The 71,541-nt window shown below is 46.3% G+C and overlaps 3 protein-coding genes across 3 annotated transcripts; 1 reads left to right on the forward strand and 2 right to left on the reverse strand.

Moving 5' to 3' along the window:
• Positions 1-26,835: 26,835 nt before the first annotated feature.
• On the reverse strand, positions 26,836-31,006 carry LOC124704621 (probable CoA ligase CCL12). Its single transcript, XM_047236892.1, has 13 exons — positions 30,883-31,006; positions 30,495-30,754; positions 30,183-30,384; positions 30,072-30,112; positions 29,749-29,871; positions 29,532-29,605; positions 29,203-29,423; positions 28,522-28,616; positions 28,230-28,446; positions 28,030-28,155; positions 27,504-27,602; positions 27,208-27,417; positions 26,836-27,120 (listed from the first exon to the last, which is right to left on the reverse strand). The coding sequence occupies exons 1-13, from the start codon at positions 30,976-30,978 to the stop codon at positions 27,007-27,009; spliced, it is 1,878 nt and encodes a 625-aa protein (XP_047092848.1). The 5' UTR covers positions 30,979-31,006; the 3' UTR covers positions 26,836-27,006.
• Positions 31,007-34,241: 3,235 nt separating this feature from the next.
• Positions 34,242-36,532, forward strand: LOC124704623 (signal peptidase complex catalytic subunit SEC11A-like). Its single transcript, XM_047236895.1, has 8 exons — positions 34,242-34,340; positions 34,921-35,033; positions 35,441-35,512; positions 35,653-35,688; positions 35,774-35,819; positions 35,952-36,039; positions 36,126-36,183; positions 36,279-36,532. Exons 1-8 carry the CDS (start codon positions 34,262-34,264, stop codon positions 36,327-36,329), a joined length of 543 nt encoding a protein of 180 aa, XP_047092851.1. The 5' UTR covers positions 34,242-34,261; the 3' UTR covers positions 36,330-36,532.
• LOC124704622 (probable LRR receptor-like serine/threonine-protein kinase At3g47570) lies at positions 35,935-39,837 on the reverse strand. Its single transcript, XM_047236894.1, has 2 exons — positions 36,921-39,837; positions 35,935-36,833 (listed from the first exon to the last, which is right to left on the reverse strand). The coding sequence occupies exons 1-2, from the start codon at positions 39,736-39,738 to the stop codon at positions 36,469-36,471; spliced, it is 3,183 nt and encodes a 1,060-aa protein (XP_047092850.1). The 5' UTR covers positions 39,739-39,837; the 3' UTR covers positions 35,935-36,468.
• Between the last annotated feature and the right edge of the window lie 31,704 nt (positions 39,838-71,541).

Genomic DNA, 71,541 nt, shown 5'->3' on the forward strand with positions numbered 1-71,541 from the left:
AAGGAGCGGACCTACAGTCACCGACGAGCACCATCGACGGCGAGGCGAAGAAGGACACAAAGAAGCAAGAATGCAGCGGGCGCGACGAAGGAGCTGCAGAAGATTTCCGCACGACGAGGTCCGGCGGGAACGCGGCGTAAGTTCGCCGGGCGACGGAGCTCGAGCAAACGACGGCGGACGAAGAGCGGCGAAGGCGCAGAGGCGAGGAGCACTGTGCGCGACGGTTGGGGAATGCGAGAAGAGGAAGAAGAAAGGGCAGTTGTCCTTATAAAGAAAAGAGGAGGTGGGCCGAAAACCGCCGGGCCACGGCGGTTCGCCTCGCGGCCCGCGACGGTTCGCACCACGAGCCGCCACGTGGTGAGGAAGTACACGCGAGAAAATGGGAAGCCACACGGGGGCACACACAGGATCCAAAGTGGCTAGTGGGATCCGCAGTGGTGCATTTAATGAGCGCGCGGGAGTCGAAGCGAACTGACAACTGACACTGGCGCGCCAGTTAACAGTGCGCATGTCACTGACAGGCGCGGGGCCCGAAATATTCTCGACTTCGCCGAGGAAATGGTAAATGCGAATGATACCGGAGAAAAGAGATGCCGGGAGATGCCTTGCAAAAAGAAAAAAGACAAATAAGGGCAAAGATGCCGGATCCAAGCTCAAAGCCGGAGAGATTAAACCGGTATCCTAGAAACTTGAAAACCTGGCAGGGTCTGTAGGATAGAATCCGCCAGACTATACCAGCTTCGGGGACTAATGTTGGGGGGATAACCCCCGGTATGCCAAAGGCATGCCAAACCGGATGGTTTGAGCCATCAAGATACCGGTTTAATATTCTTACCGGAAAGCAAAGATAAGAGTTTGGGCTAAGTGAAGGTAAGCCGGTATCCCCAAGGGGTATGCGGAACCCGGTAAAGAAGATACCGGAGAGAAGGGCCTGTCGGCAGGATCTGGTCAAAGATTCTCTTCGAGCAAGAAGACAAGGATGAGCTAAGCAAAGCGGCTTTATCGAGCCCCGGCGCCAAAGAGAGAGATGACGCTGAAAGAAGCCGGAGGACATCGGCGTCCCCGATTAAAGAAGACTCCGGCGTCATCTCGTGATTAAAGTAGCTTTGTAAAGTAGTTTGTCCAATCAAAGATGCCATTAGGGTTCCTTGTTCTGTAAGCCACCCTCTCCCCTATATAAGGAGAGGGAGTACGCCTCATACAGGCGCGTGTCCCCGAGAGGAGATTAGACGATAGAACTTGTATCCAAGAACTTGTAACCATGTTGAGATCAATGAAGCTAGCGATCTAGTAAAGAGTTCTTCCTCTTGTCTCTCTTCTTGCATACCGGCCTTTGGTTGTGTTCTTGAGGAAAGCATCCGGAAGTTCATCCCATCTAGTCGCAAACCCTCCCCCGAATCCTCTAGCGTCCATTCGGCCCCAATCTAAGCCATCCTATGGCATCTGCTCGTTCGCCACGACGACGGTTGGCGCCCACCGTGGGGCATGAAGTGGCGCTTGAAGGAGTTCACATTCGGGCGGGCATCCTCGAGATCTCCGGCGAGCGTACGGTGTCCGCGCGTGGTGCAGCGCATCTACGCCATGGACTTCATCAACGACAACGCGGGCTGCTTCGCCAACGGCGGCATCTTCCCCAAGAACGGCCGCATCATCGAGTTTGGCAGCCACCGCGTCTACTTCGGCACCGTCCCCGTGCGCCAGCGCCTCTCGCCGGTGCTGGTGGCACCGGACCCGCCAAGATGGCTCTGTGCTGGCCGCGCCGCCGGCAGCGTCGAGGTAATGATGACCGGCGTGGTTGGTGCAGGAAAAGAAGCTACGGGTGAAGGTGCTGGTCGTGCGGTTTCGACCCGTGCGGCCAAGCCACCGCTGGAGCGCGACGCAGGCGCAGCGGGAGCGTCATCCGCGCCACCGGAAACACCGCTCCAAGCGGCGATGAACGTCCTCGCCACCCCCATCGCGCAGAACATCGACCCGGCAGCGGCTCGGGCGGAGCCGGGAGGCGCAGCGCCGGAAGGTGCTCGAGAGCGGCAAGGACATCGTCCGGGCGCAGCGCGAGCTGAACCTAACCCTACGTGAGTACAACGCTGCCCATGGCTTTGCTTCTGTTAGCGCGCATGCTGCTAGGATACCGGAGAACCGGCTAAAAGCTCGCAACCTAGATCAGGATAGGCGCTCCCGATTTTTCTCCAATATGGAACGGTAAGCATTGAGAGTGCCAACCGTGGTTCCCACCGGAAGTGGTGTGTTGTTAAGCACGGCTGCCTTGGCTGCTGCCCACTCCTCCTCTGCGATGGTGTGGTCGCTGTTGTTGTTGCTGGCTCTGTTCTCAAAACTAGTTCGCCTGCTGGAACGGGGGGTGCGATCTCCATCTCCCCTGTTAGCAACATAAACTTGGAGGGGTGCCACTCTTTGGGTGTCTCCTTGGGTGATGATGTCGATGCTGTCCTCTCCCGACGAATAGTGGGCATTGCAGATGAACGGCGTGTCGCTCGACCCTAGCCCGTGCCTGGTGTCGTAGTTCATGCAGTAGTACGAGGTTAGCTCCGAGGACGCGGGATCATCGGATCCGACCGACATGGAGGATGCTGAACAGGGAGTCGAAGGCGCGGGCGAACTCGACGTGCTTGTCAGGACAGCCGAAAGGTCGAGTGACGACGATGCGCTTGGACTCGTCGACCTGGAGATGGGAGATTCCAGCAGCCGAAGAATTCCTTCTGAGTTGACATTGTAGTGGACACTCCCGAAGGTCATCTCCATGTTGCCTTGTAGACCGGAGAAAGTCGAGCGAGACGAATCGCTATGTGGGGTGAACTCGTAGGAGCCGAAACGAATCGGGCTTCCCAGACGAGGCGATGACGGTGTTGATGAAGCTGCCGATGACATGACGGGTTCAGCCGATGTCCGATCTTGTGCCGACAGGGTTCCCACAGACGGCGCCAATTGTCGACGGTGCTCCTCGTCAATGCCTTCCGATAAGGGCTTAGGGTTGATGGAATCCTGCAAGCTGACACGAGACATTGGTTCACAGACAAGCGGGGAGAGCAATTTACCCAGATTCGGGGCCCTCGATGAGGTAAAACCCTTACGTCCTGCCTGTCTGTTCTTGATTATGATGATAATGGGTTACAATGGGGTGCCGAATAGTTCGGCTGAGATCTCGTCGAGATGGCTAATCGCTAAGGTGACCTAGCTCTAAGCTTTTGCTAGCTAAGATTGCTAAGATTGATCGTGTCCCTCGGCAGCCCCTCTCCTGGCCTTTATATAGGAGGCCAGGTCTCAAGAGGTCTAACCGAATACGACTAGGTTTACAGTAGTTTTAGATCCGATCTTTCCTTGTTCGACTGCTTCCTTGTCTTGCCCGTCAAGGAACCTTCTGGTGCACCGTCCTAGTGGCCCGCCTTGCTTCCGAGTGTCTTCATGGGCCTCCAACTAGATGGTACAGGATAGGGCAACATCGTTTACCTGAAGGGTAGTGCCCACGTTAACCGTCCTACAAGATTTGGACTTACCATGGAGAAAAGGCAAAGAAACGTGCTAGGAAGGAGGTGCGGCAGATTCAACCTAGGGGGAATATGACACTGGTTTTGATAGGTGCTTAGAAAACTTGGATAATGGTAATGTGCCTGGAAGCTCTCATGTAGAGGTGGAGACACCTCAGGATGCGGAGACAAGTGAGGACCCGGAGGAAAACACAAAGGAGTATTATGAGGCTCTGTTTGCTTCGCAGAAACCCCTACATGAAAATACAGAGGTTGCCCAACTAGATACCATCGCTCGCCTTATGGCCTTGAAGTGCCATATGAACTTGTGCAGAGATGGGTTCGATGAACTTCTGGTCATCGTAGGCAGCCTTCTGCCGAAAGGGCACCTCTTGCCGCAAAACTTCTACTATTCGACCAAATTGCTCAGTGACCTTAAGATGTCATCTCAGCAGATACACGCTTGTCCAAAGGGATGCATGCTATTCGAGAGAGGAGCACGCTGACACAAATTATTGCATCAAATGCAATTCCTCTAGGTACTTTGAGGTAGACCGCAATGGTGATGGTTAGAAGAGGCGAGCACCACGATTGCCAAGAATATCCTCCGCTATCTTCCGGTTCTACCGAGGATCCGGCGGCTCTTCATGACCGAGGATACTGCCCGGCAGATGAGGTGGGCTGTGGAAGGAAACAGTATACACCGACAAGATGATACATCCGTCGGATGGTACTGCATGGAAGAACTCTGTCAAGAAATTTCCATCGAAAGCGGGTGACCCGAGGAGCGTAGCGAGTTGCGATATCAACCGATGGGTTCAATCCATATGGTATGTCGGCTGCGGTATACAATTGTTGGCCGGTGTTTGTTATTCCCATGAACCTCCCCCGGCGTTTGCATGAGATCGGAGAACATGTTTGTGTCGATGATAATCCCAGTGGCCCAAATACCCCGGTAAGAACATGAATGTGTACCTGGAACCGCTGGTGGATGACTTGGTTCGTGGCTGGGAAGGTCGCGGGATCCGAACATATGACGCATCAAAGAAGGAGTACTTCGATCTGTATGTGTGGTACCACACGTCCCTGCATGACCTGCCAGCACGTGCTTTGTTCTGGCGGGTGGTGTACACATGGGAAGTGGCCTTGCCCACGTGCGAGCTAGGCCGTTACTTTCTTTTGGCTAAACAAGGGAGGCAAGTATTCATGCTTTGATGAAGCTCGACAGTTCCTTGAGCGGAGGCATGCATACATGAGTGATGTAAAGAGTTTCAAGAAAGGTCGTGTTGTCCGTGGCCCAAAGCCAATTCTGAAGACCGGAACGGAAATCAAGGCCGAGTTAGATGCTCTTCAGCCTAGCCCTGATGGGAATGGTTTCTTGGGGGGGAGACACACCAATGGACTCACAAGCCGTGCTTATGGAAGCTCCCTTACTTTGAGTTTCTCGAGCTCCCGCATAACATTGATGTAATGCACACCGAGAAGAATATCAGTGAAGCCATTTGGAGCATGATTGTGGACACTGAGAAGACGAAGGATAACATAAAGGCTCGAATTGATCAAGAAATGTGGTGCGGTAGGCCGGAGTTGAACATGCAGCCACCTAATGGTGCCAAAAAAACTTGGACTAAGCCACACGCTCCGTTCTGCCTCACAAAGGCCCAAAAAAGGGAGGTCTTCCAATGGATGAAGGACTCCTTGTTTTTCCCCGATGGGTTCACAGCCAACTCGATGAGGGCCCGAACATTGAAACGTTGCGAGTACAAGGACTCGAAGAGTCATGACTACCACATATGGCTTGAGCGGATAATGCCGGTGATGATTCGAGGCTATGTCCCTGAGAAGACTTGGCGAGTGCTAGCGAGGTTGAGTTTTTTCTTCCACCAGATTTGTGCTAGGGAGTTAGACACTAAAGTGATTGAGAAGCTGGATGAAGAGGCACCCGTGTTGCTTTGCGATCTAGAGAAGATCTTTCCTCCATGGTTCTTTAATCCGAACACATGATCCTGCACCTCGCGGAGGAGTGCTTAAAGGGGGGCCCGAATTGGGGCCGTTGGCAGTTTGGTCCCGAGAGAGAAACACAAAAGCTTCGTCAAATGACTGGCAATAAATGCAAGATCGAAGCATCCATAGCCGAGGTAGTCCCGAACGTGGAGGTGGCAAACTTCACCACTAAGCACTATGATCCCAACATTCCCACAAAGCACAACCCGGTCCTCCGTTACAATGCCGCCAACAATGAAGAAGTACCCAAGCTTAGCATCTTCGTGGGGCTTGGTGGCAAGTCAAGTGGCTCGAAGCCGTACGAACGGACCTACATGAGCGGACCTTGATCCACTCGTATGTCTTAAACACCATGGTCGAAGTGAAGCCGTACATCGAGTAAGTGCGAACCATTTAATTATTCGCAAACATTCACGGCCTTGATCCACTCGTATGTTCGTGGCTAACTCTTCCTCTTTTCATCGGTATAGGAAATTCAAGGTTATACATTGGAAGAATACCCACAGGGAGCCTACCCCGGAAGAATCCAAGCAAATTTTCGATAAGGGCGGCGGTTTCGGTTTCAGTAGCTGGTTTTGTAATTTGGTACTATTCTATCCAAATTAGCTAGCACTTCCGACATTTATCGGTCATTTCTCATTCTAAACTTCTCGTGCTAAACTTGTAGGCAAGAACTAACAAAGAGATGAAGTCAGAGCTAAGAAAAATTGCTAGGGGCTTTGACCATTCCGTAGAAGCGTTCAACTCCTATGACGTGAACGGGTATCGCTTCCAAACCCATCAATACACAACAAGCCGGCCCAACGCGAAGACAATAAATAGCGGGGTGGTATGTCAAGGTGATGATGGGCTCCATTACTATGGAAGAGTCGAGGGTATATACGAGCTGAATTACGGGTTTCACAAAGGGCTAAATCCCGTCATCTTCAAATTCCATTGGTTTGACCCACGTCGGGTGAGACGGGATCCTGAAATTGGGTTGGTCGAAGTTGAAAGGAACTCCGTTTATAAGGGAGATGATGTGTACATCTTGGCTACCCAGGCCTTTCAAGTATTCTATCTCCCGTACGCGTGCAAAAACCCGACAAAACGTCTACATGGATGGGATGTTGTGATGACGGTGCCTTCACACAATAGGCCGCCCCCGCCAAACAAGGACGATTACCGCCGCGTAGACCCCTCAGCAAGGAGTGTCGAGTTTTATCAGGAAGAAGGGCTCCCCGGCCATTTCACAATCGGCTTGCCGACTATCGATGCCATGGTCGTAGACGATGAACAAGAAGACGCGGGTATGGATGGAGACAATGCAGAAGATGAAGCTGAGGATGTTTGTGCCCCGGAAGACCTGAGTTTGCTCGAGGCGTTCAAAGCGAGGATTGACCTCGATGCGGATGGACCACCTCCGGGTTTCATTGATGATTATTGGTTTGCCGAGCCCGATGACGATGAGGAGACACGCGGTCCAATCACGGATGGCGACACGGGCTACCGATCTATGTAGTAGTAATTGTGAGGCTAGCCTATTTGTAATAACTCTGTGTAACCGTGATTGTCTAGCTAGGTTATTTGTAAGAACTCCGTGCTATGTTTGAGAGAACTCTATGCTAGCTATTTGTTGCTTCCACTAATTATTTGCATTATTGTTGCTTTCATTAATGTTCATCTACTTATATTTCTGTTGCTTTTACTAATATTTATCTCTTTACAATATTGCATACTAATAAACTACTCTCTTCATTTGTGTTTGCAGGTGATTGAAGCATGCCGCCAAAAAAAGGGGGTGGCGGTCTTACAAAGAAGCTCAAGGACTTGGTAGGTGCAGGGACTTCAAGGCGGGGCCGAGCTACTACCCCCCTCCTAGCCCCCCTCCCGTCGCTCCCCCAGTGCACGTGCGACCGCGTAGGAAGAATGCGACGCGGGTACTCACTCCTAGTCCTAGCCCCCCTCCCGCAGCCGATGATGATGATGAGGTGGAGGACCAGGAGCACCACGGGGGTGGGGAGGACCAGGAGGAGGAGGGGGTTGGGGAGGACCAGGAGGAGGAGGGGGTGGGGAGGACCAGGAGGAGGAGGGGGACGAGGAGGACCTCTCGGAGGATGAGGGGTTGGGGAACTTACCGTTCGATCCTGATCCAAACCTAGTTTGGAATGCGCCGCCGGATTACGAGTACGTTCCAGCTTTGGAGAGGCTGAGGCCACGTGATAGGAGGCCATATCGGCGTGGGATAACACAGCTCCCCGCGCTGAAGCACTGGCGCTACAGCCATGTTGTTCTAGTGCCCTATGGAAGGAGGTACATGTTAATTTTGGCATTTCGTTATCGCAAGTTTGTCATTATCAAAATTATTATCACATACATATTGATGTTGTCGTTTCATGGTGCAGCTCGTTCACGTATGAAGACCCATCGCAGAAGCCGCCACGTGGGTACTCGAACATCCTTGGGGGCCTACTTAGAAGGTATTTCCCTGGGATAGTCAATCTCCCTAGTGGTGGCTCGCGACGTAGCTTGGAGGTGGTGGCACTACAGCCTCGCGGAAGATGCTCTTGGCCGCGGCACCTTGGCGGACTGCGTTGTTGGCAAATTTTGGGTACGTGACTTTTGACTTCTTACCATTCATACACTCTCCTTGGTTGACAATAATTGCACTAATGCCCCTTGTTTTACCTATGTGCATGGTTGCATAAATACTTCAAGAAGGCCGAGGGCAAGGAAAATGCGTGCGATGATGTCCTTCACCAGCTTGCAAGGAAGAGGGTGACTGGCATGCACTACGAGGCACGTGTTCAGTGCGTCCGCGACTGGCACGCCGATCGCTTCGTCCACATGACTAAGGAGGACGCTCGCGACACGCTCATGCAGCCGTGGCGATACATGCGGGTATTTGCATTTGTGTGTTATTGATTTCTTTATCGCCATGTAGTTTATTTTACCATAATGGGTTTATCTTGTGCATGTAGAACCCTCCTCGGTACGTCGGCACAGGCACGACGGGTGCTTCCTTGCGATGGTCATGTGGTGGACATGCCCCCGAGTACCTCAAGAAGCACGAGGAGGGCAAGAAGAAGCAGGCGAGAGATGCGAGGTGGATCGCATATCCAAGGCAGCATCCCCATCTCTCTTCACTCGTAGAACGAGGTGAGCAAATTAATGGTTCCTTCATTCTTTGAATTCATGTTATATATTTGCTAACTCTGCAAGGGTGTGCCACTTCACTTTATTACATGTTCTCTTTTGCAGGAAGTGAGGACAGGAGCGAAGCCTAATGTCTTTGCCGTGCTAAAGAAGATGAAGCAAAGGAAGACGCCGCATCCTGAGACGGGGTCCGTGTGGGTTAACCCGCAATCCGAGACCCAGTGCACGTTGTATGTCTCCAAGTTCAAGCAGAAGTACGGCGAGGATGCTAACCCAGAGGCCGAGGACTTTGACCCTGAGGTTGCGGTGCTTGCGGGAGAAGGCTTGAAGCATGACCGCCTATGGTTTGGTGACGGGGTTGTCGACCCAGCGACGATTCCCTCTCTCCGCCAGATCCGTTGTGGTCGTAAGAGCGGCCAACCTGAGGTAGAGCCCCGGCCACGGGCTTCGGATCTAGGCCGTCGAGCGGTTACGGGTATGTTCTTCCTCCGGCCTCTACCTTTCCTTTACATGCACATGCTTTCCATTGAAATGTTAATGACATCGCGACAACACATCGTAGGCGGAGATGGCAGAAAAGGAGCAGGCGGCCCAGGGGCACGCACGGAACTTGGAGCGGCAGATTCTGGAGTATCAGCAGCAGCAGACACAGATGATGCTGCAGATGCAACAGCAGCAGCAGATGATGCAGCGGCAGCGAGCACTGGATGAGCCGGCTGATGAGCCGGACGGCTCTGTCTTCTCCACCGGGAGTATTCCTGCTCCTCCACCTTACTCCATGCCGTGGATGCCGCCACCGCCCACTCGTAGCCCGGGGACACCTCTCACCGTGAACAACTTGAACATCATCCAGAGCATGAACCGCGGTGAGTCCTCTTGTGCCCAACCCGCTACTTGTACTTGTTCAAGTGTTCAATATGCAAATGCAAATGCAAATGTTCATTCCATCAAACTTATAGTTTATATGTCACAAGGAAATGACGATGAGGCCGGCGGAAGCGGAGGAGGACAAGGTTGATGGCATGGTCGTTGATGGCATGGTCTTCGTGCACTTTGTCGGATTGTATGCTTGTAATGGATTGTAATATTGGACATTGCACTATGGACTCTATGTAACTTGTGTGGATGGACTATGGACTCTATGTAATGCATTGTATGCATGAATATGTGTGTTTGATGTATTTGTGGTGTTCCCGTAGTGTTTGATGATGTTATGTTGAAGATTATATATTGCATATGCTTTATTGTCAATTGCTATATTTGAAATGCAGGGAATACGCAAAAAACAGCAAAAAAATGAAAAAAACAGGGCCCTTTGCCGTGTGTGTGCACACGGCAAAGGACTTTTGGTCACTTTGCCGTGTGCACACGCACGGCAAAGGAGCCACGTGGCGGCAGCCTGTAGACCTGGGAGCTCCTGTGTTGGGGGGATGACCCCCGGTATGCCAAAGACATGCCAAACCGGATGGTTTGAGCCATCAAAGATACCGGTTTAATATTCTTACCGGAGCACAAAGATAAGAGCTTGGCTAAGTAAAGGCAGGCCGGTATCCCCAGAGGGGTATACCGGAACCGGATGAAGAAGATACCGGAAGGAGGGCAGGTCGGCAAGACCGGTCAAAGATTCTTTCCAGAGCTAGAAGACACGGATGAGCTAAGCAAAGTGACTTTAATCGGAGCCCTGGCGCCAAAGAGAGGGGTGACGCTGAAAGAAGCCGGAGGACATCAGCGTCCCTGATTAAAGAAGACCCCGGCGTCATCCATGATTAAAGTAGCTTTGTAAAGTAGTTTGTCCAGTCAAAGATGCCATTAGGGTTTCTTGATCTGTAAGCCACCCTCTCCCCTATATAAGGAGAGGGGGCATAGCCTCTTACGGGCACGTTAGGTGAAGTTAGACGGTGAACCTTGTATCCAAGAACCTGTAACCATGTTAAGATCAATGAAGCAAGCGATCTAGAGCAGAGTTCTTCCTCTTGTCTCTCTTCTTGCATACCGGCCTTTGGTTGTGTTCTTGAGGAAAGCATCCGGAAGTTCATCCCATCTAGTCGCAAACCCTCCCCCGAATCCTCTAGCGACCATTCGGCCCCAACTTAAGCCATCCCATGGCATCTGCTCGTTCGCCACGACGACGGCTGGCGCCCACCGTGGGGCATGAAGTGGCGCTTGCTGGAGTTCACATTCGGGCGGGCATCCTCGACGTCGCCGGCCAGCGTACGGTCTCCGCATTGGTGCAGCGCATCTACGCCATGGACTTCATCAATGACAACGCGGGCTGCTTCGCCAACGGCGGCATCTTCCCCAAGAACGGCCGCGTCATCGAGTTCGGCAGCCACCGCATCTACTTCGGTACCGTCCCTGTGCGCCAGTGCCTCTCGCCGGTACTGGTGGCGCTGGATCCGCCAAGATGGCTACATGCTGGCCGCGCTCCTGGCAGCGTGGAGGTGATGATGGTAGGCGCGGTCGACGCCGGCAAAGAAGCTGCGGAAGAAGGTGCTGGTCGTGCGGTTTCGACCCGTGCGGCCAAGCCACCGCTGGAACGTGGCGCAGGCGCAGCGGGAGCATCATCCGCACCGCCGGAAACCCCGCTCCAAGCGGCGATGAACGTCCTCGCCACCCCCATCGCGCAGAACATCGACCCGGCAGCGGCTCAGGCAGAGCTGGAGGCGCAGCGCTAGAAGATACTCGAGAGCGGCAAAGACGGCGTCAGGGCGCAGCGCGAGCTGAACCTAACCGTACGTGAGTATAACGCTGCCCATGGCTTTGCTTCTGTTAGCTCTCATGCTGCTAGGATACCGGAAAACCGGCTTAATGCTCGCAATCTAGATCAGGATTTGCGCAAAGAAATTGCTGCCGGCAAAAGCACTTCTGCATCTGTGAGCGTAGTAGAAAAGCCTAAGTACAGTAGCCCGGATAAAACAATAAAAGCTGCTAAAGCTGCCGTAGCGCTGTGTGACTCGCTTTCCGGGGACGCTCTGGCAAAACAACAAGAGCGTGTCCGGGAACTTCTTGAAACTATCGACCAGCAAAATGCTGAACAGCTTGATAAGCTGAACAAGGCTGTGGCTTCAAAATCCGCACGTTCGACAAGGAATGCCGGTAGCAAGTCCCATGGGCAGGCTTCGTCCCCCCATCCGGACAGAAGAAGAGAAAAAGAGGTGAATGCGCATCAAATAACTGTGTATGATCCGGTTCTTGCCGAAAAACAACAAGCCGGGCAATATGATGCCGGCAGAAAAGGCCAAGGGGCAAACAGAGGCTATGCCAGAGAAGGCTATGCCGGAAACAATCATGCCGGTAGACAAGAAACCGGGCAAAATTATCGAGCTGCAAGGGCGGCGTATGATGAGGAGGAAATAGATCCCCCAAGGTACCGGCAGGCAAGGGCCGCGGTACCGGAATGTTACGATGAGGCTGATTCCACAAGACCGGCAGCATACCGGAACCCATTGGGAGAACGCTTGGGAGAAAGATACCTACCGGAACGGGATGCGAGGCACCGTCTGGATAGAGTGTACTTGTCAGAATTGATCGAGGAAGAAGGTCCCCCGGGCCCAAAGTGTTTTGGTCCAAGGATCATGAAAGAAAAGCCACCAGTTCGCAACTTCATGTTGCCCCGTGACACAAAAACATATAATGGCACCACGAAGCCGGAAGACTGGCTCGCGGATTACATGACCGCGGTATACGTCGCAGGCGGCGGAGGAACCGTAGCAGGAGGAGGAAACCGGCGTTGGGCCGTGAGAATCATACCATCGTTCTTGGTTGGACCGGCGAGAATTTGGCTAAACAACTTGCCGACAGGAAGTATAAATGGGTGGTTGGACTTTGAGGAAGCTTTCGTGAGCAATTTCAGCAGCACCTATCAAAGGCCAAACAGGCCGCAGCAGCTCGCTCTGTGCATACAGCGCTCGAACGAAACAGACCGGGATTATTTGGCCCGGTGGAACACAACAAGGAACTCCTGTGAAGGGGTGATAGAGGCACAAGCCATTGCTTGGTTTAGAAGTGGGTGCAGAAGAGGTTCACCGTTGTGGCAAAAGCTGCAGCGGAACATGCCGACAACGTTGGCAGAGATGATACGTGTGGCGGATAGCTATGCGTTGGGAGACCCAACGCAGCCGGCGGTACAACCCACAAGGCAATGGCCAAGTGGAAAGAATGAATGCTTTGGTACTTTCCGGTATCAAACCAAGGCTCATCGAAGCAGTAGAAAAGTCACCAGGGTGTTGGCTTGATGAGCTACCATCAGTGTTGTGGAGCATAAGAACAACTCCAAACCGGTCCACCGGATACACTCCATTCTTCATGGTATACGGAGCGTAAGCGGTCATACCAACCGACATCATTCATGATTCACCAAGGGTACAGCTCTATACCGAGCAAGAGGTCAAGGAGGCCAGAGAAAACGATGTGGACCTCGCTAGAAGAAGCAAGAGAGTTGGCATTGGCAAGAACAGCCATTTACCGACAGAAACCTCGGATGCTATCATAGCCGAAGGTTAACCCGAGAGTATTCCGGGAAGGAGATCCGGTGCTACGCCTAGTGCAAGTGCACCGAAGGCCGGCATAAGCTTTCACCACCATGGGAAGGTCCCTTCATTGTGAGCAAAGCTCTTCACAATGACGCCTATTACTTGATCGATGCACAAGAGTGGAAAAAAGGAAAGGCGAACAGATCCGGAGAGGAGAGCAAGCGTCCATGGAACGTAGCTCGTTGCGTCCTTTCTACTCTTAAAGTTGTGGAGTAAGAAGTTCCTTTTTGTACCTTATATGCTATGAATAAAAAGATGTCGGAACCTCGAATGAATCTCGGGGACTACCCCTAAAGTTGCATGCAATATGTTTATTTTTTCAGTTCACCGGTTGCTTAGTGAACATTTTTCCTTTCTCGGTTTAGTAGTGTGCTAAACCTACCGGAGTCTTCGACTCGCTGCTGTCCGCAAACCGGCTTCATGGCAAGCAAGATAAACCGGTAGCAACTAAGCACGCGAACTGCGAAAAGAGAGAGTGGGAACAAGCAATCCGGAAAAGTTTAACTAACCCCGGTTAAACCGGTTTTTTGCAAAATTTCGAAGTTATTTCTAAGTTCAAGAAAGTGCTTGTTTGGTAAAAGGACCTTGTGCTCATACGCCAAAGAACGCCCAGAGAAGGCAGGCAGAGCCAAGGTAAAAGAGCCAAATATGCATCGAATTGGATGCGGAAACAATTTTTGAAATCTTTGCAGTGCAGGATAAAATCAAAACAATAAGCAAATATGCTAAGGCAAACATAAGATAATTAACCACCGGTATAACATACCGGCATAAACTGTTGTGCCACAACCAAAAGGGAACTTAAAGTTTTACATCATAAACCCCGGCATACCGGGGTAGAATTTAACAAGCAGTGTTTTGAGTTGAACAGGACCAACGAATATTTCACAGGCAGATAAGTAACAGAAGATAATCAGGCAGCAGGGGCTTCCGGAGGAGCGTCGCCAGCACCAGGACCGTCCAGAGGCTCGTCGTCAGCTCCGGCCTCCTCCTCGCCTTCACCTTCCTCCTCGTCGTCGAGATAATCTTGGACATCTGGAGGGGGAGGGATGAAGGTGCGCACGTCGGCATACTCCGCGATGTGGTACGCCCGATCCTGCCGCTTAGCGGTGAGGACCGGGTCTAGATCGGTTTCGGCTCCTTCGCGCACTCCGGTGAGGGCGTCCAGGTTCAGCTCCGGATACCAAGAGCAGGCGACGCGGAGCGCGGAGTCCGCCCCAGCACGGGCAGCAGAGCACTGCCACTCCCGGATCCTCTTGCCGACACCTTTGAGGCGGTCGCTGATCAGGGAGAAGGTGTATGGCACCACTTCTCCAGGCCAGAGAGTCCTGAAGAGCTGGGTAGCTACATCAGGAACGTCGTAAAGATTCCGATCAATGGCGCGCATATGGGAGACCCGCGCATTCAGCGCAACCAGATGGTCATAGGGGGCCCATGGCACACCAAGATTCTCCTGGGCCTGGCCGGCGCGATGCTCTTCAACCCTCTTTATGGCAAACGCCTGAGAGTCCGGGAAGAGGCCTACCCAAAGAAAGAAAGAAGCTAAGAAAATGTAGCCGGAAGAAACAAGCTTATAAGCGTAAACCGGAAAAGGAAAAAGGAAGGAACTTACGGAAGGCATGCGCATCGGCTTGCGTGATTAGCCGGTCATACTCCTTCCGCTCCGCCTCCAGCCGCGCGGCCTTGTCCTCGACAGCTTTCCGCGCCTTGGCGGCCTCCTCCAGCTCGGCCTGCAACACCACATGGGCATTACCGGCGTCCTCCAACGCCTCGTGCAGCTTGGCCGCCGCATCGGCTTCGGCAGCCTTCAGTGCCTTGGCGTGGTCAAGACCAAGCTGGATGAGCTGACCCTTAAGCTCCTGGTAGCTGGTCTTCTGGGCGCTCAGCTCCTCCCGGTGCCGCCGGATGAGCTGGTCCTTCTCCTCTGGAACCCAAAAAGAAAGTGTTAGTAAAAATGCATCGGCAAAATAAAGAAAAGCAAGTAAACCGAAAAAAGGGGAGTCGTACGTTGGGCGGTGGCAAGCTGCTCCTTGAGGGCCTCAATAGAAGCTTCCGGGATCACTGTTAAGCAAAAATCATAAGTGTTAAGAGAAAGAAAGCTTTCCGGTAAAAAGATGCCGGAGGTGCAAAAAACTTACCTTGGCACTTGTCATGTGCCTCAGCGAGATCCCGGTGCTCCCATAGAAGCTCCTCGAAGAGGACCTTCCGAGCATCAGCCGTGAGCTGTTCACGGAAAAAAGAGATTAGTTAAAATTTTGCGCTAAGAACAGAGTTCTTAACCCGAAACTCGGGGACTGGCTATGCCGGTTTCGCGCGTTTCTAAGATAAGTTTTGCGCTAAGAACAGAGTTCTTAACCCGAAACTCGGGGACTGGCCATGCCGGTTTCGCGCGTTTCTAAGATAAGTTCCGCGCTAAGAACAAAGTTCTTAACCCGAAACTCGGGGACTGGCTATGCCGGTTTCGCGCTAAGTTTTTAATTTAAGTTTCGTGCTAAGAGCTACGCTCTCAACACAAAACTCGGGACTGGGAAGATAGACAAGATTCAATAAGAAAGAGAGAAACCGGCATGAAACTAAAGAAAAGATAGAAAAGATCCTGAAGCAAGGAAACCGGTAAAAATTGAAAAGAGTTGGTAGAACGTACCATCAAGTTGTTCGTGGCATCATACCATGCACTGTCGAGCTCCTTCACGGCTCGGCGAAGCCACATGAAGTGCTCCTCGGAGGACCGGTCCCCAACAGGGTCAGGTGCCGGCAGTCTGTCCTTGCCCATACCGCGGGTCGCCGGAGTCATATCCGCGGCGTTCCACTTCTGAGCGTAGGGCAGCAGATGCCCCAGCTCCCGACCCCCGCGCTGGAACTCGGTGATCCGGCCGAGCAGGCCGGTAGCCTTTTCGCTGGCAGCGATGGCGGCCTTGGAGACGTGCAGCACCAAGGGCTGCTGACCGCCGGAAGGGGCGCTAGAGGCCGTCGCCTTCCCCTTGATGAGCTTGGAGGTCTTGGGCGGAGGCGGAGTTGGAGTAGCGCCGGTAGGCTCGGTGCGAGGAGCATCCGGCGGTGGAGTTGGAGTAGTTCTGGGAGAAGGGGGAGCGCTAGGCGCGTCACCCGGCTTGGAACTTTCCGGCACGGAGGTTTCCGGCACGGAAGCGGTCTTCTTCTTTTCAAGGACGGGAGGAACCAGAGGTTCCGCCCGCCCGGCAGTTTCTTCCTCGGCGCCGATGTTGCTGGCGCCGGTATCTTGGTTTTCGGGAGGGGAGACGAAGTCCTCCTCCGTGCGGTGTTCTAGCGGTGTAGGGGCCGCACGCCCCGAACTTGTAATGCCCCCCAGAGGGGAGGCAGAGATGTTAGCCGGCACCGCAGGGTGCCGGCTTGAGTGAGGAGGAGGGGTTGAGGTCCTCGCGGAACCATCAGAGCCCACAGGCTTTGGGCCGAGCTTGAGCGCAGGGCTGAGTAAAAGAAAAAGAGAGATTTGGAAAAAAGAAACCGGAAAAAGAACTTGGTAAAAAGAAACGAGCAAGAAAACGAGAAGCTTACCCGGAGGCAGTCGGCATCTGCTTGCGCTTGTAGCGCCGCATGCCTACTTCCTTCTCCCCCAAGGGCTCCGTCCGGAAGCGCTTCGGGGGAGGGGCCTGGCTGGAACCGGCATCGGATGCCGGCGCCTTGTTCTTCCGGCCCCGGGCCATCGGCTTCTCCATGAATTCAGAGCCGGCCTCGGCTCACAAGGGCGGCGCGTGCTCGTGGATCTGCGAGTTCAAGATAGCTGAGAAAAGATCTGCTAAGGAGCAATAATGAAAAAATATAAGAAATCGAAAAAGAAAAGTACCTCGAGCACGGCCAGGTCATCCGAGGAACCGGTAGGTTCCGGCACGGATGGGCCGAGGCGCGAAGCTTTGGTCTTGCCCATCTTCAGGTCCCGCCAACGGATATAAGGATCCGGATCAACAGAATCTAGGGCGCGGTTCACGCAGGGGCGCGCGCTCCGCGTGGATGGTGGGGAAGCGGTCCTTGGCTCGAAACAAGTAAAAAGAAGGTTAGCAACAAGCAAAAAGTTACCGGTAAGCCGACCCGAGTTGCGTAATCTCTTACTTCTTGGGTCGGAGGGTTAGTAGTACTGAGAGGCAGGAGGCCCCATTCCCAATCATCCGGCATCGCAGTTTGGCAGATCTGCTTAGCCTTGCGGACGACGTCCCTTTTGCTGAGAGGAAGGCCGGTAATCTTGGTGGGATCACCAGGACCATACATCTCGCTCATCCTATGCTGCCGGCGCTTGAGAGGAAGCACCCGGCGCGAAATAAAAGTGCGGATTATATCATCAGAGCAGATGTTGGTTAGCAGATGTTGGTTTCCTTCACCAGGTTCGCCATGAAGCGTACCACCCGGTTGGTTTCGATATGATCCGTCTTCGGGTTGTAGCCCCGGCTTGGCTCGCTGGGTGGAGCCGGGTTGAATGGCGGCAGATCGATGAGGTTCGCGGGGCCGTTGTTCTTCACGTAGAAGAAGGTCCCTTGCCATAAGCGGCAGGACTCGAGGCCGGAGAATTTGAAGAAAGGGCTCCCTTGGCGGGAGCCGATGATGCAAGACCCGCATTGAACGGGGGGTTTGGGCTTAGGAATCTCCTTGCCCTGAACGGAATTGATCCGTAGAGCAAAGAAGCGGGCAAACGTCTCACGAGTGGGATGAATGCCGATGTAAGCCTCCATGAAGGTGGCAAAGCAAGAAAGATAAAAAATGGCGTTGCCAGGGAGGTGATGAGGTTGAAGTTTGTAGAAATCTAAGAACTTCCGGAAAACTCGAAGCGAGAAGGCCAAAGCCGCGCTCAAAGTGAGCGAGGAAAACAACATGTTCACCGGGCTCAAGCACCGGTTCAATCTCGTCGCCAGGAAGCCGGCATGTTACTCCCTCCGGAATCCTGCGGGACCGGTATAACCAGTCGATCTCGTATTGGGTAACGTTGGAGCCCATCCAGGCTCCACGAGTGACACCGGAAGGATTTACACCGGAAGCTTGGCTGGAGCTACCGGATTCTTGGTGGCTACCGGATTCTTGATGGCTACCGGAATCGGTATCCATCGGAACTGAATCGGCGGATCTATCGGAAGATGGACTACGCCGGTTACCAAAAGAGGAAGCGTAAGAGTGCGCAGGAAGACTCCTCGCTAGACATCAGTCTAGATGTAGAAAAACGAAATCCCACGGCTTGCCCCCGCGTGAAGATCTACGAGTAAGAGGAAAATCAAAAGAAAAGGGGAAATAAAAACACCATCGACCCAAGATCTGGAAAACAAGCAAAGGGGGAGCAAACTCAGATTAGAACTAACCTGAGGCGGCGCAGTCGCTGCGGAAGAAGTTCACCGGCGAAGCAGTGGGCCTGCGGTCGCCGAGGAGCTCCGTCGACGGTGGAGCGGAGAAGAGCGCGAGGAAGCGTGAATGCAGCGGTCGCAACGAGAGCGCTGCGAGGGATCTCCGCACGCAGAAGTCCGGCGAAGGAGCGGCGCGAGTTCGCCGGGTGCGGTGGCTCAAGCGAACGACGGTGGACGAAGAACGGCGGAGGCGCAGAGCAAGAAGCACTGTGCGCGAAGAGTGGAGAATGCGAGAAGAGGAAGAAGAGGGGGCGGTTCTGCCTTATAAAGGAGGAGGGAAGTGGGGCGAAAACCGTCGAGCCGCGGCGGTTCGCTCCGCGGGCTGCGACGGTTCGCTCCACGGGCCGCCACGTGGCACGGTGGTACACGCAAGGAAACGAAAAGACACACGGAGGCGCACACAGATCCGGAGTGGCGACTGGGATCCGCAGTGGAGCATTTATTGTGCGCGCGGGAGTCGAAGCGAAGTGACCTCTGACACTGGCGCGCCAGTTAACAGTGCGCATGTCACTGACAGGCACGGGGCCCGAGAAATTCTCGACTTCGCCGAGGAAAGAGTAAATGCTAAAGATACCGGACAAAAAGATGCCAGAGAATACCTCGCAGAGAGAGAAAGCGTGAGTCCGGGTAAAGATGTCGGATCCAAGCTCAACGCCGGAAAGATAAAACCGGTATCCTAAAAACATGAGAACCTGGCATGGTCTGTAGGATAGAATCCGTCAGACTATATCAGCTTCGGGGACTAATGTTGGGGGGATGACCCCCGGTATGCCAAAGACATGCCAAACCGGATGGTTTGAGCCATCAAAGATACCGGTTTAATATTCTTACCGGAGCACAAAGATAAGAGCTTGGCTAAGTAAGGCAGGCCGGTATCCCCGGAGGGGTATACCGGAACCGGATGAAGAAGATACCGGAAGGAGGGCAGGTCGGCAAGACCGGTCAAAGATTCTTTCCGGAGCTAGAAGACAAGGATGAGCTAAGCAAAGTGAGTTTAATCGGAGCCCTGGCGCCAAAGAGAGGGGTGACGCTGAAAGAAGCCGGAGGACATCAGCGTCCCTGATTAAAGAAGACCCCGGTGTCATCCATGATTAAAGTAGCTTTGTAAAGTAGTTTGTCCAGTCAAAGATGCCATTAGGGTTTCTTGTTCTGTAAGCCACCCTCTCCCCTATATAAGGAGAGGGGGCATAGCCTCTTACGGGCACGTTAGGTGAAGTTAGACGGTGAAACTTGTATCCAAGAACCTGTAACCATGTTAAGATCAATGAAGCAAGCGATCTAGAGCAGAGTTCTTCCTCTTGTCTCTCTTCTTGCATACCGGCCTTTGGTTGTGTTCTTGAGGAAAGCATCCGGAAGTTCATCCCATCTAGTCGCAAACCCTCCCCCGAATCCTCTAGCGCCCATTCGGCCCCAACTTAAGCCATCCCATGGCATCTGCTCGTTCGCCACGACGACATCCTGGGGGCGTGCCTGTAGGGGGCTTTGCCATGCGTGGTAGAGCTAGGCCGCACGGCAAAGGTGCGCACGGCAACGTCAGGCGCACGGCAAAGATTTGTGGCGCACGGCAAAGTCCTGGCGCACGGCAGCCCCCCTGCCGCACGACAAAGAGATGGCGCACGGCAGAGTTGGCAGCGCACGATAAAGATGGCAACGCAAAGCCCCGTGCAGCCCTTGCATGCGCACGACAAAGGTGGCTTTGCCGTCGAAGACATTGCCGTGCAAACTTTGCCGTGAGTGCACGCACGGCAAAGCCGTTGCCGTGCGTATAGGCCTCTTTGCCGTGCAAAGTGGAGCACGGCAACGTCGGGCTTTCCCTCAAGAGGGAACGCCACAAAAAAATCCATCATCATTTGACTCCTAAAGTCCAGGGTTCCTCGTTGAGCTGTCTCGAGCAGAGGAAAGGAGAGCATCCCATCAACGCCATCAAGTAGGTCACAATATCAACATAATTAATCGTCAATGTATCCTATCACGACCGAGGCTAGGTATTCACCCGACTATACCTCAAAATCCCTAGCCTAGGAGACGAATCTGACTGGTCCACCCACCCGACACAACTTCTCCAGATCCATAGTGTCCATCCTAGAAGCCACCGCCGAGGCAGAGCTCAACGTAGTACCCACAAACTGAAGGGAACGTTATTACTACCGCATCCACTCGCACCCGCTATCCACCTTGTCCGAAGCACGCTAAGGGAACATTTTCACTATCACATCCACTCACACCCACGATCCACCCAACCAATACAACTTCTCCAGATCCATGGTATCCATCCTACAAGCCACCACTGAGGTAGAGCTCAGCGTAGTATAGTACCCACAACCGAAAGGGAATGTTATGACATCCACTTGCACACACGATCCACTTTGTACGAAGAACGCCAAGGAGTCACCCAAATAGATTCACCGTCACAGGGATATTCTTACTCCTAGGGAGAATGGTATCCTCTAGTAACCATTGCCTCCGAACACCACTGCCATGCTTCCTGCAAACCCCTAGCTAGGCTGCATCACCGCAGCGCGAGCTCACTCTGGACAATCCATAACTACATCTCGGTATTTTCCACCAATCACCGCTAGCGTGTCATAGCGAGCCCTGCAACCTAGTGTGTACCACCCTCCAACACAAACACTCTGGCCTTCGTGGCGTATAACCACACCACTGAGTCGCGCTTCGTGTGCCTACATGGATCCCGCACCACATTTTTTTGTCTCCCATATTGCCAGCGCTATGTGGTGGCAGTTAGGGGAGAGTACGAGAGGAGGATCTCCTAGTGGTCGTTAGGGTTGGTGCATCGATGCCTCTTAATGAGAGACACCAACAACAACCACTAGAATCTCTGATCTTTAGACAACGGTAAAGACAAGTGTCCCTATGTCAAAAACGGTAAAGACAAGTGTTTTACCACTCATCAATGTAAAAAACGCATTCTTACATGGAAATCTAGATGAGGGAGTCTATAGTCAGCAACCCTCCTATTTTGTTGATGCTCATTATCCCACACATGCCCGGCGCCTTCAAAAATCTCTATATGGTCTTAAACAAGACCTCCCTATGTTGTTTCAACGGTTTTACCAACTATGCTCCTACCATGTGATTTGTTGAGTCCATTTTTGATGCTTCTCTCTTTGTTCTTCATCATGGTTCTGTTATTGCCTATCTTATTATTTGCGACAATGATATTATTCTTAATGCCTCTTGTTCCACTCTTCTTCATAAAATCATTGCTCAACTCAACACCGAATTTTCCATGAAAGATATTGGCTCTCTTCATCACTTTCTTGCAATTCTGTCACTCTCACACATACAACCTATGTTTATCTGAACTACAATACATTCTAGATGCCTTACACCGTGCCGACATGATTGATTGTAATCCGTATCCTACATCTATCGACATTAAATAAAAAAATTCTACTTCCAGAGGCTATGCTGTTTTTTGACCCCTTTCAATATCGCACCTTGCCGATGCTCTACAATATATCACTCTAACTCGACCTGAAATTTCCTATACATTTCATCAAGTGTTCCTTCATATGCATGACCCCCGTGAGTTTCACTTTCTCGTCATCAAACTAATCCTATGATATCTTAGAGGGGCACTTGATCTTGGTCTAATTATTCATTCTACCTCCTCACATAACCTTGTTGCCTATTCGGATGCTGAATGGGACGGTTTCCCGGATACACTCCTCTCCACGTTGGGGTTTTGTATATTTTTGGGTGATAATTGTATCTCATGGTCCTCTCGAAGACGGCCTACGGTTCCTCAAAGTATTGCTAAAGCGGAGTATCGTGTTGTCGCCTGTCGTGGCTGAGACTTGTTGGTTCCATTATTTGCTGCTTGAGCTTCATCTACCACTTGATAGTGCCATAGTTGTTTGTTGTGATGATGTTTTGGCAGTCTACATGTCCGCGAATCCGGTACAAACGCATCACACCAAGTACATTGAGCTAGACATCCACTTTGTTCGTGAGAAGGTCGCCATTGGTGCATTGAGAGTCCTTCATGTTCGTGGATCAGATTGCCGACACCATTGTTTATGAAGTTTAGATCTAGTGATCATACCAGCTACGTGGCATGTTAGATGACTCCACGAGATCAAGTTCAAAATAAATATGGTAACAAGATTAAATCACATCGTCGATTTCCTTGTATTGCTCAAACCGACCTAGGTAGCCTTGTACTCCAGGTTTTGTAACCATCCATGTATCAATCGAGGCGTGTGATTGCACCCTGATCTTGTTCTCCTACAGGCTTTTTGTACGGTTCATGTATGACTTAACTTAGACTAAGGACTTGAACATGCATCTACTGATTTTAGTATATGATAACACAATGAGCCAACTAGAGGTCCGCCGTGATGATGCAAGAGGCAGAAAATTATGGATTTTGAGACACGAGTAAAGTGATACATGCAGAGTAACATAGGGCAGACAAAAGTATTCCATCCAGCTCTAAATACTTGCCTGGACAAAATCTAGGCTAAGATTCATTGAAACAGTGACAAGTATTTATGTCCATTGGGAGTAATAACCCCTTATCAATAGAGCGGTTTGGGTCTAGAAGTTGTCACGCAGAAAATTGTTAGTGGAGGGAGAAATTTTCAGAGAGATGAACAAAAAGAGCAGACAATGTTCAGTAGCTATTGAGCGTTAAGTGTGATTGTGTGAACCAAAGTCGCAGTTGAATAAATTTAAAAAATCATGCCCCTAACCTGAAAGCATTTGTATCGCGTCATCACAGATAGGATACATATGTATGTTTTCGTTTATCCTGCTGGTAATGAAAATCGATCCTTTGGGAAAAAAACAGATAGGATACATATGCAAAATAAAAAAACATAGATAATCCCAGGACCATATCCAACAGACGCTAAGCAAAGGCACACCAATTTTAAGAACGTAAAAGGGGCATCTTCGAATAATACTGAGAGCTTCTAGTTTCCTGCATTTGGCCTTTGAAGGTATTTGGAGATGACACTTGGTACTAGGGGCACATCCCCGAAACTGTTTACGCGGTTAGGTTTTGGATTGACACAGGGAGTAGAGGAGCGCAGATAGGCGTACTTCATGTCAACCATGATCATCCACTCCTTGCCACCACGAAACTCCTCCCTGAGCACGCAGCAGAGCACATCCGGGTCGTCCGCGGCGATGACGGGGAACTCGGGAAGACGCCGAGGCAAGCCTTGGTCCTGGTAGCCGATTTGCGCCCAGAGGCACTCCAGGTTGATCACGCGGTGCACCTCCCACTCGCCACCATCCACGATGCTCTTCAGAGTCCAAACGGTGATCTTGGTGCCAAGTTTTCGGCGTTTCCTCTCGCTGCAGTCGCTGCATCTGTTCCATTCATCCTTGTCGTGGAAGTCGTTGTCGATGTGGACGAAGCGGATCATGCCTTGGCTGACGGAAACGCTCCGGAACGTGCCCCCGAAGCCCCTTGATGGCTCCCGTATGTTGTCATCGGCGTACTGTTTTCCGGGGAAAGGCACGAAGTGGAGCGCCGGGGAGGTGACCTTGGTGGAGAAGTCGGATAGCAGGATGCCCTTGAAGTAGTCGACCCAGCAGAGGAAAGTGCCGTCGAAAGGGAAGACGTGGCTGGTCGACCAGCGGGTGGGGAACTGGCCGCCATTGCTCTGTGGGGCACGCTTGGTGACGATTCTCCAGTTTCCTGTCTCAGAGGAGAAGATGCAGAGTGTGGCAAAGGTGGTGGGATTGGCCCTGCTGCTGTTGTTGTTGTCTTGCGTGGGGCGGCGGGGGCTGACCCTGTTTTTCTTGGCGGAGACGTCGAGGCCGGCGATCATGTAGCCCCGGTCTTGGTGTCCCTCCGCCGCTGCCGCGAGGCGCAGGATGCCGATGGTGAAGTTAGTCGGCCCGAACGCTCGCTTGTGGAGTAAGTCTTTGGCAGGCTCGTCGGGCACAGGGAGCCGCAGCACGGAGGGGGAAGAAGGAGGAGGGCTGGCCGTGTAGACGAACAGACCAGACGGGGCGCAGTTGAGGTGCGGATTGCTCCGGACGGAGACGCCGAGGAGGACGAGATTGCCGTCGGCTGCAAGCACGTAGGGATAGGCGGGCATGTGGAACCCGGACTCGTCTGCTGAGAGTTCCGGCCAGTGGAGAGTGAGGTAGGAGACTTTTGGAGGTGCCGCGAGGACGAAGGACAAAAAGCAGGAGTGGCCGCTTGACGTGTGTACTGCAGCGGCGGTGTCGTCGTTGTTTACGGCCTCGTGAGCAGCGGCATGGTCGTTGTGGCAGCTCGTGTGGCCCATGCGATCCAGCATCACCCAATCAGGGAAAACGACGGTCTCCTCCGGCTCGGGCGTGCCGCTGCGACTAGCCATGGCGATCGCCGATCGGGAACAAAGCAGCAGCCGCCGCCCTAACCCTAACCCTACGTTGATCTGATGGGAGAGAGGGCCGGGGAAAGAAAGTCGAGTTTAATAAACTAACGTCTAGACTGCTGGGACCTAACTTAGTAGGGCCAGCACACGTTGGAGTAGTAATACAGTACTACCACGGACCACCGTCATGGAGCTATTAGTGTTTTTTTGGAAACGCCTCGGAAGTTTTCTTAGCTTTTAGGTAAGTATATATATATATCCGGAATACGTACTACGATCGAACTTTAAGTATCCTCAATTCCTGATACTACAATTGATATGCCTTTACCTTGATATGCCTTAATCTGGTAGAATTGTTCTTGTATCATGGTATGTATCGGTGTATCCCTAGCATTCGATACAAATTCGATATCATAAGATAGTCCCACACTTTCAGCTAAAAGACGCAAAGGAGAAGGAGCAATATTGGATTGAAGTCGCAAGGTGAACTCAACGTCTAGATAACACATCTTCCCATTACTCTCTCCATTCAAAAATACATGACGCATATATTTTAGTCAAAGTCAAACCATACTAAATTTAACTGAATTTAAGTATATTGATGTCAATATTTTTTTGGCTATGTGATGTTCATGGCCTTTTTTATGTTGTCTCTGTTTTTTGGGGTTAATTAGATATATGTCACTGCAATTATTGCGTATTTGAGAAATACCACTACAATTTTCATCTTTCGAAATATGCATGCGTTTTTGGAAGACTGGGAGTGGCGTTTTTCAAAGAATCTTCAGAATTAAAGTGGCATATTTCAAAATATAAGAAATGTAGTGACATTTCTCAAATACGCAATAATTGCACTCGACATATACTCAAGATCATTGTTGCGCCACAAACAACGCTACCAATTGAGGCTAGTGGTTCCATCATCGGTAGTCGGCTGTGCTGCCAGCTATGGTCGACGAGGTTGCAAGCCGGTGAGATATTTGCTGGAGGTCTCACTGGGGCGACATGTGGTGGGGGAGGGGGAGGGGGTGAATAGGTTCTACAATTATTTTTAAAATTGTTTTGCAATTTTAGAATTTGCGGAATAGTAAGGGTGCCTAGTGAGGCAACCTAGATGATGATACAAGGTACTTCAAGCAAGAAGGCTATCACAAATGTAACCAACACAAGTAAGGAGATCGGTTAGATATAACAGAAGCATGCGGAGACGAAGATGTATTCCCGTATTTCCTTCGTTGGGGGGAGGTACGTCACGTTGAAAAGGTGTAGGATCCCACGAAGTCTTACCTTCTTCTCCGGAGACTATTCCACGAAGGAATAACTCACCCACTAGTGGTAGACTTTAAGTTAATCCCCAAACCTACTTCTTGGAGCAAATCCACAATCGGAATGCTTCCGAGTGACCCTAGCCGCTTAGGGTGTTCCACAAACCCAAGATTAACAACCTTGCTCGATGAACTCAAGGGGAATGAAGTTTGGCTTGGTGGGATCGTATCCTCTTGCTTTCTGCCAAAGGGATTTGGTGTTGGTTCGGTAGAAATGGAGATCCAACCTTTTTGGTGTTTCAACAATGGTGAGAGAGAGACACTACTATGAAAATAACTATAGAGAGCTACCACTGTCCGCCGGTGCTATAATACCACCGGCGCACCTATTTTATGGGCGCCGATGGTGTCCAAATACCGTCGGCGCAGCGAATAATTGATGTGCCAGGATAAGGGATGACTAGGTCCAGGACAGGAAAAAAATCGTAGCCCCCCTTACCGCCGGCGCACCACCTTACTGGTTCGCCGATCGTGGAGCGCCTTTTCAGTTTTCGGAAAAATGAAGAAAATGATAGAAATTTCAAAAAATAAAATCCTTTGACATGTCCATATGTTATGTCATCTAGTTTTAATGAAAATAACAAACATGAATTTCAATTTTTTTTTGCAAAATAGCGTCATGTTTCAGTAAAACGGCTTTGCTTTTCTGGTGCATATGACCTCCGACGAAAAAGTTTTTTCATATGAAAATGTATCTATGGAAAAAGTTTTTTTTGCGAACGACCGAAAGGGATTCGAGCCCTTGCTTATTGCTTATGTAAGTACAAATACTTGGAATATGAAGGGCCATTTCCTATCGAAGAGAAATGAAATATCGGTCTGGCCCCTTATAGCTTGCTACGATTTGTGAGTTCTTGCTTCAACTGATCCCTTAGGACCCTTCTCAGCAGCTTGTTTGAAGCAGTTCTCGGGAACTCGGAGACGACTTTGACGTAGCTCACCTGTCAGGGCAAACAAACGATCCCAACTCTCATTGCATATGTGTCCATCGTATGAACCGGAAAAATTCAGAAAAGAGAAGCTCTTACCTTGAAAAGAGGATTGAGGTTCCTCTGGATGGCTTTCTGAAACCTGCTCTTTAAAAGATTTGCGTCATATGGTGCAGATCTATCTTTTAGCACTGCCAAGATAGCCAGTTGTTCTGGTCCACCACCAGAAGGTTTGATGCTAACTGCTGCTGTTTCTAGTAGACCCTCATCGGCTCTATTACAAACCCGTTCGATCTCTACAGAACTTGTCTGTTCAGGCAATAGCAGTATTGAATTGGTTTTGTGAAATGCAAGGGTGATAACAGAAGGGTTGAAAATATTAAAAGGAGGTTAACCTTAATTCCTCCAAGATTCATAGTGTCGTCTGCTCTGCCCTGTACGATATAGTAACCACCTACTGTCCTCTGGATTATATCTCCATGTCGTCGGAGTTGCTGCATTAGAAGTACCACCATGAAACGTTGAGCTTTCACAGTTCTGGCTATTACTGATAACTTCTAACAGAATGTAGTTGGATTATTTGGTTGGTTCAGCAGAGAAGGGAACATTAACTATAATGTTACTAATTTTCTTGTAGCACAATTATCATTGCAAATGATGTCAGAAAAGAATAGCATGTGTAGATCACGTGTTTGCTTCTCGCCTTCTCGGCAGGGTTCTACTGTTAAACCTGGAGAACACAACTGATTTTGTAAAGCTTAACAAGTTGACTACTGCAAATGTCTTCATAACAAATTTTATCCAGCAGTCTAGATAAATGACTGAAGCTAAGCAACCACATGGATTTTGTTGTTAAAAGTTTGAATTGTGCAGCGTTTGTGTAGGAAACTAAATGGAGAACCAAGATAAGCGACTCCATACCCGTCCTCTGTAAATGGGCATTCCATCAAAGTAAACCTTATTGTGGTCAGCATTGAGAAGCCTATCACTAGCACCAAAATATAAAGGGAAGAGACCCACTTCTCCAGCACAAGGTAGATCATCAGGCTGTAATGGCAAAATTTAAACTGTTATTGCCCCGAACACACTTACCAAACTCAATTTCAATCACCAGCACTTACATATGGATTTCCCTGTTCATCAAGTATGACAAAACCAGTGGACATTGATGCACCACTGAAAGCTCCAAAAGCTTGTGGTTGTAAAAGACTCCCTTGAATGTATGAGGATGCCAGCTCCGTGCCCCCACAGCACTCAACAATGGGCTTGTAGCAGGCACGGGAAGATAGCCACAAATTATCATCAATATCAGAAGCCTCCCCTGTTGTGGCAAGTACCCTGCATAAAGTATTATAACTTCCATCAACCAGCTTGTAATGAAGCTGTTCTCCTTCTAACAGTGTAAGTAGATACCTGATTTTGGTCCAGTCTAGCCCTTCAGTCAGATTCCCAGATTTCCATGACTTCACCAAGCTAGGGACAGTTCCCAACACATTCACACGGGCATCCTGCAAAACATTTCAATGGAGTGCATGAGTAAGATCAATTTATATTTATATTCTAATATAAGTATGCATTGCTCAGACTTCTGAGAAAATTCAAACATATTCAGTCACAAAAAAACAGGCTTTGAGGTTAATTTTGCTGCCCAGTAAGCTTTAGCTATACTACATTCAAGAGAAATAATCGGTATATAAATAAGCTCAAGGTTAAGGCAGCAAGGTCTATATAACTACAAATGGAGGCAGATGTAATTGATTTATCCACATGTTTGTATTTTTAAGTAGTTCAGATGAGCTTATTTAGATACAGAAAGAAATTCAAATAGGAGCTTGCCATGGTAACCCAGTTTTCAGTCATGTGTATATAATTTTCAGTGGTTAGATTTATTATTTTGGCTGTACATATTCTCCTGTAAAACTAAAATACTTTTTTTCTAGAACACTAAGTACATTGTTCTGTTTTCCCCCAAACAAACAGAACATTATAAATGTAATATATGCAGTACACATTGCGTTGTTTTCCCTAGAAACAAAACGTGGATAAATCCCCTCAAGCCGTTCAAAGTAACTGATGGTACAAATTAGGCCACACCTGCACAAACTTGCAGAAACCACGTCCAAGCGGAGAACCATGATACAAAGCCAAAGTTGCACCAGTTAGAAAGCATGAGAACAATATTATAGGTCCCATAACCCAACCCAGATTTGTAGGCCAGCAACCTATGTCACGCGGACGAACATCCAAATGTCCCCAGGTATCAGCTCCACATCTTATGGGACAAAGCTGTGTCCACGGTATAGCTTTTGGATCTCCTGCACAAGAAGCAAATAACAAAGCTCAAAATCACATAAAAAGTAGTGAACAAGAAAAATGGGGAAACCAGAGATAAAAAGGAAAAGGTGTCAGGGGATGCTCTATACCAGTTGTTCCCGATGAAAACAGTATATTAATTAGCGCGTCTGCAGATTGATAAACTGGAGAGTACATGGATGACCTGCAAATCCGAAGCATTTTTTTGCAATGCTGATCACATATCAATCACCTAGTTCCAAGAGTTAAATGTTTCATACAAAACATCTAAACTCACATATTCGCTTATAACGGTGTGACACTCAAAGGACCAAATATATTGCATACCTTCCAGCAGCACGAGAAAGAAAATCTTTCCAGGATATATCACCATCCCTTGGTGTAACTCCAAGACAGTCTCCAGCTGCAGGAATTACAATAGCTTTGGATGAAGTCCCTTCCATGACACGGCTGGAGAGCAGAATTCAATATAGTTTAGAATTGGTGTGTGATAGTTGAGTAAGTTCATAGAAGAAACTATAAGTAAAACATATGTAGTAAATCAATGAAAAAAAGAACTCATTTTCACAGGACAAGATCCTACAAGAGTAGCTATTATTTGCCTTTTTTTTAAAAAAAAATGGAGCAAACTAAGTTATGCAATAATTTACCTGTAAAGTGGAAATTTCTTCCTTCCCCTAATTATGAAATCCTGAAATTTCATGAAATTATTACAAGCCCTACGACAGTACTGAAGGATGTAAGGCTTGGTACGATCTAACCTGAGTAAAAATTGCCTTTGCATTTGAGACCCTCATGCGAGTGCCAATCTCCTGAGGTGCAAAACTGTCTGCTATCGACACAACAACGAAGCCACCAAGGATGATTGCCAAATACACGATGACCGCATTGCATGTCATAGGCATGTCTATTGCAATCCGGTCCCCCTTTTGGAACATGGTATCAAGGGCATTTGCAACAATCCTGAAAACACCAAAGCAACAAAACCATGATTATGGACATTGCAGAATAAGACAAAAATAATCCAAGGTTTATGTATGCTCCATACTTTTAATTTTATAAGAGATGCATACATCACTTGAGTTCGGAGCTCCTTCAATGACATACGGTTCACCGGATAATCATCAAGGCCCTCATCCCTCCAGACAATAGCCGTGCTGTCATCTGTCTTGTTTTGGGAAGGCCAAGGTAGCAGACAACATTCAGCAATGTTAAGCACTGCACCTTGGAACCATGTTCCTCCTTTCTTTGATTGATCCGATGTATCTAGAATCGACTTTGGTTCTCGCAGGAACTTGACTGAGAGTGTCTTTAGCACCATCTTCCAGTAGACCTAAGAAAACATATAGCAACTAGGAGACTAAGCTTACACTTGAGGTTATGAAGAAAGAAAGCTTAGAACTGATATTTTAGTTGTTCACTTATAATGTGAGGTAAATTCCCAATTCGCAAAAAACTGACCTCCTGATTCTCTACTGAGAACTTGTGGAAGAGATTAAAGCTCGAAATCGGGTCCTTATACAATGATCCTAGCAGCTGAGGTCCGATATCCTCCATCACTCTCCCAAGATTTGTTTGCTTACACTCAGTCCTGTAACAATCGAAACAGCATGTGTCATGAAGCAAAGCGTAGCATACATCGATCGTCGTATCACATACTCCGTTGTTCAGATGATGTGAGTCTTAGAAATGCAAGTGGGATCCCAGCAAAGTACTCCTCATTTATAGTTAATTTTGTATTTTCTAGTTCAAATTTTGGTCTCCCACTTGACACCTTAGTGAATCTTACTACAGACTTAACAGTCATTTATTGCAAGCTATCAAAATCTTAGCACTATCTTACTGTAGTACTGTTGTTGTTGTTAGACATAAATACAGTGTTAAATGGAATCACAAGCTTAACTGATGGGTGGAATTAGTAGATGTTTCCCTTAAAGTTTTGCATAGCTCAGACTAACACTAGCAGCCAACTTCCGCAATTTATTAGGCGCCATTGACAGCCGGCCAGCAGCACCAACTGGTCCTTCCTGTTCGACGACTACTCAATTGCATCAAACATTTGGTAACAGATGCTGGGAGATAGGCACTTACGGGGAGGGGAACCAATACGGCGGCGGGCCCCGGGCGGCGCGGTCCCAGGCGGCGTAGGCGGAGTAGTACACCAGCTGGTGGAGCGCGTGCGGGTGCTCCGGCCGCAGCACCCCAGCAGCCGCCACCGCCGCCCACACGGCGGCCGGGTCGTCGCCGCCACCTGACGACGACGACGCGGTTGCGGTTGCGGAGCGGAGCGCGGCGAGGAAGCGCCCCGCGTCGGCTCTGGCGAGCCCGGCCGCCTCAACGTCGCTGTGTCGGATCTCCCGCAAGCTCCCCCTCGCGGTCGCCGCCATGCCGCCGCCCCGCGCGCTTGGGCTTTCCTCCCTGGTCCCTGCTCGCTCTCAGTCTCAGAGCTCGCCTCGCAGTTGCAGCCTCGGCGCGAGCACAGCTACTACTATTTTATCGGCGAGCGCATTTGGACTTTTGATTGATCCGATGACGAGGAAAGCTTCGATGCAGAAAAAAAAAAAAAGAGAAAGGAGTCCAAGACGCTCGGCTCTAGTACCTACGTTGCAGGGTAGGTAGAAGGTGTGGTGCGCTGCGCGCGCTGCGAATGGTGGTTACTGGTTAGGTAGACCAGCTCTCGATCGGGTGCCAACTCGCCGCCGGTCATCTCTCTTCACGCCGGTCACTTTCACTTCGTCGTTGCAGTCGCACTCAGGCGGCGCAGCCGGAGGAATGGATCATAGTGGAGTCTCGCACAAGCATGTACTTTAGGAAAGTGCGGATTTTTTTAATTAGGACGAGCTAGGAGCTACATGTAGCTCATTTTTTGAAAAATTTAAAATAGCATTTAAAGTTCTTTAGAAAATCTGAAAACAAATCCAGATGTAGAGAATGTTGAGTTATATCAATGTGCAAAATTTCAACTTCAGATACCGTATATTTAAGGTTGTGCAAAAATAATAAAATCTGACAGATTTTGGGGTTTTGAAAGTTTGCGCTGTTCACTATTGTTGATGTCAGATATTTTTTGGACAGCATTAATTATGAGATTTTTTTATTTAAGAATTTTCATGTTGGTAGAGTACACCATTGTCAACACAAGATTTATTTTCATTTTTTGAAACTTTATAATGTTATTTTTTTAATTTTTCAAAAAATAAGCTACATGTAGCTTGAGCTATACTTGTGGTTTTCACGCACAGTACTCTTATATACAATAAAGTGTTCTCAGTATTATTGGATCCACCTCTAACACTAGGATTCATGTTAATCAAGATAAAATATGCTTTTAATCATATTGTGTGTGGAGGAACTCCATAACAAGATGCGTCTAGAAAGCTATCGGTCATCGCATCTCTAACTAACCAATGCGGCTAGCCTTACTGCAAACTACATATTGACTATCACAATTAAGGGTTTTATCTCATGATTATCGATATGAGATTGGTGAGTCCTCCTTTATCACCCTCATCCATGTGTTAAAGTGCCGATACGGTAATGTCACTTCTCGATGTTCACTTTACCACACTTCAAATGATAGTTCCCTCTCGAGACCATATTACATGGTGTACAACATATAATATCAAGAGAGAAAACTAACACACATTAATAACTTAAAATCATAAATCATCTTAGATTCATCTCATATTTAGGCTACGGTTTCTCCATCTCCCCAAGAACTAAAGGAACTACTCACACATGAAAACAATCAAGAACATCATCATAATCTTATGAAGGGGATGAAAATAATGCTATGAATTCGAATACAAATCCACAATAGCAATCGGGTTCACAACTATGGTTGAAGGAGGAATGGATCGGTGATGGTGATGGAGATGCCGCGGTTTCTGTGTTTTTTGAAGCTATATGTGTCTCATATCTCTACGCCGTCTGCGCGAGATGAAAGTATTTGACGAGGCGGTGCTTCTGGCAAGTCGTACGGGCGGGCTCCTCCGTACCGATGCCCGCTAAACCTACTGGAAGTTGTCCTCGCATTCCCCTTTCGTTCAGGTGCATAATTAAGTGCTTAAATGATTTTTATCACGTCAAAATGTCATAAAAATGATACTCCCTCTGTTCCATTCTATAGTGCCTATTGTTTTTTGGCACGGAAATTAGCGCAAGAGTATTTTTTACACAAGACCCCTAGCTGAACAATTTGAGATCAACATAAAATTTAGGAAATTCATATCTTACTAACTTACCATAACAAATTTGGGACCTGAACGGTTTGGGAGCTGAACGGGGAGGGGTAATTGAAAAAAAAGCTAAGCTACAACCTTATATTCTAAAACAAATGCCAAAAATCTATAGGCACTATAGAAAGGAACGGAGGGAGTAGTTTTTATTGATATTCATCATTGCCTTATTATTCGAGATCCTGCGTATACAAGCATAAAAGGACGCGGTAGCGTGGTAAAATTAAAAAATCTTATTAATACTCAGAGATATCTTTATAAAATAACGGTGTAAAAACATGCTAAAAAGGCACTCATCAGTTACCGTATGCCATAGAATAACTGGAATAATGTATGAGGTGAAAGAAGTGAAATATATACTCTTATATGCATTATATACAATATGCCATGGAATAAATTGTTTTGGAGTATATATGATACTGGATGCCCAGTATCACGAGCCCGAGAGAACAGAATAAGCTCTCGCCCGTCCGATCCCCATCCCACGAGCCAAAATAGGTTCCCTGACGTGTACCGAGCCACGTCGGGCTGGAAGCTAATATGGAGCACCCATGGGGTTCTGTCTGAAAAAGTGGTCAGTTCTCCGACGAGAGCCGAGCGAGATGGGGTTCGTCGGCGACCAGGTGGAGTCGATCCGCTCGATACAGGTCCGCCAGGCGCTCGCGCAGATCATCAGCCTCGGTGACGCCCGCTCTACCATCACTTCTTCTCCTTCCCCGGCTTTCTTTCCTGATGTTTTTGGCATTCCGAGAAGTATTTTCGCGCTCAGATCAGTGGGTTCGTGGTCAGGGGTTCACTGTATGATTTCAGTAGTGTTTCCGTGATTTTGATTAGTTGTTTTGGGGATTCTCGCTGGTAACAATGGGAACGGAGGTTTTGGGGTTCGTGATCTGATTCTGCGAGCTGTATCAAGTTTCTGTTTAAAGAACAGTAGAGATGCAAAAAAGTATATACAGGAGCAAATTCGTTGGATATGATAAGCATTGTAGAAGTGAATTGGGAAGTTTCTGTCCTCCATGAATGATGAGTGTGATAGTTTACTTTTACCCGTTGTTACTAATGCTGCGCAGGTGCTCATTACTGTTCTGACATACAGTATACATGAACTCATCATATTTAGGGATAAGAGAAGGAATGGGTTTATCACTCAACCTTTTATTGTTAGTTTGGTTGGGCTTTGATGCTCTTTAGTCTTAGGTAATTTGATTGATTAATTACAACAGTACTTTTATTCGGGAGTTTCGAATGTTTTATATGGCAGGTATGATCGTGACGTCGGCATTGATCATATGGAAGGGATTGATGGTCGCGACTGGGAGCGAGTCCCCAGTGGTCGTTGTTCTTTCTGGTAGCATGGAGCCTGGATTTAAGAGGGTCAGTTACTGAGTCACACAGTATGAGAAAGGGCTTAAATGGTGCTTTTGTTATCAGTAGGCATTTGAGGACTCGACATGGTTTTCTGTTGACTGATTCTATTAAAATGTGCACTTACCAGTGATAGATCAATCTAAAGCTAAATTTGGAATTTGCATATGTGATATATACATGCAGACATTTCCGCATATACTGTTTATGAGGATATATATATGGTTTTGTAGAAATTTTCGTACTCTACTGTTTTGCAAATGGTGGAAGGTTGCCTTATTGGCACCATTCATCCCAAAATTTTCCTTTAAGTTCCCTATTTGGTAATCTGTATGAGTGCGTACTATCTAAGTTTTAGTTCCACTTCAGAGTTCATTTTTGTGTGTTGTAACAATGATTAATTATATGCTTTGCAGGGTGATATCCTGTTTTTGCGCATGAGCAAACAGCCCATCCGAACTGGAGAAATTGTTGTTTTTAATGTTGATGTAAGCCATACTGCTTTGTAAGCCATAAATCAGCAGCTGAATCATGGACTCTTCAGTTGTTGGTCCTATATTCAAATATACTGTGTGCTTCTACATGAATCTCGGAATAGTAAATTTACATCTGGTTGTTATGTATGTAGGGCCGTGAAATTCCGATTGTTCACCGTGTGATTAAGGCAAGTCTTTTTTAAGGAAATTATATTTGTGTTGGATTTGAGTTGTTCTTTGTGCTTGTTTTGACTTTAATACTCTTCTATATAGGTTCATGAACGCCAGGAAAGTGGAGAAGTTGATATCCTCACGAAAGGTATCCATCGTTTTCTTTTTCAGTGCCATCTCTTCAGTGATTATAGTGCTCAATATAAAGCAGTTTGTGCCGTCCTGCAAAAATAACCAATATCTAGCAACATACTATTTCAACTTATCAATTGCCTTTCAGGCGATAACAATTTTGGCGATGACCGGCTCTTGTATGCGCATGGTCAGAATTGGCTTCAGCAGCATCACATTATGGGACGGGCTGTAGGGTGAGTATCCATGACATTTGGCACTTATCTTCCTACATGCTGGAGAAAAATAATTCACTGACGTTTTCCTTTTGTTATGTGAACAGCTTTCTTCCATATGTCGGGTGGGTTACGATTGTGATGACTGAGCAGCCGATAATCAAGGTATGTTTAGTATAACTGACCATCCTGGAGGTATAAGCGATGATATATAATTGTACAATTGCTGAAATGCGGATGTATGATGCCTCTTGCTGCAGTATCTTCTGATCGGCGCGCTGGGGCTGCTGGTGATAACATCGAAAGACTGAAGATGACTTTGCCACATACTCCTAGTTTGGTCTTGCAGTGCAAACGTAACCGAGGACAAAAGATATGAGTGGGGATAATTTCCGATAGTTCTGCAGACTGCAGCTAGTACTTCTTATGAAACAATGCATTGATGTTCCATCACTCAGAACTACATTCCCTGATTACTTCTACAACACAGCAAGCCTTTATCTTGTTCATCTCAGCTAAGACATCTCCCATGGACAGCCTCTCAGTTAGTCTTTTCCTGCTGCATGCTAGTGCAAGTCTTGTGACAGAGTACATGTAACTATTGATATCTCTCCGTGTCTTCTCAACTGATAGCAGAAAGGGGTCAATAATCTCCATCAGTTGTGCTGGATATGCTGACTTTACATTCTCGAGCAAGGTCAATCCATCCGTATACATAGGATGTGTAGGCGCTTTCCCTGTAAACATCTCAAGGAGCACGATACCGAAGCTATGCACATCCGCACTTGGAGAAATTTGACTACCTTCACCGTATTCTGCAGTGCATAAACATCATGAATAAATAATACACATGGCAACGCTGCCTGACCTGATGGAACGATAATAATGTAAATTTTTGTTACCTGGTGGAACATATCCAATTGTTCCCACTACGGAACTCGTTGAATTGACCAATTGCTCGCCTTCTGGATCTGCAAGAATCTTTGCAAGGCCAAAGTCCCCAACATGAGCAACCATATCGTCCCCAAGAAGAATATTGCTGGGCTTGAAGTCGCAGTGAACTATTGTTGGCCGGCAGTGGTTGTGCAGATAGTCTAGACCGGCAGCAATATCAGAAGCAATACTCAGTCTCTGCATTAGTGTTAGAACTTTTACTGGATTTGATGCATATATGCCTGGATGTAACCACTTATCAAGACCCCCATAAGGCATGAAATCGAGAACAATGGCTTTGAAGTCATTCTGTTTGAAGTCAGAGCAAGAGCAGCAAGTTATAACTCCAATCAAGTTACGGTGTCGAATTTTGCCAAGTGCCTTACACTCGGCCAGGAAACATTCCGAGGAACCAGCTTGCTCAAGGTCAAAAACCTTCACAGCCATAGTGCGCACTGACTTGTTGAGTGTCATCATCCCCTTATAGACGCATCCATACCGTCCAGTACCGACCAAATTGTCAGTTGCGAAGCCATTTGTTGCTTGAAACAAGTTGGAATAAGAAACTCGAGGATACATGTCACCCGTCAAGGAAGGAGCTACCGAAGTTGATGGCAGTCTTAATTTATTTTTCAGTGAGAAGAAACATACTGCCATTATAAAGCACACCGAGATGATTGTAATGCTTGGGATCACTGCATTTCGAATGACTCGGGTTATCCTTTGACCATGCCCAACTGTTTTGGCTGGACACGAAGGCAAATGCAACTCTTGAATACCTCCACAAAGCTTAGCATTCCCATAAAAAGTGAACCCAGTCAAATTGGTGAACACACCATGTCCTGGGACTTGGCCATCAAGAAGGTTGAAGGATATGTCGAGCCGGTAAAGGGACGTCATGCTTTCCAAGGTCTTGGGGATCTTTGCAGACAAACTGTTGTGTGCAAGATACAGTTCGTTCAGGCCATTCATGAGTCCTAAATCTTGAGGGATCCCTCCCGTGAGTCTGTTTTTGGTCAAATTCAGCAGTACCAAGCCTTGCATTCTACTTATGGACAAAGGAATCATACCGTTGAAGTAGTTGCCATCCAAACGGAGCTCCATCAAGCTCTGGCAGTTGCTGAGAGCGTCTGGCAGCATCCCAGATAAGTTGTTCTCATGGATGTACAAGTATGTGAGCTTTGTGAGGCCACCAACTTGGGACGGAAGAGAACTACTAAAATGATTCCTAGACAAGTCCAGAATGTATGACAAGGATGATAGGCTAAAGATCTCTCCAGGTAGTCGACCTGAAAGCGCATTGTTCGAAAAGGTTGCACTGACAAGCTGTTGTAGATTTCCAATGCTTATTGGAAGAGGTCCCTCTAAGATATTGTTATCTGCTGAAAGGTGTTGTAACCGTGTTAAGTTCCCGAGTGAGGACGGTATCATCCCAGAGAGTTGGTTGTTCTCTAGTGTCAAGAACTGGAGCCTGGTCAATCTTCCTATGCTGTCCGGTATAGGGCCAGTAAAATGGTTGCCAGAGAGCCCTAGCTTGAATAGTTTGGGAAAGCTGCCAATGCCTAATGGTATCTTGCCAGAGATTTCATTGTATCTGATATCTAGGGCTTCAAGTTGCCCTGATAGGTTTGCGACAGAGGTCGGGAACCCACCGCTAAACTTGTTGTTTTGCAGTGTGAGCCAACGAAGGCTTGTGCAATTTGTGAGGAGAGTGATGAACCCCCAGTCCTGAACATTGGTTGCCTTCAGGTGGTTTTGATTGAGCATCAGGTATTTTGGGCAGAGTGTTCCAATCTCTGGAGGCACGATTCCGTTGATTTTGTTACCAGAGAGGTCCATGGATTGAGTTGTGGTTGCATTCGCAATGGAAGCCGGAATTCTTCCAGTGAAATGGTTTAGAGCAAGGATAAGGCGTCGGATGTTCGGGCCCAAATTGGAGGGCAGCGTGCCATTTAGTTGATTCATTTGCAGACCAACATGGACGAGTGATGAAATGTTGAAGAGCGTTCCCGGAATATTTCCTGAGAGGTGGTTTACTTGCAGAGCTAGACCCTCAAGCTTTCTGAGCTTGCCAAGGCTCTCAGGGATTGGACCACTTAGCTGGTTTTCATTGAGGTATAATCTCCGCAGCGACGAGAGGTTTCCAAGTGATTGTGGGATGATCCCAGTGAATCTGTTCTTCCCGATTGATATGGTCTCAATCCTTGACAATTCACCAAGCCATTCAGGGATTCGTCGATCGAGTTTGTTCAGGTCAAGTTTGACACTTGCAAGACGAGTGCAATTCCGCAGGCCATGTGCGATTTCCCCTTGAAGCGAATTATTCGATAGGTATAGGTATGTTAACTGTGGTAACTGGCCAATTGTCCGGGGCATTTCACCTTGGAGCGAATTATTTGATAAGTCAAGGTATGACATTTGCATCAACTGGCCAATCGTCTGTGGGATATCGCCTTGTAGCAGATTGTAGCTGAGGTCTAAACTCCTCAGGTACGTGAGGTTCCCGATGGAAGGGGTTATGTAGCCGAGAAGCCCAGACGAGGAGAGGTTCAGGGCAGATACCCTTTGCTTATGCCTGAGGCTGCAGATGACACCACGCCACTTGCAGAAATCAGTGGTTTTGTTCCATGAAGCGAATGCATCAGCTGACTGGCGGTTTAGACCTGCCTTGAATTCTAGCAAGGCATCGAGATCAGTCTCGTTGCTGGACGCCAGTGCATGAGAATACGAAGCCGTCGCCAGTAGAAGCAGATGAAGCAAGAGGCGCAAATTTAGTGCAGGAAACATTTTGTAGCAGTTCCCTGACAATTACCAACACATAACAGAATTAGTCTTGGAAGCTTCTGGTATGTTTTGTTTAACACGCAAGGATCAACAGATATGAAAGCAAATACTGACCACGGGAATATTATATCATCAAGTAGAAAAGTAGCATTAATTATATGCATTAGACCATTTCTGTTTTAAAAAATGGGTATTCTTGTGTTGTAATTAGTTTTGTTAGTCTTTCTGAAGCCTGGTAAATTATTGCTACTTGTGCAATTAAAATCTGTAAAAATTATATTGCCATGTAAATGCGGTATGGATGTAATAAGAAGGTGAGACAATATGAGCAACTGTGCAATTCCTACTATGGCACATCATTGAATTGTTTAGTTTTCTATTAGAATTTACCGGATCATATCACACCCATTATTTTGCAACAAATGTTTAGCATAGAGTCTAGTGTAGATGCAGTTTGTATGAAAAGGGTCGCCAAAACAAACACCGGCTCATCTGAGGGAAAAAAAACAAAGAACAAGAGAAATCTTGGGTCTCCGTTTACTTTGCTACAGTAAATATACTCTTAAAGAATACTAGCAAATTTTAGTTTTGGAGGATAACTTGCACCGTTTCTTGTTGTTGAAATGGGCTATCATGTGGATTGCGTGAATTGGGCAAAAGATGGCGTGGAAGGAAATAACAGAAACAAGAACATGGGATGGCAATTCGGGAGAATAAGAGCATCTCCAGCCGCGTCCCCCAAAGCGTCCCCCAAACCGCGCCGGATCGAGCGTTTGGGGGACGAGTTTTGTTCGTGCCGCCTTTGGGGGACGTCGCTCCCCAGCCGCGTCCCCCAAACGCCGCCCTCAATCAAAAAATTCAAATAGATGCATTCAAAAGAGATCGTTCCCGCCGATTCGTCGCGATCAGAGTAGCAGCGATCGATCAAAGTACTGGGCGCGCGATCATATTACAGACCGTTGGTGCATGCGATCATATTACAGACCGTTGGTGACGCCTGGATGATGGCCCATCGCGTCGACATTGCCTTCTGGCTCCTCTTCATTGTCACTTTGTTGTAGTCGCTGTTGATGAGCTTGCGCTCATCGAACTCGGCCTTGATCCTCGCCCAATACTTCCCGCCTTTTTGGTTGGCGCCGATGATGGAGTCATGGCTCACCGTCGCCCACGACTCGCACAGACAAAGATCTTCCAGAGGCGTCCACTTCGGGCCCCGTGTGCCCGACGCCTTCTTCTTCTTCTTCTTCTTCTTCTTCTTCTTCCTCACGCCGTCCGCGTCTACCTCCACGAGATCATCGTCACCGGCACCCTCGTCGTCATCTTCCTCGCCGCCCTCTTCGTCCTCATCGTCGTCCTCCTCGTCGTCCTCTTCCTCGTCGTCCTCCTCCTCAACCCCGCCGTCCTCCTCAGCACCGGCGCCGTCGTATTCGAGCGGACCCCTGCGGCCGGTGAAAGGGGCGCCGTCCGGACCGGGTCCTGGATCGCGCTGCTCGTACGCCGGGGAGTAGAGGTTGTTGGGGTTGAAGCCGCCGTGCGGCAGCGCATCCTGGTAGTGCGGCGACAAGTTAGGCGTCACGCACCCGGGAGTGCCGGAGGGGCCGTCGTTGTAGAAGGCGGATGACGACGGAGAGAAGACTCCCGGAACGTACACCGGCACGTTCGTACTATATGGGCTCGCGTTGGTGGCGGCGATACACCCGGCCAGTATGTGCTGTTGCTGGCGCGCCGCCAGAGCCTTCTTCTCCAGCTCCACCGCCCTCCGTCCTTTCCGCTCCGCCGTCGGTAGCTTCCGGCGCAGGCAATCTTGCTGCCATTCATCGTCGGTCCATCCTACAGGCTTCTTCTTCAAAGCCGGCGCCTTCCGCGGCCTCGCGAACGGCGCTGTCGCCCCTTTCGTCCCATTGCCCGGCGGCTTCTTGGCCGCTTTCTTCGCCATCTTTTTGGGGGCTGTCGGCGGCGCCATGTGGAGAGGGTAGCGGCGGCGGGTGGACGACGGGTGAACGGCGGGATAGGAGAAATGAATCGGCGGCGGGATATGTTTTGGGAGGCCTGAAATGCGCGGCGGTATAGGCGCGATTTGGCGGGAGCGGGAGACGAATTTTCCCTGTGCCGCTGACGCGTCGGCCCCGCCACTCCCCGTCTCGCTTTTCGTTGTGTCCGGCGTCCCCGGTGCGTCCCCTGTGGGACGGGGACGGGCTCGGGGCGCCGGACACCGAATGGGGGCGCGCCGGACAAAAATGGGCTTTGGGGGACGCGGCTAGAACGCATTTCCTGTCCGGCGCACCCCAAATCCCTTTGGGTGATGCTTTGGGGGACGCGGCTGGAGATGCTCTAAATTAAGGTAGTTCTGGAGAGAGCAAATGCATGTACCTGAACTCCTGATGTTATGCTGACCAAAGCTATGTACCTGAACTCCTGAAGTTATGCTGACCAAAGCATTGCTCTTGCTCTGGTCGCTTTTATAGTTGCCTCCGGGTCCGGGTACGGGACGAATTGGAAGCCATGACTTTTGAGCTTGGGTCTGCGGTCAAGTGAGGGAAACAGATTCATATTAAAAGAGTTGGCAAGATGCCGGTGTCTGACCGTGACAGGCAAATGGCTCCACAAGTAGTAATTGGCACGGTAATTTCGGATGTGTGGAATATGCTTACACAACAGATTCAGATTAAAAGAGACGGGCAAAATGCCGACGTCTGACCATGACACTTGGGGCATGGTTCCACGGGTAATAGACACGGTAATTTCGGATGTGTGGAATTTAACAAGACTGTACATGTTGTCGCTCATGTTCGCACGTGTAGATAGAGTTGTCGCAGCTACTGTTCGCACGTGTGGAATTCCCGGAAGTTCATAAAGGTTTCTAGGGGCAGCTACTGTTGGCATGTGTTCTCTCGTTTTTTTTTTTTTTTTTTTTGACAAATCTGATCTTTTGACGAAAGTAATGCCTCATCGACGAAACTTATCATGATGTCATTCTGTGCTGAAAATTCTTGGTGTTGAAATATTGGGCCCACTTTTAGTGGTCCAAATTAGATTTCAGTTTTTCCTATAAATCTCAAAGTCCACATAGTGGCAGCCTTGTGAGTTTGAGCCCAAATTGGTGGCAGCTCACTAGGGAGTGGCAAGAGGTGGGAAGTTTAGTCCCACATGAAAAGTTGGGAGGAAGTTAGACCACCTTATAAGGTGGGTTGTTCCACCACTAGTAAGTGAGTAAGAATAGGAGTGCTACACGCTCGCGCTCCTCCTCCTCCTCGACACGACACGACACGTCACGTCACGTCACGACGCGCGCGCTGCGCTTGTGGTGAGTGGATTGAGCCTCGAGCCGAGACTTTCCTTACTTTTTGCAGCTCAGGAAAAACGAACAGAGTCCTAGACGGACGCGTCGCAGTTAGTCGGTTCGGGTCGCTCCCGGATCGTGGGCTATATGTAACCGACTCGAAACGTTCGTGCGACGTGGGCGTGGCCCACGTTGCCTAGGGTTTCCCGAGCCTATATAATCTCCTGCCCGGCTACCGCAGAAATCATCTTATACACGAGTTAGGGTTTCCACCTCTCTCTCTGCTTGCGCCGCCATCGTAGCCTACTCCATCCCGCGCGCCGACGTGCATCGGCGAACGGGAGAGCAGGTCTCCGGAACCTCTCGTCCTTGCGATCCTGTACGGGAGAGGGCGAATTAGGTTTTTGGGAAGCGCTCGCGCGGCCTGCTCAAGCTCTTCATCACGGGTCGCCTTCCATCCAAGTCGGGCGGTGCTGCCTACCGTCGTCTACAACGCCGTCTACTTCGACCCGTCGTCCCCATCGTCAACAACGTTGTCATCAACAACGTTAATGCGGCGACATCGTCTGCTACACCTTCACCGCCACCTCCACCAGATTGGTACGTGCGACATATCTCGATCTGTTTAACGAAGGATGCTGTACTGTTTGCTCTACTACTGTTTATGTTGATCACTGCATCTAGTATGTTCGAGTTTCACATGTTAGTAGTTACTGTCGTCATGCTTAATATTCTGGAATTAATCATGGAAATTGTGCCTAATTATCCAACAATCCAAAAACCTAATTGTAGGCAATTTCCTGAGTTAACAATGGCTGGTTTTCTGATGCACTGAGGCCGGATAAGTTTACCGGTGTGCACTTTAAGAGGTGGCAGTATAAGGCCATGCTCTGGCTTACTCATCTGAAAGTGTTCGAAGTTACTGATGGTTTACCTGAAGGAACTATATCTGACCAAGATCAGAACAAGTTCAAGGAAAACAATAATCTCTTCGTCGGATGCGTTGTAAGTATTCTTGCTCGATCGTCCGTGTGATGTGTACATGCACATAACGGATGGCAAAAAGCTACGGGATGCACCGAATGCTAAGTTCGGTGCAACCGATGCGAGCGATGAACCGTACATCATGGAGAGCTTCCATGACATCGGGATGGTTAACAACCGTTACGTAGTCGAACAAGCTCATGAAATACGAGTGCATTGCGAAAGAGCTTGAACTCCTTAAGTGTGCCTTACCCGACAAGTTTGTTGCTTGGATGCATCATCGCTAAGTTGCCCCCTTCATGGAGGAACTTTGCCACAACTCTCAAACACAAGAGACAGGGAGATATCGGTTGAAAATCTGATAGCATCTCTTGATGTTGAGGAGAAAGCTACGGCTAAGGATAATACCGAGAAAGGAGAGGGTCGGTCTAGCGCCAACATGGTGCGGAAGAAACCCTACAGCAAGAACAAAGGGAATAACAAGCCCTCCTTCAATAAGCCTATGAAGACTACAACCTTCAAGAAGAAGAAGATGATAAACAAAGCGGATCCGAGCTGCTTTACATGTGGAGAGACTGGCCACTTTTCTAAGGACCGTCCGGAGAGGGCGGACCGCAAGAAAAAGGCGAGGCAAGTCAACACGGTGACCGCTAGCAATGCCGATGGGTACGGTAATCTCTTTACTCGTTCTTTCGGTATTTCAATCTCCATGTTGGTGGATTGATACAAGTGCTAATGTTCATGTGTGTGCTGACATATCCATGTTCACTTCTTACCAGGTCGCCCGGGATTCTTCCGTCTTGATGGGGAATGGGTCACATGCTTCGTTCGTGGTGTTGGCACGGTAGATCCGAAGTTCACTTCGGGGAAGATCGTGCAGTCGAGGAACATGCAGCATGTCCCTACTATGAACAAGAATCTCGTTAGCGGCTCCCTTCTATGCGAGAGATGGGTTTAAGGTTGTTTTAGAGTCGAATAAAGTAGTTGTTTCCAAGTTTGGACAATTTATTGGTAAAGGCTATGAGTGCGGAGGCTTGTTTCGCTTTTCGCTTTCTGATTTCAGTAATAAGTCTGTGAACCATATATGTGGCAATGTTAGTGATGATACCAGTGTTTGGCATTCTCGTTTATGTCACATTAATTTTGGTTTAATGTCTCGGCTATCCAGTTTAAGTTTAATTCCGAATTTCACCATTGCCAAAGGTTCTAAGTGCCATAGTTGTGTGCAATCAAAGCAACCTCGGAAGCCTCACAAGGTGGCCGAGGAGAGAAACTTGGCACCTCTAGAAATCATACATTCTGATCTATGCGAGATGAATGGTGTATTGACAAAAGGTGGAAAGAGATATTTCATGACTTTGATTGATAATGTGACTAGATTTTGCTATGTTTATTTGTTGCGAACTAAAGATGAAGCTTTAGACTACTTTAAAATTTATAAGGCTGAAGTTGAAAATCAACTAGAGAGAAAGATCAAGCGTCTTAGGTCGGATCGTGGTGGCGAATATTTTCCTAAAATCTTTGATGAATTCTGTGAGGAACATGGCATTATTCATGAGAGGACGCCTCCCTATTCACCCCAATCAAACGGGGTTGCCGAGAGGAAAACCGCACGCCGACCGACTTGGTGAATTCCATGTTAGCCACTCGCTGGTTTATCAAAGGCATGGTGGGGGGAGGCTTTGTTGACTTCATGTCATGTCCCGAATAGAGTTCCTAACAAGAATAAAGATAAAACCCCTTACGAGGAGTGGACTGGGAGAAAACCATCACTTTCGTATTTGCGCACATGGGGATGTTTGGTGAAAGTCAATATTCCAATTACTAAGAAGCGCAAACTTGGACCAAAGACAAGTGGATTGTATCTTTCTAGGTTATGCTCCTCGGAGTGTAGGATATAGATTTTTAGTAGTTCAATCCGAGGTACCTGATATGCATGTTGATACTATTATGGAATCTCGTGATGCAACATTTTTTGAGAATATGTTTCCTATGAAAGATATGCATAGCATTGCTAGAATTTCTACCGAGATAATTCCCGAGTCCAAGTACGTCTAATGAGTATTTTGAACAATCACTTGAGAATGTTACCGAGAAGGATGACAATGAAGCTCCTAAACGGAGCAAGAGACGAAGGATTGAAAAATCCTTTGGTGATGATTTCATTGTGTACCTTGTGGATGATACTCCCACGTCCATTGCAGAGGCATATGCATCTCCAGATGCAGATGACTGGAAAGAAGCTATCCATAACGAGATGGACTCGATTCTTTCTAATGGAACTTGGGAGCTATCAGAACGACCCCATGGATGCAAGCCTGTGGGCTGCAAATGGGTGTTCAAGAAGAAGCTAAGACCCGATGGTACTATTGAAAAGTACAAGGCGCGGCTTGTAGCGAAAGGCTACACACGGAGAGAAGGCGAAGATTACTTCGACACCTATTCACTGTCGCTAGACTTACCACCATTCGAGTACTACTATCCATGGCTGCCTCCTATGGTCTTATCGTTCATCAAATGGACGTAAAGACAGCTTTCCTTAATGGAGAGTTGGAAGAGGAAATCTATATGGATCAGCCTGATGGGTTTGTAGTAAAAGGTGAAGAAAGAAAGGTGTGCAAGTTGCTGAAATCTTTATATGGCTGATACGTCTCCGACGTATCGATAATTTCTTATGTTCCATGCCACATTATTGATGTTATCTACATGTTTTATGCACACTTTATGTCATATTCGTGCATTTTCTGGAACTAACCTATTAACAAGATGCCGAAGTGCCGGTTCTGTTTTCTGCTGTTTTTGGTTTCAGAAATCCTAGTAAGGAAATATTCTCGGAATTGGACGAAATCAAAGCCCGGGGGCCTATTTTTCCACGAAGCTTCCGGAAGTCCGAAGACGAGACGAAGAGGGGCCACGGGGTGGCCAAACCCTAGGGCGGCGCGGCCCCACCCCTGGCCGCGCCGGCCTATGGTGTGGGCCCCCGTGCCGCCTCTTGACTTGCCCTTCCGCCTACTTAAAGCCTCCGTGACGAAACCCCCGATACCGAGAGCCACGATACGGAAAACCTTCCAGAGACGCCGCCAACGCCGATCCCATCTCGGGGGATCCAGGAGATCACCTCCGGCACCCTGCCGGAGAGGGGAATCATCTCCCGGAGGACTCTACGCCGCCATGGTCGCCTCCGGTGTGATGTGTGAGTAGTCTACCCCTGGACTATGGGTCCATAGCAGTAGCTAGATGGTTGTCTTCTCCCCATTGTGCTATCATTGTCGGATCTTGTGAGCTGCTTAACATGATCAAGATCATCTATCTGTAATTCTATATGTTGCGTTTGTTGGGATCCGATGAATAGAGAATACTTGTTATGTTGATTATCAAAGTTATATCTACGTGTTGTTTATGATCTTGCATGCTTTCCGTTACTAGTAGATGCTCCGGCCAAGTAGATGCTTGTAACTCCAAGAGGGAGTACTTATGCTCGATAGTGGGTTCATGCTCGCATTGACACCGGGACGAGTGACGAAAGTTCTAAGGTTGTGTTGTGCTTGTTGCCACTAGGGATAAAACATTGATGCTATGTCTAAGGATGTAGTTGTTGATTACATTACGCACCATACTTAATGCAATTGTCCGTTGCTTTGCAACTTAATGCTGGAGGGGTTCGGATGATAACTCTGAAGGTGGACTTTTTAGGCATAGATGCGGTTGGATGGCGGTCTATGTACTTTGTCGTAATGCCCAATTAAATCTCACTATACTCATCATGATATGTATGTGCATGGTCATGCTCTCTTTATTTGTCAATTGCCCAAGCTGTAATTTGTTCACCCAACATGCTGCTTGTCTTATGGGAGAGACACCTCTAGTGAACTGTGGACCCCGGTCCAATTCTCTTTACTGAAATACAATCTACTGCAATACTTGTTCTACTGTTTTCTGCAAACAATCATCATCCACACTATACATCTAATCCTTTGTTACAGCAAGACCGGTGAGATTGACAACCTCACTGCGTTTCGTTGGGGCAAAGTACTTTGGTTGTGTTGTGCGGGTTCCACGTTGGCGCCGGAATCCCTGGTGTTGCGCCGCACTACATCCCGCCGCCATCAACCTTCAACGTGCTTCTTGGCTCCTCCTGGTTCGATAAACCTTGGTTTCTTTCTGAGGGAAAACTTGCTGCTGTGCGCATCATACCTTCCTCTTGGGGTTCCCAACGAACGTGTGAGTTACACGCCATCAAGCATATTTTCTGGCGCCGTTGCCGGGGACATCAAGACACACTGCAAGGGGAGTCTCCACTTCCCAATCTCTTTACTTTGTTTTTGTCTTGCTTAGTTTTATTTACTACTTTGTTTGCTGCACTAAATCAAAATACAAAAAAATTAGTTGCTAGTTTTACTTTATTTGCTATCTTGTTTGCTATATCAAAAACACAAAAAAATTAGTTACTTGCATTTACTTTATCTAGTTTGCTTTATTTACTGTTGCTAAAATGGCCACCCCTGAAAATACTAAGTTTTGTGACTTCACAACCACAAATAATAATGATTTCTTATGCACACCTATTGCTCCACCTGCTACTACAGCAGAATTCTTTGAAATTAAACCTGCTTTACTGAATCTTGTTATGCGAGAGCAATTTTCTGGTGTTAGTTCTGATGATGCTGCTGCCCATCTTAATAATTTTGTTGAATTGTGTGAGATGCAAAAATATAAAGATGTAGATGGTGACATTATAAAATTGAAATTGTTCCCTTTCTCATTAAGAGGAAGAGCTAAAGATTGGTTGCTATCTCTGCCTAAGAATAGTATTGATTCCTGGACTAAATGCAAGGATGCTTTTATTGGTAGATATTATCCCCCTGCTAAAATTATATCTTTGAGGAGTAGCATAATGAATTTTAAACAATTAGATACTGAACATGTTGCTCAAGCTTGGGAAAGAATGAAATCTTTGGTTAAAAATTGCCCAACCCATGGATCGACTACTTGGATGATCATCCAAACCTTTTATGCAGGACTGAATTTTTCTTCGCGGAACCTATTGGATTCAGCTGCTGGAGGTACCTTTATGTCCATCACTCTTGGTGAAGCAACAAAGCTTCTTGATAATATGATGATCAATTACTCTGAATGGCACACGGAAAGAACTCCACAAGGTAAGAAGGTAAATTCTGTCGAAGAAACCTCTTCCTTGAGTGATAAGATTGATGCTATTATGTCTATGTTTGTGAATGATAGGACTAATGTTGATCCTAATAATGTTCCGTTAGCTTCATTGGTTGCCCAAGAAGAACATGTTGATGTAAACTTCATTAAAAATAATAATTTCAACAACAATGCTTACCGGAACAATTCTAGTAACAACTATAGGCCATATCCTTATAATAATGGCAACGGCTATGGTAGTTCTTATGGGAATTCTTACAAAAATAATAGGAATACACCCCCTGGACTTGAAGCCATGCTTAAGGAATTTATTAGTACACAAACTGCTTTTAACAAATCTGTTGAAGAAAAGCTTGGAAAAATTGATATACTTGCTTCTAAAGTCGATAGTCTTGCCTCTGATGTTGATCTTTTGAAATCGCAAGTCATGCCTAATAGGGATATTGAAAATAAAATTGTTACTACAGCAAATGCCATCCAAGTTAGAATTAATGAGAATATAAGATTGATGGCTGAACTACGTGCTAGGTGGGATAGAGAAGAAAATGAAAAACTAGCTAAAGAGAAGAATGTAGCTAAAGTTTGGACTATTACCACCACTAGTAATGCTAATGCTACACATGTTGCTGCACCTCCTACTATTAATAATAAAAGAATTGGTGTTAGCAATGTTTCCACTTCTAATGCAAAGCGCGAGAACTGCACTGAAATTGCTAAAACTGCTGAAACTGCCTGTGATAAAACTGTTGAAATTTTTTCCAACATTGGGGATGATGATCCCATTGCTTTAGATTATAATGGTTTGAATTTTGATGATTTCCACATCTCTGAAGTTATCAAGTTCTTGCAAAAACTTGCTAAAAGTCCTAATGCTAGTGCTATAAATTTGGCTTTCACGCAACATATTACAAATGCTCTCATAAAAGCTAGAGAAGAGAAACTAGAGCGCGAAGCCTCTATTCCTAGAAAGCTAGAGGATGGTTGGGAGCCCATCATTAAGATGAAGGTTAAAGATTTTGATTGTAATGCTTTATGTGATCTTGGTGCAAGTATTTCGTTATGCCTAAGAAAATTTATAATATGCTTGACTTGCCACCGCTCGAAAAATTGTTATTTGGATGTTAATCTTGCTGATCATTCTACAAAGAAACCTTTGGGGAAAGTTGATAATGTTCGCATTACGGTTAACAATAACCTTGTCCCCGTTGATTTTGTTGTCTTGGATATTGAATGCAATGCATCTTATCCCATTATATTGGGAAGACCTTTTCTTCGAACCGTTGGTGCTACTATTGATATGAAGTAAGGTAATATTAAATATCAATTTCCTCTCAAGAAAGGTATGGAACACTTCCCTAGAAATAGAATGAAGTTACCTTTTGATTCTATTATTAGAACAAATTATGATGTTGACACTTCGTCTCTTGATAATACTTGATACACACTTTCTGCGCCTAGCTGAAAGGCGTTAAAGAAAAGCGCTTATGGGAGACAACCCATGTTTTTACCTACAGTACTTTGTTTTTATTTTGTGTCTTGGAAGTTGTTTACTACTGTAGCAACCTCTCCTTATCTTAGTTTAGTGTTTTGTTGTGCCAAGTAAAGTCGTTGATAGAAAAGTTCATACTAAATTTGGATTACTGCGCAGAAACAGATTTCTTTTCTGTCACGAATCTGGGCTGTTTTCTCTGTAGGTAACTCAGAAAATTATGCCAATTTACGTGAGTAATCCTCAGATATGTACGCAACTTTCATTCAATTTGAGAATTTTCATTTGAGCAAGTCTGGTGCCTCGATAAAATTCGTCAATACAAACTGTTCTGTTTTGACAGATTCTGCCTTTTATTTCGCATTGCCTCTTTTGCTATGTTGGATGAATTTCTTTGATCCATTAATGTCCAGTAGCTTTATGCAATGTACAGAAGTGTTAAGAATGATTGTGTCACCTCTGAACATGTTAATTTTTATTGTCCACTAATCCTCTAATGAGTTGTTCTAAGTTTGGTGTGGAGGAAGTTTTCAAGGATCAAGAGAGGAGTATGATGCAACATGATCAAGGAGAGTGAAAGCTCTAAGCTTGGGGATGCCCCGGTGGTTCACCCCTGCATATTCTAAGAAGACTCAAGCGTCTAAGCTTGGGGATGCCCAAGGCATCCCCTTCTTCATCAACAACATTATCAGGTTCCTCCCCTGAAACTATATTTTTATTCCATCACATCTTATGTGCTTTGCTTGGAGCGTCGGTTTGTTTTTGTTTTTGTTTTGTTTGAATAAAATGGATCCTAGCATTCACTTTGTGGGAGAGAGACACGCTCCGCTGTAGCATATGGACAAGTATGTCCTTAGTTTCTACTCATAGTATTCATGGTGAAGTTTCTTCTTCGTTAAATTGTTATATGGTTGGAATTGGAAAATGATACATGTAGTAATTGCTATAAATGTCTTGGGTAATGTGATACTTGGCAATTGTTGTGCTCATGTTTAAGCTCTTGCATCATATACTTTGCACCCATTAATGAAGAAATACATAGAGCATGCTAAAATTTGGTTTGCATATTTGGTTTCTCTAAGGTCTAGATAATTTCTAGTATTGAGTTTGAACAACAAGGAAGACGGTGTAGAATCTTATAATGTTTACAATATGTCTTTTATGTGAGTTTTGCTGCACCGATTCATCCTTGTGTTTGTTTCAAATAAGCCTTGCTAGCCTAAACCTTGTATCGAGAGGGAACACCTCTCATGCATCCAAAATACTTGAGCCAACCACTATGCCATTTGTGTCCACCATACCTACCTACTACATGGTATTTTCCGCCATTCCAAAGTAAATTGCTTGAGTGCTACCTTTAAAATTCCATCATTCACCTTTGCAATATATAGCTCATGGGACAAATAGCTTAAAAACTATTGTGGTATTGAATATGTACTTATGCACTTTATCTCTTATTAAGTTGCTTGTTGTGCGATAACCATGTTCACTGGGGACGCCATCAACTACTCTTTGTTGAATTTCATGTGAGTTGCTATGCATGTTCATCTTGTCTGAAGTAAGAGAGATCTACCACCTTATGGTTAAGCATGCATATTGTTAGAGAAGAACATTGGGTCGCTAACTAAAGCCATGATCCATGGTGGAAGTTTCAGTTTTGGACAACATCCTCAATCTCATATGAGAAAATTATTAATTGTTGCCACATGCTTATGCATTAAAGAGGAGTCCATTATCTGTTGTCTATGTTGTCCCGGTATGGATGTCTAAGTTGAGAATAATCAATAGCAAGAAATCCAATGCGAGCTTTCTCCTTAGACCTTTGTACAGGCGGCATAGAGGTACCCCTTTGTGACACTTGGTTAAAACATGTGCATTGTGATGATCCGGTAGTCCAAGCTAATTAGGACAAGGTGCAGGCACTATTAGTATACTATGCATGAGGCTTGCAACTTGTAAGATATAATTTACATGATACATATGCTTTATTACTACCGTTGACAAAATTGTTTCATGTTTTCAAAATCAAAGCTCTAGCACAAATATAGCAATCGATGCTTTTCCTCTATGAGGACCATTCTTTTACTTTCATTGTTGAGTTAGTTCACCTATTTCTCTCCACCTCAAGAAGCAAACACTTGTGTGAACTGTGCATTGATTCCTACATACTTGCATATTGCACTTGTTATATTACTCTATGTTGATAATATCCATGAGATATACATGTTATAAGTTGAAAGCAACCGCTGAAACTTAATCTTCCTTAGTGTTGCTTCAATGCTTTTACTTTGAATTATTGCTTTATGAGTTAACTCTTATGCAAGACTTATTGATGCTTGTCTTGAAGTACTATTCATGAAAAGTCTTTGCTATATGATTCACTTGTTTACTCATGTCATATACATTGTTTTGATCGCTGCATTCACTACATATGCTTTACAAATAGTATGATCAAGGTTATGATGGCATGTCACTCCATAAATTATCTTTGTTATCGTTTTACCTGCTCGGGACGAGCAGAACTAAGCTTGGGGATGCTGATACGTCTCCGACGTATCGATAATTTCTTATGTTCCATGCCACATTATTGATGTTATCTACATGTTTTATGCACACTTTATGTCATATTCGTGCATTTTCTCGGAACTAACCTATTAACAAGATGCCGAAGTGCTAGTTGTCTGTTTTCTCGCTGTTTTTGGTTTCGGAAATCCTAGTAAGGAAATATTCTCGGAATTGGACGAAATCAAAGCCCGGGGGCCTATTTTTCCACGAAGCTTCCGGAAGTCCGAAGACGAGACGAAGAGGGGCCACGGGGTGGCCAAACCCTAGGGCGGTGCGGCCCCACCCCTGGCCGCGCCGGCCTATGGTGTGGGCCCCTCGTGCCGCCTCTTGACTTGCCCTTCCGCCTACTTAAAGCCTCCGTGAAGAAACCCCCAGTACCGAGAGCCACGATACGGAAAACCTTACTGAGACGCCGCCAACGCCGATCCCATCTCGGGGGATCCGAGGAGATCGCCTCCGGCACCCCGCCGGAGAGGGGAATCATGTCCCGGAGGACTCTACGCCGCCATGGTCGCCTCCGGTGTGATGTGTGAGTAGTCTACCCCTGGACTATGGGTCCATAGCAGTAGCTAGATGGTTGTCTTCTCCCCATTGTGCTATCATTGTCGGATCTTGTGAGCTACTTAACATGATCAAGATCATCTATCTGTAATTCTATATGTTGCGTTTGTTGGGATCCGATGAATAGAGAATACTTGTTATGTTGATTATCAAAGTTATATCTACGTGTTGTTTATGATCTTGCATGCTTTCCGTTACTAGTAGATGCTCTGGCCAAGTAGATGCTTGTAACTCCAAGAGGGAGTACTTATGCTCGATAGTGGGTTCATGCCCGCATTGACACTCGGGACGAGTGACAGAAAGTTCTAAGGTTGTGTTGTGCTTGTTGCCACTAGGGATAAAACATTGATGCTATGTCTAAGGATGTAGTTGTTGATTACATTACGCACCATACTTAATGCAATTGTCATGTTGCTTTGCAACTTAATACTGGAGGGGGTTCGGATGATAACTCTGAAGGTGGACTTTTTAGGCATAGATGCGGTTGGATGGCGGTCTATGTACTTTGTCGTAATGCCCAATTAAATCTCACTATACTCATCATGATATGTATGTGCATGGTCATGCTCTCTTTATTTGTCAATTGCCCAACCGTAATTTGTTCACCCAACATGCTGCTTGTCTTATGGGAGAGACACCTCTAGTGAACTGTGGACCCCGGTCCAATTCTCTTTACTGAAATACAATCTACTGCAATACTTGTTCTACTGTTTTCTGCAAACAATCATCATCCACACTATACATCTAATCCTTTGTTACAGCAAGACCGGTGAGATTGACAACCTCACTGTTTCGTTGGGGCAAAGTACTTTGGTTGTGTTGTGCAGGTTCCACGTTGGCGCCGGAATCCCTGGTGTTGCGCCGCACTACATCCCGCCGCCATCAACCTTCAACGTGCTTCTTGGCTCCTCCTGGTTCGATAAACCTTGGTTTCTTTCTGAGGGAAAACTTGCTGCTGTGCGCATCATACCTTCCTCTTGGGGTTCCCAACGAACGTGTGAGTTACACGCCATCAATGGCCTGAAACAAGCACCTAAGCAATGGCATGAGAAGTTTGACAGAACTTTAACTTCTGTAGGATTTGTTGTCAATGAGGCTGACAAGTGTGTTTACTATCGCCATGGTGGGGGCGAAGGTGTTATACTATGTTTGTATGTGGATGATATTCTGATCTTTGGTACAAACATGAGAGTAATACACGAGGTCAAGTCTTTCTTGTCAAAGAGCTTTGATATGAAAGATCTGGGAGAAGCTGATGTGATTCTGAACATCAAGCTGATTAAGAACGAGAGTGGGATTACTCTAACGCAATCCCATTATGTTGAGAAGATTTTGAGCCGGTTCGGCTATATTGATAGCAAGTCTTCTCCAACACCTTATGATCCCAGTGTGACACTACGCAAGAACCGGAGGATTGCCATAGATCAATTGAGATATTCTCAGATCGTTGGCTCACTCATGTACTTAGCGAGCGCGACTAGACCCGACATCTCTTTTGCTTGTTAGCAAGTTGAGTAGGTTCATGTCAAACCCGGGTACCGATCATTGGCATGCACTTGATAGGGTCATGCGCTACCTATGTGGTACAATGAGTTATGGGATTCACTATTCGGGGCACCCAGTCTGTGCTTGAAGGATATAGTGATTTGAATTGGATCTCGGATGTAGCCGATCCGTACGCCACAAGTGGGTATGTATTTACCTTTGGAGGTGGCGCGAGTATCATGGAGATCTTGCAAGCAAACTATATTGACGAGGTCAACTATGGAAGCAGAACTTATCGCTTTAGACACAACCACTGTTGAATCAGAATGGTTGCGTGAGCTCTTGATGGACTTGCTTGTGGTTGAAAAACCTGTTCCGGCAATCCTTTTGAATTGTGACAATCAAACTGTAATTGTAAAAGTGAACAATTCTAAGGATAACGCGAAGTCATCAAGACATGTCAAGAGACATTTGAAGTCTGTCAGGAAATTGCGAAACTCCAGAGTAATAACTGTTACATATATTCAAACAGACAAAAACCTGGCAGATCCCTTTACAAAGGGACTATCACGTAATGTGATAGAAAGTGCATCGAGGGAGATGGGTTTGAGACCCGTTGATGTTACACCATAGTGGTAACCCAACCTTTGTGCTCGGAGATCCCGTGAATTAGGACTCGGGAAGAACAAACTAGTGGTTTAATTGAGGAGAGTATTATGTAACCCTCTCTATGTGAAGATGCACAACTCGTCAATTGTCTGTAAGACAAGGTTGGCAACAAGCCTTAATGTGTTTATGTTGGCTATATTAGCAAAGATGTCTGTCCTACGGAGCATTCTTGAAATAACACACCTATATGAGTCCGATTGTTAAACGTCGCAATCTATGAGATTTGGGTGATCTCTAGTAAACTCATGAAGAGACCACGAAGTATGACGCATATGCTTCACCCGCGGGGTAGGCTACCGGCAGCCATGTACTCGGTCATGACTTTGAGTGAAACCCCGTTCACGCAAAACTTGCAATTCAAGGCTTAGTCCATTGTTCAAGTGTGAATGGATGTAGCTTAAGGTTTTAGGCGGAAGTTCAACTTAATAGTCTCCATCTGAAACACCTGGTATATAAACAAGCGAGTGAGTATTGGTAAATCTCTAAATGGGGATTTGAGATCCGGTGGGGGATTGTTGAAATATTGGGCCCACTTTTAGTGGCCCAAATTATATTTCAGTTTTCCCTATAAATCTCAAAGCCCACATAGTGGCAACCTTGTGAGTTTGAGCCCAAGTTGGTGACAGCTCACTAGGGAGTGGCAAGAGGTGGGAAGTTTAGTCCCACATGGAAAGTTGGGAGGAAGTTAGACCACCTTATAAGGTGGGTTGTTCCACCACTAGTAAGTGAGTGAGAATAGGAGTGCTACACGCGCGCGCTCCTCCTCCTCCTCGCTCGCTCGTCTCGACACGACACGTCACGACGCGCGCGCCGCGCTCGTGGTGAGTGGATTGAGCCTCGAGCCGAGACTTTCCTTACTTTTTGCAGCTCAGGAAAAAACGAACAGAGTCCTAGACGGACGCGTCGCAGTTAGTCGGTTCGGGTCGCTCCCGGATCGTGGGCTATGTGTAACCGACTCGAAACGTTCGTGCGACGTGGGCCACCCACGTTGCCTAGGGTTTCCCGAGCCTATATAATCTCCTGCCCGGCTACCGCAGAAATCATCTTATACACGAGTTAGGGTTTCCACCTCTCTCTCTGCTTGCGCCGCCATCGTAGCCTACTCCATCCCGCGCGCCGACGTGCATCGGCGAACGGGAGAGCAGGTCTCCGAAACCGCTCGTCCTTGCGATCCTGTACGGGAGAGGGCGAATTAGGTTTTTGGGAAGCGCTCTGCGCGACTGCTCAAGCTCTTCATCACGGGTCGCCTTCCGTCCAAGTCGGGCGGTGCTGCCTACCGTCGTCTACAACGCCGTCTACTTCGACCCGTCGTCCCCGTCGTCAACAACGTTGTCATCAACAACGTTAATGCAGCGACATCGTCTGCTACACCTTCACCGCCACCTCCACCAGATCGGTACGTGCGACATATCTCGATCTGTTTAACGATGGATGTTGTACTGTTTGCTCTACTACTGTTCATGTTGATCACTGCATCTAGTATGTTCGAGTTTCACATGTTAGTAGTTACTGTCGTCATGCTTAATATTCTGGAATTAATCATGGAAATTGTGCCTAATTATCCAACACTTGGCACCGACTTGCACAATTTTATCTTCATTTTCGTTGACACAGAATTCAGGGATCAATTTCAAAATAAGTTCGCCAAGTGATGAGATGAGACATTAGTTTTGTCCGGCTAGATTTTTCAACAACAAAAATTGTTGTCTTTCTCTGTTTTTGCCCTTTCATTATGTCAGTCCATATCACTGTGTTCACGGAAGTTAAGCCTCATTACACGAGGTTTCAACGTCGTACTCCTTCGCAAGTTTTTTTTTTCTTTCAATAGATGCTGGAAAAGGGTAAAGTGGATTGAACACCAGACATGTTGTGGGTAGCTGAATTGCATGCTAGGTGGGAAAGAGAAGATGAGATGGCTAGAGAAAATAATTTAGCCAAGGTTTACACAATCACCACCAATAGTAATACCGAACATTTGAATGCTAGCAAACCTCCTACTACTACTAGAAAAATCGAAAATGTAGGAAAAGTCCCCACTCCACATAGAAAAGTGTATAAACCCATTAAAATTGTTCCCGACAAACGTGCTGAAATTTTTAGAGGTGTAGGAGATAATTGTCCTTTTATTTTTGATAGCAATGATTTTGATTTTGAAAGTTGTACCATTACTGAAGTTATAAAGTTCTTGCAAAAGCTCGCTGAAACTCCCAATGCTAGTGAACAAAATGTTGCTCTTACAAAGCATATTGCTAGTGCTATTATGAAAATGAGGGAAGAGAAGTTGAAACATGAGGCTTCAATTTCTAAAAAGTTAGAAGATGGTTGGGAACCTATTATTAAGATGAGAGTAGAAGAATTTGATTGTAATGCTTTATGTGATCTTGGTGCAAGTATTTCTGTTATGCCTAAAAGAGTTTATGATATGCTTGACTTGCCGCCGTTAGAAAAATGTTATTTGGATGTTCTTCTTGTTGATGTTGCTGCAAAAAAACCTTTGGAGAGAGTTGATAATGTTCTTATACAAGTGAATAATAATTATGTCCCCGTTGATTTTGTTGTTTTGGATATTGAATGCAATGCTTCATGCCCTATTATTTTGGGAAGACCGTTTCTTAGAACTGCAGGTGCTATCATTGATATGAGAGATGGAATAATTTGTTATCAATTTCCACTCAAAAGAGGTATGGAACACTTCCTTAGAAAAAGAAATAAGTCACCTTATGACTCTATTTATATGACAACTTATGGTGTTGATGAGCCACCTCTTGACAATACTTGGTTTGCACCCTTTCTGCGCCTAGCTCAAAGGCGGTAAAGAAAAGCGCTTATGGGAGACAACCCATGTTTTATTTCTGTTATTTTTGCTTTGTTAAGTCTTGGAAGTTATTGCTACTGTAATAACCTCTCCTTATCGTTTTTATTTTGTTTTGTGCCAAGGGTAGCCTCTAATAGAAAGAAAGCAGTGTTTGGGGTATTTGCAATTCTGAAACAGATTATGTGCTGGTCACGAAAAACATTCTCAATAATCGCCAGAACATTATTTTGAGCTGAAACTTTTTGTGCTTATGCCCCAGTATGTTAGCTAACTTTAGTTAGCTTAGCATTTTTCGATTTGAGCAACAGAACTATTTCTTTAATTTCGATCTTTGCATGCTGGTCTGTTTTGATAGATTTCTGCCATGTTTTGCATTTGCGTCTTATGCTTCGTCTTTTTGAGTTTTTTTGTGAAAAAGAGCTTTGGAAAGAAGTAGCTACAGTAGCATATGTTAAAATAAGTGTTTGATATGTGCCATTACTGAAGGCTTGCTGGTTTGATATATTTTTATTTGCACTAATATTGTTAATCAATTGTGATGAGTTTTGTGTGAAGGAAGTTTTCAAGTGTAGGGAGAGAAGAATGATGCAATAAGATGAAGCATGGATAAGAGCTCAAGCTTGGGGATGTCCCCTGGCCCCCCCAAGAAATATCCAATAAGTACAAGCGTCAAATCTTGGGGATGTCCAAGAGGGGGATGTCCAAGGCATCCCCTCTTCATCAACAAAAAGCACCAGGTCATTTTTCAACACGCTATATTTTTATTCCTGCATGTGATATGTGTTATCCTTGGAGCGTCTTTACTTTTTGCTGTGTGTTTACTTTCAATAAAGTTGGATCCCATCATTCATGTTTACTTTGGAGTGAGACACGCTCCACCGCTTTGCATATTTACTTTAGAGTGAAACACGCTCCGCTGTTTTGCATGTTTATTTTGGAGTGAGACACGCTCCGCTGTTATGCATTTTGCGTTGGAGAGAGACACGCTCCACTTTTATATGTATTTGTGTGTCAATAGCTCGCTCTCGGACATTTACTTGTTTTTCATATATGAGAGTTGTTTGTTTTCATTTGGTTGGCATTGGAAGCATGAAAAAAGTTTTATGTGTATGTGATGCAAATGGAAGCATTTTTAGACTGTGCCATAGTTATTTTTGCATATCTTGCTAGATGTTATTCTCATGATGAGCTTGTTAATTATGTTTTTATTATGATTAGTCTCAAATACTGAGAGTGTTTAGTGTGCCATTGAAGGTTTCATGCATTGTTTTTAGCATACAATAGAAAAGCATAATATTGTGGTATATATTCTCATGCGAATGTTTTTATTTGGGTTGACTTGGCACATGTTTTGCAACATGCTGTGACTACATTCCAGTCATATCTTGCCTCTATGATCATTTAGTTTGCAACTTGTGTATCACTTTATGCTTTGATTAATATATTTTGTCGCTGTGCATGATTATGGCCATTATGCTCTCTTAGTTGGTCGCACCCGGTCTTTTTCTAGCCTCCATTTGTGTGAGTATTTTATTCATGCATCCAACCACCAAAAATCAAATATGCCAAAGTGTCCACCATATCTACCTATATGTGGTATTCCATTGCCATTCCATAGTAGTTTGCTCGTGTGCTACCTTTAAAACATTCAAACAGTTCCTCGTTTTGTGACATTGTTTTTAGCTCACGAGGAAGTAAATTAAAATTTTGGTTGTCGTCTCCCATACTAGTTAAGTAACTCAAAGACTCGCGAGCTTCATCTTGCTTGTCACATAAAAAAGTATTAAAAAAAGAGCTGGTTTGACCACAACTTCCAATAGGGGAGGAAAATAGGAAAATTATAAGAAAAGGGCACTCCTTCATGGTTTGTGATTGCTTGGTCGGCACCCGAGGATTCGGTTAGCCATGGTATGTGTTAGCAAAGGTTGGGAGGAGTGTCACAATTTTATAAGTAGTATAAATGAAAAGAGGCTTTGCCAAATATTTCGGAACCGCTCTCAAACTTGCTTAGTATGGAAGATGACAATACCTCTTTTTACTACTCGTTGACATGAACAACCACCTCTCAAAAGTGCATTTTATACTTTTGTTGTTTCAATAAAAAGCTCTAGCACATGAGTGATCTTACTTGCCTCTCAAAGAGAGACCTTCTTTTACTTTTATGTTGAGTCTCCACTTTCTAGTTTATGCACCACTTATGAGAGCATAGTTTTCATTCTTAGTTTCATGTGCATGATCCCAAGATTTTATTGATTGATTCATAATTATGGTATTGCTTGTTCAAACTTTTTGTTTCTAGTCATCCTTATAATCTTTTAAAGGTGTCCAAGCATTTATGTTTTGCTTTCACTTATGGGACAAGCTGAGTACCACTTTATTATGTATCTATGCTATGCTCTTGACAATCACTCTGCTTTCCATATACGTTATACATTTTCTTTTGTATGATTACTATTTATGTTTTAGCATGGTTATTAAGTTTCATTGTTTGATTATATCTATCATGCTTATGTTAGGATTCTATGATTCTAGCTATGTTTGCTTTTACACTTAGATTGATCAAAGTAGTGTGATAGCATGTCACCTCAAAAATTATTTGTTTGTTATCACTTACCTACTCGAGGACGAGCAGGAGTTAAGCTTGGGGATGTTGATACGTCTCAAACGTATCTATAATTTTTTATGCTCCATGCTTGTTTTGTTACAATTCTTATATGTTTTATGTGCACTTTTCCACACTTTTTAGCATTTTCCAGGACTAACCTATTAACGCAGTGCCAGTTCCTGTATTCTGATGTTTTTATGTTTCAGAAAAGTTGTACATGAAAGTTTCTCGGAATTGGACGAAACAAAAGCCCAGAGTCTTATTTTTCCGGGACGAAGATTGAGCCCGAAGGACACGCGTAGGAGAGCTACCACGTGGCAGTACATAGGGCAGGCGCGGCCCCACCCTTGGCCGCGCCTGGCTCATGTACTGGCGCCTCGTCGCCTCGTTTGCTCCACCCTTCCGCCTATTTATTTCTCGTATCCGGAAAACCCCAGGGACCAGAGCCTCCATCCACGAAAAGTTCCTACGCCGCCGTCAACCGAAACCCTAGTTCGGGAGGGTTCCGCAGTCCATCCCGGCACCCTGTCGGAGGGGGAAATCACCGCCGGAGGCCTCTACATCGCCATGTCTTCATCCGAGGTGATGCGTGAGTAGTCCTCCACGGGACCATGGGTCCATAGCATTAGCTAGATGGCTGTCCTCTCCTTGTTGTGCTTCATGTATAGATCTTGTGAGCTGCCTAACATGATCAAGATCATCTATTTGTAATTGCTACATGTTGGTTTGATGTGGATCCGATTTATAGAGAGATTGCTTTGGTTGAGATTATGTATTATGTTATTATGATCTTGCATGATCGCCGTTTCTAGTAGATGCTCTGGCGAAGTAGATGCTAGCGACTCCAAGAGGGAGTATTTATGCTCGATAGTGGGTTCATGCCTCTATTTAACCATGGGAAGTGACCTTGTTCTCTACGGTTGTAGATGTGATGTTGCTACTAGCTAGAAAACAGCGGTGTTCTATTCAAGGGTAGTTTCATCGTTTACTTTACACACATTGCTTAAAGCGATAGTCCGTTGCTTGCAACTTAATACTAGAGGGTGTCGCGGATGCAATCCTGAAGGTGGATTATTAGTCATAGATGCAGTTGGATTACAGTCTATGTATATTGTTGTAATGCCCGCATACTTTCATAGCATGTATTCTGCACCAACCATTAGTGTAGAATCTCTGTTTGTCAATTGCCCATCTGTAATTTGTTTAGCCAGCATATTTATTTTATTGGGGAGGCGCCTCTAGTGAACTATGGACCCCGGTCCTTCTTCTTTTAATTGCAATCTTCTACATCATTTTTTTTGTTATGTTCTCTGCAAACAATTCTTCTTCCACACGGTTCGTTTAATCCTTTGTTTTCAGCAAAACCAGTGAGCTTGACAACCTCGCTGAAAGTTGGGGACAAAGTACTCGGTTGTTTGTGTGCAGGTCTCCACGTTGTTGCTGACGCCGGCAGTGCGTCCTGCCACGAGTTGGTTCACAACACCTCGGGAGAGAACGCTTTTCTCCTACTGGTCGATAAACCTTGGTTTCTTACTAAGGGAAAACTTCCTGCTGTGCTCACCATACCTTCCTCTTGGGGTTCCACTCAACGTTGCGCATAAATTTTCCTTCATCAACTCCGCGCTCAACAAATACCAGCATCTATAAGTTTGATTACCTCTTTTCTTACCACTTCCTTCATTTTTGGATGAAGACAGTGTTGATAATCAACAACGGGATTGGCATCTTCTTCCAAATTAACCTTATGCATGCATAGAGCTGACTTATACCTTTGAGATGATCAAGAGAATATCCAATGGTCGGCCTATGAGCACGCAATACCTCCAGTAATTTTGTTTCTTCTTCTCCTGAAAGACTAGCACTAATAATAACATGATATATATTTTCTCATCAATGTATGCATATTTCATATCATGAGACAAAGGTTTTAATTCAAAACTAGGATATTCCTTGGGAGGTGGTAACACTCCAAGATTATCGGGTGGAATATGCAATTGTAAATGTGGTGGTTGTTGAGATAAAATTTGTTCTAAAGCATATCTTTCTTCATTACTATATGGTTCCTCTTGATTAAGCACATATCTTTCCACCGTGTCCGATCAAGCAACTGCCACGGAAGCAAGAGTTTCCACAATATCTTTTTGAAACTTTTTTTTTTCTAAATGCTTATCAGTAAACTTGGAAAAATTAAATTCTAACCTTTCTCCAGCACATTTAATAAACACTCTCTCTTTTGGCAAATCAATTTTAGCACCAACAGTATGTAAGAAATGTCTACCAAATATAATAGGACAAAATGCATCTTGGGAGCAACCAAGCACAATGAAATCAGCGGGATAGTTAATCTTTCCAACTAATACTTCAACATCTCTTACCATGCCTAGAGGACTAATAACTTCTTTATTAGCAAGTTGAATAGTTATACTTGTTTCCTCCATGTGTATGGGATCAATATGGGCTTGATTTCAAGATATAGAGCATATGGTATCACACTTATATATACTTGCTCCAATATCACAAAGACCATAATTACATGAAGTTCCAATAACAAGATATAATAGGTTTACCGGTTCTAGTAGTCTTACCTTGAATTATCTTAGTGGAATCTTCACATAAATAGACATCACAAGGAGTATCTTCATTTAATTCCTTTATGGCCGAAATCTGAGGCTTCATAGATATTTGTTCATAAGGCTCATGACATCTTTTAGCACTCCTATTTGCAACAACCGTGAGTAAATTTTCTTTCACCCTGTTGGGATATGGAGGAGATTCCACATATTCTTCTATAATAACCGATGAAGTATGCCGAACCAGTTTCTCAATTTTAGCAATATATGTTGAAATCTTAAGAGGTTCAATAAAGAACTTAAATCCTTTTTAGGAACATTCAAATGGTTAGCAACAGATTTAGAAATTTCTACTAAAATGTGAGGATCAAGACCAAACTATTCTTTAGTTCTTCAAACAATATAGTAGTAGAGAAATTCTCTACACATGCATATTCAAAATCAAAACGAGGCTCATTACCTTTATCAAGATCCCATGCAGCTGAATTATTAGCAATAGTATCCAATACATTCATTGCTTCTTGTTGATTTGTATTATTAAAACTCCCTTCAAATGAATTATCTAGAAAATCCCTATGATGTTGGGGCAGCCTCACATAGAAGTTTATCAATATAATACTATCAGGAATACCATGATAATGATTCTTACGGATGAGTTCATTAAGCCTCCCCCAAGCTTGAGCAATACTTTCTCCAAGATAAGGAAAAACAATTATAAATATGACAACGATCATCATAAACTTCTTTAGGAGTATTAAACTTGGTGTAGAAAGCCTTCCTCAATAATTTCCAGTCAAGATGGCATTTAATATCCAGAGATCTAAACCATATGCGAGCATTACCAGAAAGAGAGATATATATAATAACTTCCTCTTCACATGATCATGAGGAACATCATCCAATGTGGATAAAGAGCGTAGATTTTTAATAGCATGTAAATCTCCCATAGCAGTTTTACTCTTATCACCTATGAAGGTTAGTTTCATAGCTTGTTTTGCAATAGCAACAGGAATTTGAAACGCCACCTTAAGCTCAGGTGGTTTTTATTCATTTTCTTTCAGAGATTGAACATAAGAATAACCGTATAAAATCAAACCAATCTCTTCACGGCTAGACAAACCCATGATGAGACAAATAGCAAATAATAAAAACAGTAAAATCTTCCTTACCATTCACTTACCAATAGCGCTACGCTCCCCGGCAACGATGCCGGAAAAGTGTCTTGATGGCTTCCAAGTGCAGGAGATCAATTGTAGTACTTTTCAATAAGAAAGTTTGTCGAACCCACTAGGAGTTGAAGGTATTGGTTAGAAGAATCGACAAGAAAGCGGTAACAATAAAGTAGCAGTTTTGGTGTTTTTGTGTGTATAGTTTGTAATAAAAATAAAGTGCAGAAAGTAAATAGAAAATAAGTAAAAGCTCTCGATGAGTGAAAATCCCAATCCTCTATGCATCAAGAGGACAAGCTCAAGTGTGTGTGCTTATATGAGACTAAATTTCTCGAGGGCGGCATGGATTCACTAGCTTCTGAGTTCTAAACAATGCATACAATATTTTGTCAAGCTTTATTAAATTAGGGGCAGTGCCTTAATTAGGTGCAACCATAAATATGAGAAAATGCACCCCTTATGATGGGTCCTAGAGCCATTTTCATGAGCGAGTATAGGAATAATTAAAACATAAATGTCCCATCATATCTATAAGATCTGGGTCCCCGACATAAACTCCTCTAATGCAACCCATAGTGTTGAAACACGATTTCTGTCATTTTGACCCTATGAGCCCATATAGGTGAAGTAACATGTAGTCGAAGTTCGCATAAAACCATCATAGAACAACATAAAAGATAGAAACTTGATCAAATACTCATTGCACATCATACATAATCATAACTAGATCATCCTATGCCCTCAGGAAAGCGGGGAACTACTCACAAATGTCAAACATGATATGGACCAGAGGCATAATGATTCCAACACAATCTGAATATATAATCTTCCCACCAAATAATGACAAAGTACCAACCACGAACATGAAATAGCACTAAATACAATATCCGGGGTTCAATTCAACACAAACTATGAGGGGGATGACATCGGTCTTGTAGATGGAGATGGTGGTGATGATGGTGTTGATGGAGATGTTGATGGTGGAGATTCCTCCTCCCAAGCCAAGGAGGAGTGGGGATGTCGATGGCGTCGATTTCCCCTTCACCGGAGGCAGCGGTGCAATAGGATCTGCGGTCTCCCAGAGTAGAAGAGGACTTTCGCCTCCGCTGTCGCCTCAATAGATCTCGGAAAAAATATGGCTTAGGTTTTTAGGCGAAACGGAGATTCTGGTATAAAGTGGGGACCGAGGCGACGCTCGAGGGGCGAACGAGCCTGGGTGGCGCGCCCTAGTTGTTTGGGCGCGCCACCTGGTGCCGTTCGCAGCTACTCGCATGCTTTTGTACGAAATGTTAGGTGATATCTTCCAAGAGTACTGCGGATGAGTGAGACCACCTGCCTTGATTCTAAGTACCAGTTTTGCCGAGCCGTGAATGCGATGTTTAGCGAACTGTAATTGAGAGCCCCAAGTTTTGGGGACACTAGACGACTGTTGTCGATCAATGAGGCTAGAGGATTCCCAGGCATGATTGATAGCATCGATTGCATGCATTGGCAATGGAAGAATTGTCCATTTAGATGGCAGTGTCAGTACAACGGCCGTACCGAGGGATGCACTATTACTCTTGAGGTAGTGGCATCACATGATTTGTGTATTTGGCACTCTTTTTTTTGGCATGACCGGTTCCCACAATGACATCAATGTGCTCAACCGCTATCTGGTGTTCAACTGGCTCATGGAAGGCACTGCTCCTATGGTGAGCTATGAGATCAATGCTAATGGATACCACAAGCCATATTATATTGTTGATGAAATTTATTCTCACTAGACCACACTGGTGAAGACAATCCTTAATCCTCAACCAGAGAAAGAAAAGAGGTTTGGCAAGATGCAAGAGGCTGTCAGGAAAGATGTGGATCGGACATTTCGTGTGCTCCGAGCTCGGTAGGCTATTGTTCGTGACCTAGCTAGAACACGGTCTCTTCGAACCATGCATGACTTGATATCTTATTGTGTGACTCATGCACAACATGATCGTCGAGACGGAGCGTCCTGATGGTCGCAATGAATATGGATGAGACTTTCAAGGTAAGTTGGTTGAGCCAAACCCTGGGCAGGAACATGGGAGGAGTTTCTAAATGTGAATGTTAAAGTTTCTGACAGTCAGATTTTTCAAACTTCTCTAAAAAGATTTGATTAATTATTAGTGGGCATTGATTGGCCATGAAAAGATTGATGAGTAGTCAATCTCATCTCATTTATTTGTTAATTATATCTATTTTCATGGATGGCAGTGCATCTAGACTTTGGTATCTATTTGGATGTAATAATAAAGTATTTTGAACCTCTAATTTCGATGTTTGTATTGTATATATTGCACTATTTTGGAGGAAAAAGTCCAACCCAGCCCCGACGTACAAAATGCGTCGGGCCGCTAGGGCACCCTAGACACAAACTATCATTCATGGTTTGAAGATCAATTCGCGCCCAGCCCGATGAAAATGGACGTGCACAGTTACTTTTGGTGACTGCAATGCGTCCTTGATGCCCTAATATGCTCTGATGCAACGAAATGGATGTGTATTCGGGCAAATGTTTTCCATGTCCATGGAGACCATCACAATTCAAAAATTAATTTACGAGAACAGAGCGTCGCTCTGCTGTTTAGGCGTGCGGAAGCGTAAGCCAGCCGGCCGAGTTCGAGTCTTGAGGATAACTTGGACTCAGGGAGTTTTCTTCTATAAAAAAATACCAATCGGTTGTTAGTGCTCGGATTGGTCTGGTTTTTTTCTAAATAAATTAATTTACCTGCGTCTCCAAGAAAAAGAAAAAAAAAACCCCAAAAAACCCATCCCGTCCTCCGGTCCTGCTGCTCATCGCCTGTTGGCCGGTTTCGCGGCCGCGGCCGCGGCCGCGGCCGTGTCGAGCCCTCCTCGGCGGCCGCACGTATCATAGCTCTGTCTTCTTCGAGTAGCCAATTCATCAATCCCCGCTCTTCTCGCGGCATGTCCATCAAGTAATCAATCCCCACTGCAAGTCTTCGCTCGTCTCGCCGGCGAGGCTGCGCCGAGCCCCCCCTCCTCTCTGTAGCAAGGCTCCGCTCGTCTCGCGCCGTGCCCTTCTCCAAACTGCGGCGAGGCCGTACCGAGCCCTCCTCTCCGTTATAAGGCTTCGCTCCTTCTCGCGGCGCACCGTGCCGAGCCCTTGTACCAACTGCAAGGTTTCGCTCGTCTCGCCGACCTCCTCCTCGTCACGCCGGCGAGGCCGCCGCCGCACCGAGCCCTCGCCCTCCTCTCCGCTGCAAGGATTGGCTCGTCTCGCGGCGTGCCCCTCCTCCTCGTCTCGCGCGGCCGTACCCAGCGCCCTCCTTCCCGCTTCGAGGCTTGGCTCGACCACGGCCTCTGCCGCCGCGCGCAGCGACGCTAAGAGCCGGGTGGCGACTAACGAGGATAATCATCCATCCCATCCTAGCAACCACCACTGCCTTCAGGTACAGCCGCACTGCCCGCACACTATGCATTCGACTTAATGTTGCCCCTGCTAGCTGCGGACGACCTGCTCGATGAATTGTTGCCACCCATAGCTACGCGCTGGGCTTTCAAGGGGATGCCCTACCTGCTGTGCACAACGTGCTCGCTGTAATGCCCAACTCACTGCACGCTTGAAATACCAGTCACGTTTTACCATAATGCACACAATAGCAGGTTTGATTGCTCGGTGAATATACACTGCCCAGTGCACACCTCCGTTGGGCTTTTTTACGTTGTTGCTCAATTTCCACCAGCCACTTCTATGTTATGGAAGTAACTTTCCTAGTTGCTGCACCCTCTTACTAACTACAAAATCACAACAGGATTCTCCTTCTTATTTATGTGATGAGCCGCAGCAAGGGTTCAAACCAATCTCAGTCATAGGTGCACCAGACCACCAATCAGCCTAGGTCTTTGCTGCATGCATCCAAGAGAAACAATATTTGTTCCATTTGAGATCATTTCCTGCCAGCCTAGCATCTTAGTGTAGCCTCATCTAATACATTCTTCTCTCCATTGCTGTATGTTTAATCATACTACAAACCCGAGGTTTTCAGTACCATGAAGAATAATTTCATGAATGGTGATTTAATAAAATAATAAACGGCATTGTTTTCTTGGCTACCAGCCACTTCTATGTTATGGAAGTAACTTTCCTAGTATCTGGGACCTTAAGGCTTGCATTTTCTCGAAAACTTGTGTTTATTATTCAGTGTGCAAAATTTAGATCTCACCTTTCATCATCATTTCCTTGTCGGGTCAGTTTGGTGTGCATTGTTCGGTCTCGTATATGTGTATATGCAATGCATTGATGATTTTTAATCGTTTGGTGAGATCTATACTTTCAGCAAAATGTTAACACACATCAGATACTTGCATAATGAGTGATATAATTACTCACTACCGTTGCTTTATTTCTTTGGTTTGAATGTTTGGTCATAAGAAAAGGAAACTAAAAGTCGCAGTTTTCTTCCAGAAATTACATGGGGTTTCTAATTTGGAGCAAGTGACTTTGACAGTTGAGACTCAACTTATCAGTTAGAGATAAAACTGCGTGTCTGTGTGTGCGTGTGCATCGTTACATACTCCTATTTTGGATAGGAGAATTGAGAGCTGATGTGTTGGATATGAGTATTGTTCAATGTATTCCGTTGTATTTAACACTATATTGACCCTATGCTTTATACCATGAACTTTATCAAACACTAGCGTATGTTTATCCTTTTTATTGTATAATAGATGGAGGACATACGTGATATGGAGCTGCTGTTAAGGAGAGCGACTCTGTTCGCTGGGGGCACTGCCTCGCTGGCCATCGATGTCGCCAAGGCAGCCCTCCCAGTGAGCGCCGCTCAGATGGCGCACATGGCCTACGAGCTAGGGAGTGCTGCGGACAATAATGGCGTCAATAACGTGGAATTGCTCAAGGCTGCGGACGAGGTGAGAAGGGCAGATGACAAAACAAGATGTGAGGCTGTCTCTGGTTTGATCCACGCGTGTGTCGAGCTTGCACGTGATGCAGTTCACGCTGGACATGATGGTATCATGCACAATGCGATTGACTTGGCACTTGCTGGACGCTGCTTCTTGCGAGTTGCAGCATTGGGCAGTACAGAGGGGCCAGCCACCAGTCAGCCCGAACACCGGCTAATGGAGCAGCCAGCCACCGGCCAGCCCATGCAGAAGCCCCAGGAGCAGCCAGCGACCGGCCAGCCCATGCAGAAGCCCCAGGAGCAGCCAGCCACCGGCCAGCCCATGCAGAAGCCCCAGGAGCAGCCAGCAGGCGCTGGACATGCAGCCTGGTGGTCCAAATGGAAGAGAAAGACGGAAGTAAGTGATTTGGAGAAACATCTTCTGCAGAAATCTCCCCCACCCAGTGGCAATGTAGCTGTCGCTTCTTCTTCAAGCCTAGATAAGGTATGGAAAAAAAAAAGTGTTGACTGAATGTATCTAGTCTTATTTTTCTCGAGTTGGATGTATGCTCGATGGAGATCCATATGATAGGTGCCTCGATTTGATGATAGCAAATAGATCTTAATTGGTTGCATTGGCTGACACTAGTTCACTTACATGAAGTAGAATATTGGGTGTAGCTAGAAAATTACAAGAGTTAATTCATTCTCCAAGTGCGCATGTTATCTGTCATGAATAAGTTTACTCCCTCCATCTAGATACAGTGGTATCTAGATAAAGTTGAGACACCTATTTTTAGACGGAGGAGTATTTCATTTAACATTTGAATCTGATGTTGACATATAAATGCATTTGCGTGCATTAAGGTATCATTAAGTGTTTTGCCGCTCCAGATGTTGATTCCCGTTTGTATTCTGTAGCTTTATTAGTAAATACTATGATCTCAAAGAGCTAGCATTCTTTCAGAAAACATTATTCATCATTTATAGGTCAAATTATGAAGTGTCTATGCATGAAACCGCACAAGCAAAATTTTGTATGTTCTTTTGGGTGGAGCTACAGCGGGCCTTAGACCAGCCTATGTGCTAAGTTGAAGAATTATTAACTGTATGAAGTTGCAAGAACCTAGTGCTGCTTAGTTGGCTAGAATCCTGTGTGCTCTCTCAGATTTAGGTTGTTTCTTCCAAATAAAAATGCCACAGTTGTTATTCCCTCGAAGTTGAGTTTTTTTTAACTCTATGAAGTTGTAGCGCTGATACTTGCGATTCCTATTAGCAATTATTTTCCCTGGTTTTTTATAGGTGCAGGGGAAGCTATGTGACAAGTGGCTAGGTATGCAAGTGTCAGCTCTTTCCATGTCCCTCTGTTTGCTCCCCTACATGGGGCGAGATGGACTTCTGAAAGAGGGTACATTCTCTGCTCGTTATCTGTGGTGGGTGGACGTGCTGTTCAAGCTGTGGTGGGGTGTAGTTGCTCTTGGTGTTCCATGCAGCTTGTACGGTAGCTGGTGGATTGAGCTGCAGTATGCTCGCCTTTCCGGCCACTTAGGGATACTCGGTACGTC

The sequence above is a fragment of the Lolium rigidum genome, chromosome 3 (assembly GCF_022539505.1).
Source record: "Lolium rigidum isolate FL_2022 chromosome 3, APGP_CSIRO_Lrig_0.1, whole genome shotgun sequence".
Classification (NCBI taxonomy): domain Eukaryota; kingdom Viridiplantae; phylum Streptophyta; class Magnoliopsida; order Poales; family Poaceae; genus Lolium; species Lolium rigidum.

Bases quoted from the DNA above. Each gene is read 5' to 3' on its own strand.
- LOC124704621 (XM_047236892.1), bottom strand. From the start codon at position 30,978: ATGGAGGATATCGGACCTCAGCTGCTAGGATCATTGTATAAGGACCCG. The intron at 29,606-29,748 runs GTATGCAATATA...TCGGATTTGCAG, and splicing joins CTTTCTCGTGCTGCTGGAAG to GTCATCCATGTACTCTCCAG. The intron at 27,418-27,503 runs GTTAACCTCCTT...TTGCCTGAACAG, and splicing joins TGAATCTTGGAGGAATTAAG to ACAAGTTCTGTAGAGATCGA.
- LOC124704623 (XM_047236895.1), top strand. From the start codon at position 34,262: ATGGGGTTCGTCGGCGACCAGGTGGAGTCGATCCGCTCGATACAGGTC. The intron at 34,341-34,920 runs GTGACGCCCGCT...TTTATATGGCAG, and splicing joins CGCGCAGATCATCAGCCTCG to GTATGATCGTGACGTCGGCA. The intron at 36,040-36,125 runs GTGAGTATCCAT...TTATGTGAACAG, and splicing joins ATTATGGGACGGGCTGTAGG to CTTTCTTCCATATGTCGGGT.
- LOC124704622 (XM_047236894.1), bottom strand. From the start codon at position 39,738: ATGTTTCCTGCACTAAATTTGCGCCTCTTGCTTCATCTGCTTCTACTG. The intron at 36,834-36,920 runs GTAACAAAAATT...TATGCACTGCAG, and splicing joins AATTGGATATGTTCCACCAG to AATACGGTGAAGGTAGTCAA.